General features: G+C 35.5%; 2 protein-coding genes across 4 annotated transcripts; one reads left to right on the plus strand and one right to left on the minus strand.

Annotated features, from left to right (window-relative positions):
* The first annotated feature begins 11644 nt into the window (after positions 1-11644).
* Positions 11645-34805, plus strand: LOC149080006 (glycerophosphocholine cholinephosphodiesterase ENPP6-like). Its single transcript, XM_089238929.1, has 7 exons — positions 11645-11939; positions 23881-24237; positions 25369-25478; positions 27065-27229; positions 27779-27922; positions 33098-33212; positions 33411-34805. Exons 1-7 carry the CDS (start codon positions 11696-11698, stop codon positions 33773-33775), a joined length of 1500 nt encoding a protein of 499 aa, XP_089095055.1. The 5' UTR covers positions 11645-11695; the 3' UTR covers positions 33776-34805.
* Positions 34806-35037: 232 nt separating this feature from the next.
* Positions 35038-60183, minus strand: LOC149080007 (uncharacterized). 3 transcript variants are annotated; one of them, XM_089238927.1, is made up of 8 exons: positions 59938-60183; positions 57480-57551; positions 55954-56022; positions 53973-54086; positions 51171-51695; positions 41055-41152; positions 36821-38737; positions 35038-36002 (listed from the first exon to the last, which is right to left on the minus strand). In XM_089238927.1, the coding sequence occupies exons 1-8, from the start codon at positions 59978-59980 to the stop codon at positions 35871-35873; spliced, it is 2970 nt and encodes a 989-aa protein (XP_089095053.1). In that variant the 5' UTR covers positions 59981-60183; the 3' UTR covers positions 35038-35870. The 3 variants fall into 3 exon arrangements, with proteins under 3 accessions (XP_089095053.1, XP_089095052.1, XP_089095054.1); XM_089238926.1 differs by having other exon boundaries at positions 57480-57693; positions 59938-60148; XM_089238928.1 differs by lacking the exon at positions 57480-57551 and having other exon boundaries at positions 59938-60110.
* Between the last annotated feature and the right edge of the window lie 765 nt (positions 60184-60948).

Below are 60948 nucleotides of genomic sequence, written 5' to 3' on the forward strand. Positions count from 1 at the left end.
TAGGAATTTGCCTTTTCTTTTCCTCCTTTCTTACCCTATACTCTTGTTTACGATTTTTTTCACACATATAATGCATCTTTCTACTATATACACATGCCAGAGCAAAAGAAAACACGTAGAGTGAGGGTGAAACGAGGACTATAAAAAAACTTCCGTATCTATCTCTTATTTATCATACTTTTTCCTTTTATATTTTTTGCTTCCCCTTTTCTTCCTCTTTCTAACGTGTGGTTAAATTAGGACAAGGTTACCAGATTTATCACCGATTCGTTAGATAATCAAATTTCTTGAAAAACGCTTGTATATAAAGTGATTAATACACACAGTACTGGCATCACACCCTATTTCACCCAGACCATCTAGTCTATCACCGCCTATGGTTTCAAACCATGATTCTATGATTCTTCGAATTTTCATTTTGGTTGCTATAGGTCTTAACAAATCTTTTATATGAACTTTTTATGCTGAACTCTAACTGAGGCGGAAAGCAAACAGATGAGGATAACGGAGAGCAAAGCAATGAATTCAAACGTTAGGAAGAATTCCTGCTACACACACGCACCTGGCTTATTAGTGCGCGCAAAAGCAGCAAGGAAACAGTGCTATGAAAGCAGCGTGTTAAAAATCGATCGTTCTCTTTGCTCTCACAACACGTGGTTATAGTGGAGGGAAATAAAAGGGGAGGAAACGGACCAATCAGCAGAAAGCGAAAATCAGCACATCGAGGTGAAAACAAAAACCGGATTGTTCAAGTCGCACACATCGTTGAGTGGCCTCTTTCTCTTCTTTGTCTCGCTGCTCGAGAATGTGAGGTGCAGAACAAAACAATACAATTGTTTTCGTCGCCAGTCCATATTATGCACTCCCGTACCTCGTGGTCGCCTCACTATGTGTTCGGCTTTAGACGTTGCCCAACTCTGGCAGTCTTTTCATTTAAATATAAACTTCACAGTGCGCGCGCGCGCGCGACAGCGGTTCTCACAAAGTGTGTTTCGTACTTCCAGAGGCGTCACTAAGCATTGTCAAGTGCATCGGATGGGGTCGTGGATATTGATGCTGACGGTTCGATTGATGCCCTGGTTCGAATTTATCCGAAAAATATCATTAATCATTAGGGTGGAAGGAAGCTCCGGTCATTAAAAGTTTTAGAACCACTGTTCTAAGGATATAAAAAAAATCTGGATCGAGTGTTTTAGATTCAGAAGAGAGTAGTTCCCCTTCCCCTTCAAGAGCAAAAAATAATATTGGAAAATAATATTGTTATGTCCAGAGCCGAAACTAGGTGGGAGCAGGCTGGGGGGTCTCTGGTGGCCCAGGCGCTTGACCAGAGGGGCCGCAAATTTCACCCTTTAACCCTCTCCTTCAACATTACAAGGGGGCGCCAAAATGCATGCGAGACCCGGCCGACCAATCATCTAGTTGAGGCCCTGGTTATGTGAAGTGTAGTCCACTGTATGATATTTATTATCATTATTCGTCCTCCTTGACACATTGCTCAGCTCGATCTGGCAAAATCCTCATTTCGAAAATATAACAAAAAAAATACTCGGCCGTGTCATTTTGCCTAACCCCCTTATAAATAGGCTTCTACTCATGTGGGGGGGGGGAATCATGCGTGTCTGGTGCCCCGGACATTGGACCAGAATGGTCGCCGAATTCATCCTTTACACGAAAGGGGAGCAAAAATTGCGGATTGACCCGGGTGACAAAGTATCTAGTTGCGGCCCTGTAATCGTGTAAACTATGGTACTCGAATACCAAATTTATACCCTGCTGAAAAAAATTAGGAGAAAAACTCATTTATTTATCTATTATATAAATGTGAAAGTATGTATCTTTATGTATGTATATATGTTTGTTCTTTATACAAATCTATAATTTTAGACCTATTGTCGCCAAATTTTGCATATATACCAAACACGACCGGGATTGAATCGTAGGTTACTTTAAAAGTTCGTCACAGCTGAGCGAATGCCTGAAATGGGCGAAAAACCGTCGGGCAACAATGATTCCTAGGCCCCAACAGTCACTTTCGGAATGTTTATTTTGGTTACCGTGGTTCTCAAACAATGCGTTTCAGACATGTATATGCCTTTATATACACTTCTCTGATGCTGCCAGTAATATGCATAACAGTTTATTCCTTTGTAATGGTTTGTCGCTTTTTCAATCCTCCCAGCAATTGAAGAAAACCCGGGAAGCGCCGGGTATTTTTTGCTAGTTTTTATAAATTTAGAATAGAGAAAACTCTTGATGCTTAAGATTAAAGATAAACTACAGACATCTTGAGGTATATGAAAATAAAAAGATGGCCTGTCCAATTAATACATTAATTGCAATTTTTGTATTTTTAGGAGGAAAAATATTGAAAATGCTCATTTCTGTGCACATGAGGGAAGAAAAAAAAACAATTTCTTTTTGAGAGGAAAAGTTTTTTAATACGGTTAATCATTTCATCTGATAGAGAGCAATGTTGAACGAATGAAAGACACCTAGCTTATGAAAAGTTTGATGAAAGTAGATGATACAAAAGACTGATGTTATATAGATATATATATATTGTGGGCTTTCACTTCTAAAAAAAAATTTTAACAGAAAGTTGATTGTTAGATTATTCGAGAGCAAAGTGTGCCAACAGGTCATTGGTCTACAACAACCATCATAGCTTTTCCCTCCACCGTCGGAAAAATATTTTCTAGGTCATTTCAGTAAATATCTATATTTAGAGCTAAGAAAACGAAACGGCTAATTTTTTGTACACCTATTTCATTTCTATCTTTTTATTTATTTGTTTCTCAAACACAACTTTCTCAAATGATTTCTAGTTTTCTTTTGTAGTTTTTATTCTAAAGTTGTTTTATTTTTTTTTATAATTTTATTTTTTCATTCATAAACGAAGATGAAAAAAGAAACTTCCGGTCAGACTTACTTATTTCCCTCAAGAGTTGTTATTTTTGTTAGTTTTGCTATGCTATTCAAAAAATGATAATAAATAAAAAAAAACAGAATAATTGAGCATTTATATTGATTGAAGGTATTCGCATTCAATGAATGCACAAAAATATTTTGGCTTGCATGTAAAAGCTAAACATTTTTGTACTTCTAATTGAGAAGAAATTTGTATCAGTGTAAAGGTGTGGGGGGGGGGAATTACTATAATTACTCACTTCTAGAAACTTCACCATCCGCTTAAAACGATTAAAAACTATTGAATAACCATTGATGTAAAATACAGGGTGTCCTGTAAGATCTAATTCGGCCTTCATCTTATCAACCGTTCGTCGTGGAGGTTTAATTTTGGTTCTAATTTAAAAAATGCTGAAAAGTTTTTCAGAAATCCCTGTGTACCAGTTTCGAGAGTAAAAGTACAATGTGTCGTAAAATAAAGAAACAAATCTAAACTTTTATACGGTTCCCCCGTTCTCTAACTTCCAATTAGAAATTTGTTGCCCTGTCTCTACCGAGGCCAACAAAAAAAATTCAATGTTGGTAAATACAATATTCGCTGAGATATTCGAATGAAAAAATCTGAGAAAAGTTGAGAAAGAACAGCATAAATGAGGGAAGAGAAGCTTTGTCCGTTAGTTTATGCTGTTCACATATCTCAGCGAATATTGCATTCACAAACATGGAATTTTTTTGTTGATCTCAGGGGGGACAGGACAACAACTTTCTAATTGGAAGTTAGAGGACGGGGGGGACGTATAAAAATTTAGATTTTTTATTTTATGACGCATTATATTTTCACTCTCGAAACTGGTACAGAGTGATTCATGGACACATTTTGAGTGTTTCTTGAATTAAAGCCATACCTATACGACGAACGGTTGATGAGATAAAGTCAGAATTAGGACAGGACATCCTGTATATAATCGAAATTCTGGCCAAGCCATAAAGGATTACAATCCGTGGACGTTTCTTAACATTCTTTGATGAAAACTTCTTACGAATATTTTTTTGACGTGAATATAAGGCGAGGATATGGCCCGTGTTTTACGGGATTTTCCCGTATTTATACCGCATTTAAAATCTGAATATAATCGGTGTCAATCTTTTTTATTTTGGTACCTTCACTCTATGTGATGGTAATTGTATCATGCAGGAATGCCATACAGAGAGTGGAAATACAGCACAAAACATAAATGAGATGCTGAATATAAAAATGTAAATGTATTAAGCAAAAACCTCGGAAAATTGCCCGAACGGTTCATTTGGTAAAACAGGCAAGCAAATTTTTATCTTTCCTCTCACAAGACCTCTGTGTGAATGAGAGGTTTAAATCTTCCTTCAAATTTGAATTAAATGTTCAACTTTGTCAAAAACTTTTCTGATCTTTTTACCTACTATTCTAGCCATATTTTATTATTTTTATTTTAGAAAATAAAAATAATCATAAAAGACACTTTTGCATAAACACGAATAGAGCCAAACTTGGAATGATTAATACGAAATTCAAGAAATGAATGCATGCACAGCTTCACAGAATACAAATGTCTAATTTTGAGGCACCACTGTACCTGATTTCATTATAAATTGGCTCAGTGGTAGAAGAAATTTTCAATTTTACCACTCACACATGTTCAAACATAAGAGGTATATATAATTCAAACAATACTTGGTAAAATCTATGGAATAAAAATAAAGGAAAAACTACTAGCCAATTGTGAGGAAAGACATTAAGAAAGGTTATAATATTATCATTGCAAACTTATCTCAGAATTAATTCTACGAGTATATGAGTTTAGTTATGAAGTAAAGAGGGCGAGGATGTATGTGAGAGTATGTGGATATATATTTTATATATTTTTCTCATATTCATATATATATATATATATATTCAAGCAGATTAATTTCTATTAAAATGTATGGTCAAGAAACATCTAGATCATACATTTCCAACCGGTGTTCCGCGGAAGCCTGAGGATCGGCGAGAGCTTTTTTGGGGTTCCACGGAATCAAACGTCACGAATCCCTAAAAAATTCTGCAACCCGCGGGGCTTGCAAATAAAAAAAAAAGAAATTCTTGTTTCAGATGCTGTTCTTTATTTTGCACTTTTACGAAAAAGTGGTGCATATTTTAAGAAATTTGGATGAATTTGGCTCAGCAAACAACAGTGAAAATGGTAGTTGCAGTAGTTTTTTTTTATTCCGACCTCGTCGGAAAACACGGACATTGTAACTATAGCAAGAATTAAACAAAGATGTTGGCAATGCAATTTTTTGTTTCAAATCATTCTTTTGTTTAATGTTGAAATCAGTTGGATTTTTTTTGAAGTGAAACATCTTTACGCGGGGTAGTGAATTTTTAGATCCACGTCAGAAAAACTGAAATGGAATGACGTAAGCTTTCCTTTCTCTTAAAAAAACGGTTGCCTGAAACATTTTGCGGTTTGTGTCAGCAAAGACAGTTTAATACAAGATTCATCGAAAGTCTGGTTATTTGTGGAGAGGATGATTACAAGGAAGAAAATTCATCTCTGCTCCCACGGGAACCCCGGTCTCTCGTTTGCCGGACGCGTGCTCTACCAACTAAGCTATGGAAACAGAATATTTCAACCTTGGTCGTATATATATGTTGAAAGGCTCCGTACATGGACGGCGGCAGCAATCAACTAATATCTCGTGAATGACATAGGCCACATATATATAGAAATGTCCTCTCCACTTATTAATACAAGATTCATCGAAAGACTGGTTATTTGTGGAGATGATGATTACAAGGAAGAAAAGTTTGCCCGGTCGGCAAACGAGAGACCGGGGTTCGAGTTCCCGTGGTGGCAGAGATGAATTTTCTTCCTTGTTAATCGTCATCTCCACAAATAACCAGTCTTTCGATGAATCTTGTATATTAACAAGTGGAGAGGACATTTCTATATACAAAGATAGTTTATTACTTATACCCCCACCCCCGTGACTCCACTGGAATCGTAGAACGTCCACTTTGGAGATGGGCGATGTACACAGTTTAGAAAATTGGGTTAGGGTGGATTAGGAGTATGTGGTCCCCCACTCTTCGGTAGCTTGCGACCAGTAAAAGATAGATGTGAGGCGAGGTGAATCTAGTCATGTCAAATCAGACTTAAAAACCTTGAAGTTCAACTTCTACGCGCGAGATTTCACGCAGTTTTTTTTTTATATATATTGAATATTTAAACGAGAAGCGTTCCAGCTCCATGCGATGGTAACATGTCATAAATATTATATTTCGCTTTACCTGGAAATCATTGGGATGACCATATAACCCATATTTTACGGGACATTCCCCTATAAGTCGAGAAAACGATTGATTCTCTTTCTTGTTTTTGAAGAAAAAAAAAAAAATTCGCTAGGAGTGAATTTTTTTGAACTACAAAACTTATAGGACACCCTGTATGGTAGACAAATAATGAAAATTTGTTTAGATTCCGTAGAACAGACACAAGGGTTAAACGGTACAGCCTCGTACCCATCAAGGGTTCCGTGAAATCTTTTACGTTGGAAACCACAGATCTGGATTTAAAAGTAGCATGGGATATACAGGGTGCATCGGTAACAGGGCGTATGGTACTTCACTGGAGAACCGTTGATCCTAGAGACATACTTTCAATTAGAAAATATACAGGGTGGGCACAAAATCCGTAAAAACTTTAGAAATTCATAAAAACCGGAAAAATAACCGAAATAGAAAACGGTTCGCAGGGTTAGCATCGCTAGGTCACGGGAATGTTTTTAAGACAAGGAAAAAATAACTGAAAAAATAGCCGATAGGTGGCGCTCGCTAATCGTACACAAGTCAAAGAAAAGATACACAAATAACGAACAGAATGCCTCCAAATCGTTTATTACAGCAGTATGTGTTACACATGACCACCACCACAGGGGATAACACATTGCAGGCGAGTCACAAATCCAGCAACGGCAGAGCACAGCAAGTCCACATACACGGTTTACAACGGTGAACTGGTTGTGGATTAGGAGCTCAAGTTCTTATGACCGTCTCATTTGCATATTTCCACCGACGTCACGCGTACAACGCCACCTATTGGCTGTTTTTTGAGTTATTTTTCCTGTCTTAAAAAATTCCCGTGACCTAGTAATGCTAACCCTGCAAACCGTTTTTTATTTCGGTTTTTTTCCGGTTTTTATTCATTTTTAAAGTTTTTACGGACTTTGTGCCCACCCTGTATATAAATATCGTGTAGTAGATTACTCAGATATGCCATTCATGTTGCAAGGGGTTGTGAAGTTAGTAAAATAAAAATGTGTATTTTTTATACGGACACCCTGTGCTCAAGAACCCATTTACAAAGTTGTTGCCCTGTCTCTCCCGATGCCATCAAAAATAAAAAAATTCACGTTTCTAAGTCATGTTTCTAATATTCACTGAGATATTTAAATTCGAAAAAGGAGGAAGGTTGGGAAAAACAGCTTTAAAAATACGGATAAACCATATCACCCACATTAAATGCTGTTTCTTCCTAACTTTAATCCGTTTTTCAAATTTTCATGTCTCAATGAATATTGCACTTAGAAACGTTGAATTTTGTTTTGTTGGCAGAGGGCAACAACTTTGTAATTGTGAGCATTTTTATTTTAATAACTACACAACCCCTAGCAACATGAATGACATATCTGAATACTACACGGTATTTGTATACTTTTTCTAATAGAAGGTATGCCTCCAGGATCAACGGTTCGCCTGTAAAATACCATACGCCCTGTTACCTATGCACCCTGTATACACTGTACATTTATCCAGAAAGGCATTATGGCCTATCAAGTCAAGCAGACGTTTCCAGGACGATCTTAGATATTTAAGCCGTTTTAAAGTTTAATACGTTAAGCACCTCGTCTTTCGAGCACCTTCGAGCCACGTCGGATACCGGTATTTGACGTATAGACATTCGCATCGTTATAAGTAGATAGACTAGTACATTGATAGAAAAAGAAATCCGTATAAAAAATGATATTCACCTTCTTAGTGTTGGGATTTCATCTTCTCCCACTGTATTTATATTTAACTTTTATCAACGTATTCAACGCAGAAATTTTTTTTTTTAATTATATTCATCAAGAGTATATATCAATTGAGATTTAGTCAATAATCTTACATAACAACTGATAAATCAATCACTGTGAAAAAAAATTACATGGCATTCAAACAATACTTAGTATCGAATAGTACTTGATGTTACGTGATTAAATATGACCCAATAAAGAGCTTAATTTATAATGATCCGAAAAGATGAACACATTTATTAAGGACAACTCGTATACTGTATACTTGCTTTGAGGGGCCTCATATACGCACTTTCCCATCAATATACAATAGTTATTATTTTTACCTCCAGGGTGATTGCGTGATGACCCACATATTTTGATATGGTGGAAACCATAATAAAGTCCAACCAAAGAAATGCCGACACCAAACTATAGTATCAAATAAGCATAAGAATGTTGAGTAAAATCAAAGTCGCAGAATCTTCACTCACTTCTGACTGGGATGTTACGTTTGGCAAATATTCACCAGTGATCTAAAATACAAAATATGCCTAATACTGCACTGCAATAATTTGAAAAAAGGAAGCTAAATTAATTCGTAACAAAGAAATTTACTGTAGGAGCTAAAATGTATCTATTCTTTAAGATTTATTTACTTACCACGCGACATAACCGTAATTATTATATTTTAGTGAACACCTTTATGCAGTGAAATCTCAATATAACGATATTCTGCGAACCAAGAAAAAATATCGCTGCAGGGGAATTATCGTTATATTGAGAGGCAATCCTTACGTGTGGTCAAATTTATGCTGTTGTTGCAATCTTCTGCATTGGCATTATTAATACAGCTAGAAAATGCGCTTTTATGTATTTATTCGCCGCAAAAAAAATTGCATTGATTAATTTATTAATAAAATTCACTTAGATGCATTGCCCCTGTAAAGAAGTTTACTGCATTGTACTTTTATGTCTTACACAGAAGAGAGCAATACCTTATTAACTTTCTTTAGCTTTCGGTGATCTTTAGTGCAAAATATCGATGCTATTAGACGCCTTCACAGAAGAACAAAAACTCGTTGGGAACCACTCGTTTGCCACCTCGTTGGGAATTTTGCCTGTTGTGGCCTTGTACTTGTATATATAATATGTAGCAGTTTCAAAAATATCCTAAAAAATATCGTTAGAGGGATTTATCGTAGTAGAGGATATCGTTGTACCGAGAGGAGTTTAACGTTAGACTATAGGATGTTTCAAACAAAATTTATAAAAAAAGCATCATTGTAAAGGGATTTATCGTTATAGAGATCGTTATCGAGTATCGTTGTAGAGAGGTTTCACTGTATTACACGGACCTCCAAAAGTTGAGAAATAAACAGTTTTTATTGGGCTGACTTTCAAAACCAAACAAGAAGGAAATATGAAAATTGGCGGAAATATAGACCATGGCTTAATAAATTCTAAAAACGATGCAAATCTTGCACAACTTAAAAAAAAAACGTGATTGCCAGTAAAATGTTAAACACATGCTTTTTCGTTTTTGCTACAATAAAAGGTAACAATTTTGACATGTAATGCTGAAATACAGTTTTTTCTTCTATTTTCCATGATTTCGTTTGGGTTATATAGCATGACTGATTGCCCCAACTGTACTTCAGTTGGAAGCAAAGACTACAAGTGTCGCAACTCGGGCGAAGCCACTACTCCGATGGGATCCTAGTGAAGTGCTCGATCGCGCGGATTAACATTTTCCGATTGAGTTGAGCAGTCCCTTTGCTGAATTTCCTGGTCAACAATGTGTACTGGCCAACTCTGCGGATGCAGGGTTACAGTTCATTAAAGGAATTGCCGATTGCGTCAATAACTGGTCTTTTATAAGGATCGAGAACGTCATCCTCACGTGTCTGAGCTGTGACAAACACGTGCAGGTCAGTGTGATGACCTAAACTGATTAATGCCCCAACCATGACTCTGACACCTCGGTTAGTATCCCGTTCAACAATGTTTGCCTAGCTGTCTCACGCGTCTCTTGCTCTCTCTCTTTCAAATCAGAGCACGATATCAGTATTACCATAGAGCAGTAGTATGCCCGCGAAGGGGATCTATTCAGTTCACGAAAGGGGTGTACATAAAAAATTACTACTCCCACAACATGACAAGTACGTGAGTCTTGCATACCTAACCCGCAGACGGAAAGTTTGTGCACTTCTCTCATAGAGCTTAACCTCGACTGACAATGAGTATCATTGCTCTCTATTGACGTGCTGGCGGTCAAGTGACGTGATCTCTTGACCATCTCGGCCGCTCTACTCTATCTGAACGAATGAAGTGAATAGAGTCAGTGGGTCTTCTGGCAAAAAGTCCATGCGTATGCAATTACAGTTAGGAGCAGATATTTTTCTTCCTGTTACTAAAAAATAATTTTTAACAAGCTGATGAACCTCATTCGTGGTTGTCTTCTAGCCGAAAAAATCAGGAGGCTGTCCTCAGAAGGAGCTGTTACCGATGGGCTATTTGAAACGGATTCTCTCGACATTATAGATTTGCTGAGAAACTGATTCTATAGTCCGTGGATAAAACTGATATATGGAATCCCACCTTAATAACTCAGCTATTGAAAATCTTCTCAGCCAAACGCTTACCATCTTCGAAAATCCGGCAAACGGTTTCTCAAGGAAGCCGCAAGCAGGAGAGTCTGGTGTTTCCGATGCTGGCTCTAGAAAAGGCACCGATTGCACTATTTACACGGGGAGAGTCAAAATGCTTGTTTGATCTGGGTGACAAAGCGTCTAATTTGGACGCTGCTCAAAGACATCGTATAGCATTATAAAGTTAAAAAGTCAACTTTTTAATATGGACACTCTGTTCCCAAAAACCCAAATAAAAAGGTTGTTGCCCTGTCTCTCCTGATGCCAAATAATGCTATTTATATAATGCTGTTTTTTCCCCAACTTCCCCTGTTTATCGAATATCTCAGTGAATATTGCACTTAGAAACGTAGATTTTTTTTTGTTGGCATCAGGAAAAACAGAACAACAACTTTCTAATTGGGTTTTTGAGCACAAGGTGTTTGTATAAAAAGTTAACATTTCTGTATATATATTTTAATAATTGTACAACCCCTTGCGACATGAATGCAATATCTGAGTACTACACGTTATTTGGATACTTTTTCTAATTGGAAGTATGCCTCTAGGATCAACGGTTCACCAGTAAAATGCCATGCTCTCTGTTACTTATGCACCCTGTATATGCTATTCATTGAAAACAATCGTCAGGTGAGCAAAAATTCATGGTTTTTTTCCCTTCAACTCCGGTCATCCTGAATGAAAACAATGCAGAAGCAAAAGTAACCATTGTTTGATACGAAGGTAAATACAAAGCTCATTCACGCATAGAACGGATTGAATCAAGTAAACCACTTTCTGTTTCCTTGATGAGCTACTTAGAACGCGATCGGCAAAAAAAGCAAACCAGTCGAGTCATGAAAATTGCCATTCACCTCGGATACTTTGCGCCAATTTCTTGAACTACTTTTTTTCTTTTAAAAGAAGTTGGATAGATTAGCAGAGATTCTTGGCAAATAATTGGCGAACCAGGTAAAGTTTCCCCGCCAAAGACAAAAAACAAGAAAAAAAAATATTTACTCACACGACAGGAAAAACGTTCAAAAAGTTTTTAATCGAGCAAGTTTCAGGTTAGCCTCATCTTGAATATGTGGTGGATCTGCAAATTAGTAATAGTGGTAGTGACTTTGTGTGTGGTGGCTTGTTATCCCAATTATGACGGTGAATCCGAAAAAGTGATACTTGTGCTTGTTGATGGAGTGCGATGGGATTATATGAATGATACATCTTTAATTGGATTCCAAAAAATAGCAGAGAATGGTGTACGAGCGGAATATGTGACACCGGTTTTTCCATCAAACTCTTATCCGAACTGGTATACTATTGTAACAGGTAAGATAAAGATATCGGTGAAACATTGATCCACGTTAACGAGTAGTTCCAACAAAAATGCAAAACAAAAGATCAAGAATTTTAATTTGAAAAACTTGGTAAAAATATCATATTTCATGAATACTAGTACTAATTTTTAATTTATATAGAAATGATATTATGATTTAGATCAGTGTTTTCCAAAGTGAGCAATATTGCCCCCTGGTGGGCGATAGAAGCTACGGGTATAACATAAGATCCTATTGGTTCACTTGAGTCGGGGGGCGATGAGAGAAAAAAATTTCTGAAGAAGGGGGCGATGCGGAACTCAAAGTTTGGGAAACTGATTTAGATCATAGTTTCCCAAAATTTTTGTTTCGTCACCCCCTTTAGAAATTGTTTCTCTCCTCGCCCCCCCCCCAAACTCAAACAATCCCATAGGATCCTATGCTATACCTTAGCTTCTCTATCGCCTGGTATATCCTGGACCGTTGCATTGTCCCCTAGGGGACGATATTGCCCACTTCGGGAAACACTGGTTTAGATATAAGAAATATACGAATATGATGTTTTCATACCAATAGCAAAATAATGAATTCTATATATATATATAATGCGTATTTTAATTGTGCACTCACATGCAATTTTCACTATACGACCTTTTTTTTACAGAGATCTACATTTACCCGCCAACTAAAAAACTATATCACTAAATGAAAAACCACTGCAGTTCGTTCTAGATCTCATGCTTAGCTTCATGACAATTAACTGTGTGTGTATCATTGAAATTTATTTAGAATCCGGGAAACAAAATCACGATCAAGTTAATAACATTCTATTGTGGATCATTATTCCCGTACGGAGTCTTGCGATTTTGATACTTCTATTAAAAAAATCTTTCGTTTCTTATAAATCAAGTAATTTGAATTCAGTTTATCTAAGTCTTTACGATGAAAATACAAAATCTGCAAAAAGTTTTCAAACCTGGAAGTTGGCTTTTTGACATACACAAGATTCCGCGATAAATATTGCAGTGAAGCTTTCACGCGTGATTATAATTATGGAGATCAAACTAATATCGATTCTTTTTCAGAAAATATTTATTATTTATAGCCTTGTTTTCTTATTTTATTGAAAAATTGAACAAATTTCCTCCTACAGTCAACGATTTCAATATTTCTGATTAACGTCGACAGAATGTGTGAGTGTTTAATTTTTATCCCGATTAATGTAGTATGTAAGGTTAGGACTCAAATATACAGTAGCGCTAAAAAGTCTTTTGACAAATGCAAAAATGTTTGTAGCGCCAACTCATTTGCATGCACTCCCCTGATCTTGACATATGTAAAGTAGAAGTAAGATATTTATCGAAATCTGTAGCTGAAATTTATTTGTTTAAGGTTTAGTGAGCTTTTATTATATAATTTTTCATTTGGACGAATCGAAAGTGTTTTGAAAAATATAGTTTAATCAAATATGGAGGTAATTAATCCCTTTTTCATATGAATTTATAGTAGGATTATGAAGAACACGTTATGAGGACTCTGACACATAAAAATATTCGGTGGATTTTTTTCGGGAAAGCGTAATCAAGGCTTTAAGTAAGAGGTGAAGCCAAACTTAAGTGGCAAGTAATTTTGGTATTAAAAGACAGGTCATAATTTTTAGACCCATTTTTAATAATCTCGGGAACATGTAAAAACTAATTTTCTTTCAATACGACAAAGAAGATAACAGATAGGATAGGTAGAACAATCAAAATGCAAGCAAAGAGAGATCCTCGAAATGTCCACTAGGCAAAAAACCTGATGAATTTAATTAAAAAAAAAGAATTGAATGTGAGTCTATCAATTGTAAAACGCTGACTGAACATCATGGGCTTGTTTGTTTGGTTGTCTTCCAAGTGAAAAAAAATCGTTATTACTCATTTACAGGAGGGCAAGGGAGGATTACACCAATCTTCCTATTTACAAGAGAAACAATCCACGGTACAAATAGGTAATATGTAATACAGCCATATGAGGTATTACAGGCTCTTGTAGGTAGTTATAAGGTAAGTTTTACTGTAATTATTAAGGTATTTTAGGTTCTTACTGTTAAACACGGAGATGAAAGTGGGGATGCTTCTCCGCTAATGGTGTTGGTACTCTTTACCTTCTGAAAAAAACACATGGGACAGGTTCCGTTATAAAAATGTATTTCATAACCACGTGTTGTTCTTTACGACGTGACACATGCCGCTCTTACCGATATTCCAGCACGACAATGACCGTAAATATAGCTCAAACTTTCTAGACATTACTTGGAAGGCCACAAAATGAGAGTTTTATGGGTGGTGAAGTCAAAGCCATAACTTGAATACTATCAAGCATTTATGGATTGAGTTCGATAGACGAGTCGGAGAAAGAAATTATTTGAATTAGATGGTTTTTATCACTGTGCGGAAAAAGAATGAGAGAAAAAATACACTGACCATAAGGACAAACTCATTGAGTCCATACCAAAACATGGCAATCAAAACTGCTTCCAATAAACTGTTCACTTATTCTACTTTGTTATGGTGCCAAATGCATGACTGATTTGATTATTTAGTAGGTGTTTGCTTTTTTGTTTGTTTGTGTCAAAAGACTTTTGAGCCAACATAAAAGTAAATTAATTTTTTTCTGAATTTAAAAAGTTTAGATACGCAATTTTTTGTTCATAATAGTTTGTAATGCGACTCAGTGTTTATGTTTCATAGGATAGATTTCATTAAAAAATGCAAATACAAATTTTACGGACACAGTTATGGTTGTCAAAATTCTTGAACGCTACAGTAAAGTAAAACAGGATTTAAGCAAATTATGTGTCAAATAAAAAATTAAAAAAAACTTCCTTTGACAGAAAATACAAAATATTATTTTACAATCAGTTTTTGTTTTTCACGCGAAAGCCTACGAATGTTTCGTATTATTTTGGAATGATATCGGATCATTATGAGAAGAAAAAAATAATGCAACAAAAAATTAGGAAATTGAAATCATAATTAGTTATGTAATCCTTTACAATAGATCATCAATCTATAATCTTTACAGGTGAGTGAAGATTTCTTCAAGTTTTTCTTCTTTGGTTGAATGAATTCACGTGCATCTTTACGGTTAGTCTCGCTCGGCTGGGAAAAAAGAGTAATTTTCTCAACGAGTTTTTTTTTACACGACATCTAAAAGCACGTGATTGAGTCGTCTTCTTCGTAGAACAAGTTAATGCTTTGCAATATCCAATCATTTAAGGCCTATCTCATTGCAAGTTGTCGTTTTTGAAATTGTTTCCGGTAATCGTAATTTATCTGAAACGATTGAAACATGCACTGTCCTAAATTCAAGTACACGTGCAGGAACATTTTTCACGGAAGCATAAAAACAAATCAGAAAATCTTCGACAACAACAGGAACAATTTTTCATCATTCTTTTTTTTTATTCTCACTTTTCAATTTCAACCAGTATAAATGTTTAATATTGTTTATATCAGAAAAATATGATGATATTCCCGTTAATATAAAATTTATTTTTCATATTCATTCTTTTATGTTGAAGATTATCAGAATATTAGAAAGGTAATTAATTATTTGTGGAGGTTTTGATTATTTTGACAATCATATCATTTGGATTTGCTCCATATCAATATAAGTTAGTGATATTTATTATTGGCATTTTTTTCTATTCTGTTTCATTCAGCCTACTCGTTACGCAATTTGCCTGTTTTGGCGTTTGTGTATTTGCAACTTTCACAACAAATGCAAATACAAAAACAAAAGCCCCAACAGGCAAAATGCCCGACTAGGTGACTGAAAAAAAAGAAGCTCATAAAAGTATGGATGTTCAATATATCTACAATACAGCAACTCAAAATAAGAGTAATTATTGTGAAACGCGAATAATTATTAGAAAATATAAATTTTACTATGGCGTTTGCTGTTATCCATGCAATTCAAATGCCGAACCTTTGAAGAAGCTCGTCGCGATACTTTATTCGATCTATATGGCATTTCTATTTATCTTGAAGTTTTTATTGCATAGATGTGCGTATCAGGAGTTATGTGATCTTCAGAGGAGGTATTAAAGGCATTCACACACACTACGAAGAGGTTCTTCATTTTACACGATTTTACCAGAAATTTTCACTTTCTACTCTGCTCATCAATATAATACTATTTTCAAATTTGTTCGATGTTGTTTGTATAATAAGTTTTCAGTCTTATCTGCTTGGAGATTCATGTTTTTGAATGTATTCTCTTCATACTTTTTTTCCCCATTCCAATATTCCTTTTTTTTTCGTTATATTCATGCACAATTCTATAAATACCCAGGTACCGTATGTATAAAATTGAGTTTTTGATTTAACCTTTCATGGTCCAGTGTATATTTGAATGTACATGGCGAATACATGTTCAAAAAATCCATTATACAAATTTTTTCTCTCAATTTTTTTGGTATTTTACAAAATATATTTTAGTGTCATTTCGATACAAAAATACGGCTATATAAGTACAATATTTTTTTATCTAGAAAGAGTTGATTTCTTTTTGGTGTAATATTTTGAGAGAGCTGCTGGAATTTTACGTGTTCAACGATTTATAAATCGCATCAAATTGAGGGAATCGGAAATAAATTCTAGGTAACAACCATTCAACTTTGCTGAGCAAGATTTTAGCAGTTTATAGATAACAGCAAAATGAAAGAAAACTGAGTATATTTTACCATTATAACAATTTAAAAAGATTTTTACTTTTCTCATCAAAATTCTTATTTAAATTTGCTTTTATTTATACCTCGTTGTTTTATGATCGTAAATATACCTTAATGGTACAAAATCGAAAAAGAAAAATTACAGTACGTCGAATTTAGGTACTTTATTACATTTTTAATGGTGGTTTGAATAAGATAGATAGCGTTCAGTCATATCAAGATTTCACGGGAAGTACAAATCTCTTTCGGTCTTATTGTCTGATAGTATCAAAATATTGAGCGACACATTTTTTTAGTTGTTTCTATTGACCTCTTGACGTTTTCCTGGTTCCTTGTTGCTCCAAATTCAAAAGCTATGATGACTTGACTTCGGACTTATACACATCGACATGCTCGAACGACTGCGTGGGAAACTAATTGAAAAACCTCGCTCTTAATCCAGCATGTCTTCGTTTTTTACGTTCCGTGAAATGTATATTACACCGTGTTACGCAATAGAGATGTAACAACGTTTGCACGACACGAACAGTGTTACATCATTGCAAGTAATGTTTTTTTTTTCTTCTTCGGATCACGTTTCAATACTGCATTCTTGTCCAGCTATTATCGCCACTCATTTAAAAGATTTGTTTTTTTAAATGCCACATTTAGGTATATAAGTTGGTTAATTAATTCAGAAATAGTAAGTCTTGATTTATTAACTGACCGTTTAGTTTCGGTTTCTTTCAGAAGTTTCTATAAGTAAGAAATATTTCTTCCGTATTGAAGATGATTTTTTTTCTCTGGACGAATTCTTGTTTTCTTCTCCAGTAAATATTAAATACGTTTCATTTATGGCTAATGATAGTATTTCAGCCTCAATTAGAATCCAAGAGTTATTATTCTTGTGTATCAATTTAATTCGAAAGCCAGGTCTTTCCAATAACAGTAATATATAGCGGCAATGAAAAAACTTTTCCATGCTTCTTTTCCTTTATTTGCCTGGAGTTATTATGAAAGTCCTTGAGCATGGGGTTTTCGTTGTACTCGAATTCTATCAACGCCGCGATAAATTGTAAAGGGGTCGACGTGTTTGCATTAAGCTAACTCTAAGCTCTGTAGGTTTATCCGAAAAGGTGAAAGAAAAGGAAACGCTTGTGTTTTCGTCAACGATATGTTGCGGCTAACCCATAAGAGGTCGCCGTCCCACCTATGAGCTATCAAGGAAAGTCTCATGTTCGTATTGCATGCACAAAAATAGCTCAACAACCTTATTCGAAGTGTTTGGCCATTGAAAGTTTTTCTAATTAGATTAGGGAAATCCGTTGAGCTTCCCTCGTCTCCATGTCGTCAACTTCAATCGGTTCACTCTCAACAGTTTTATATTATTCAATCTGTATCAGTGGATAGATTTCTGTCCTAATTTTCATCATTTATTTACATAGAGACTATTCCATAGAGTACACTACCTAGGCATATTGACCACCAAGTATAGGTTATATAAAATTGCCTTTAAAGAACACATACTCTTCGTTTTAGAATTTTTTTTATATATTGCTTGAACCGTATGCATCTTTTGCATGGACGTGTCAAAACAATTTAAATATTTATCAACACATATGTATGTCAACACAAGTTAAATATTAACTAATTAATATTATAATCATAATTATCTGTATACATGAACAAGAATTTTTTCACTTATTTCGGAAATTGACTCTTTTTTCCTCCGAATGAATGAGGAAATTGCTTGTTTTTTTTAATTACAGGATTGGACTTCCATAATTATTATGTCTCTAATATAATGGCATTCAAAATCAAAAGATGGTCTGTAGATTCCTGGAAGTCCTCAGATGATTGCTAAATGTTCCACAGGCTGAATTTTAAATGCTACGAAATTAATTAAGAAACGCGAACATAAGTGTATATTTATGTACGAGTAAAATGATAGTTTTTTGAGTAGGTCTCAAATATCTTTTCTGATTTAAAGACTTTTTATTAGAGTAAGGATCTCTTGTTTACAAAATATTTTGTACTGAAATGTCTTAGTATCGCACCCCATTGCACAATGCAAGGATCCTCGATTCTCTCAGTATATATAATAACGGTATGCTTAGAAAGCGCTAAACTAAAAAAATCGCCTTGCGTTGGATGCCAAGAAGGCCGAGTGGAGGCACCATACTCTTATGCAGGCATCTTCAACCCGTTGTTCGCAAGCACCATGGTGATCCTTAAAGTACCTAGAATGCTCGATGCTCGTGTTCGTTTTCGTGCTCACGAGCACTTGAAGAACGTACGACTTAACACCTTGTGCAAATCACATTCAAAGATTGAAATAATCTTGATTTCATGCATTCGTACGTTAGACTTACCGTAAGGTGGGTGCTCTTCTTTTGATGATGGGTATAGGCAGTGCTCGTGACTGGAAAAAGGTTAAAGACTCTAATGCTCTAATGCTTTGGTTGTTTACAAGCTGTGTCTTCCAAATGCTATTAAATATATTTTCCATTTTTATCTCTTCACTAATTCTTTGAAGCATTTCAATTAGAGAACTGCATGAAAGAAACGATACAGTTTATTAATGTATGACGGTCCTAAATTCCCGTCAACCTATATTTAAAATACCTAAAACACATAAGGTTCACGTGTTTCATTATTCATTTGAAAATAGTGTAATTGCCTTTCTTTCCCCTCTTGCAATAATAATAATAATATACTATTTCATTCGTTTGTTTAAAACATCCTAACTAATAAACTATCACAAATAAGTATTTATATTTTTTTTAGTGTTTGCTTAAAAATGATTTACATTGTTTGTTATTTTATTATGACTGGTTTTATTTTGCTTTCGTTTCTTTTCTTTACCGCTAAGTTTCTTTATTTATACTAACTGATGTCAACTTTACCTGTTTGACATATATTTTTCATACAGCGCTGAATGGCAATGCTCTTCTTTTTCTTTTCCTCTATCTATACTTTCTTTACTTCCTCTTCGGGCCACTTTCCTCTAAAGAAGACTCATTTATACTTTCGCTCTTACATGAATAAGTAGACCATTACGTATGCAACTTTTTTTAAATAAATGCCGCTTGTGTTATTAAGTATTCTTCCAACAACGAACAATTTGTGATATATCAATTTATGATCACTCTCATATGTTTTTAATTTTTTTAGGAGGTTCAATAGACAGTGAAGTCTTTTGATTTTCTCTTTACGAATCCTGATATATTTACAGTATTTTAGTAATTAAAACTTGTAGAGATTTTAATGTTATTAATGGTCGTATAAAAACGGGACTTCTATCTCCTCTGTGATTTCAGCCGTCTATAGATATACAAGATATGTTTTTTACGCTGTCTTCTACTATTAGAATACGCAGTAATTTCCCGGGTATAATGCACACGTGCGAATTTTGCTATACTTTGAGAAAAAATTTCATGCTTTTTCCTGCTGCTGTGCATAATCGGCACGGGTAAATTTCTTTCACCAATAATGAAATCTTCAGGTATGAAAGAGATTGCTGGGAGGATGGGGGTATTTTATAAAATACTGAGATTCTTCACAATCTGTTACCTTAAACAAAATATTTTTAGCAAATCAGTTTTTAAAATATATAATTTTTATTCCAATCTCTCAGAAAAAAGTTGCAAATAATAAGCAGTGGTTTATAGTCGTATATAATTGAGTAGGTGTACCCCGAGATTCAACCGAAGATCGTTGGAAAATCGATGTACAAAAGAAATACACAGCCGAACTTCAGTTAACGAGAAATTCACATAACGATAAAAAATGTTGAACAAATTTTGGCTCGATCAACAAGCGATGTATCGCATTACAAGCAAAAGTTTGCACTTTGTTTACTCAGTTACGCGTGATCACAACAGAACCGATGGTCTTCGCTTTTGCCAACGCAAGTACTGTGGGATTGTGGATAATCTTCTTAACGGAAGAAATCTTCCTAGAGTTTTTGAAAAACCATTTCCACATTGTGTTTTGCCTCAAGATCATCGATAAAACCTGGAATGGATGCCACCAAGAGAACCCTCAATTCTGCTTGAATAAAACTGGGCTGATTGCTTTATTGAACGGGATTTTGAGGATTTATCTCATGAACAATAGCCGCCAGTTGCCAAAGAGATTATGTCCTAGGGAAAGACTATGAGACTGGAAGTGAATGAGAACGACATTCAAGAAATAGTGAAGGAACATAGGCAGAAGTTGACCATAGACGAACTGAGGGATCTCCACAGGAACAGCTTGTGGACGGGATTTCGTCTGAAGATAAGAGAAATGAGGAGGAATTTCTCATTTTTCAAACCAGATTAGGGCGATATATAAAATTCGGGAATACACCTAAAGTTTTGTAGAAAACAACCTTTCAAGTAAAGCTGTAGCAGTGTGCAGCAATGAATCCAACGACAATGTAATTTCCCATTCCATGAAATCCTAAAAAGAAGACAAAAGTAAGTGCCATAGGTTCTTTTTCAAAGTCACACAAAAAGAAAAAGATTGCGGTGAGCCAACAGATAACAGCGAGTAATTATTGATTAAATGCCATTTTTATGTGTATGAATAATCGTGGTACGAATCATCCGAGTTAACATTATTTCCTATGAGGGAGATCGATTCGATACACGAGTGATTCGGATAACGAGCATGTTCACTGAACGAATTATGCTCGTTAACCGAAGTTCCGCTGTAATATCGATTCTTAAATGCAAGATTGTACCGAGGTTTTCGGTGGTATCATTTTGAAATGACTTAAAAAAAAGACACGCTGCACATGAAAAAAATTCAAATCAATTTGAAATTTTGTTTCAGGGATACTTTAATTTTTTTACATAAAGTTTTTCCTCATTTCTCTGTTTATGTTCTCATTTAATGAACACGCCTTTGAATTTGTAATGAATTTCATATGTGAACATGTGACCGCAGTGATTTCACCTGTTATACAGGCGGTCCCGAATTATTCGTCCAGCGAGCTATTACCACTGCACAACCGTTAAATTCAAAAACATTTCCAATCCCAAAATATTTTTAAATAACATGCGTTTACTTAAAATGTCATTGCTTTTAAATATTTATACATAATTAAACAAAAAGAAGAAACAACAATTTTTTATGCAGATTCTGTAAGCTGAAACTTCTAACTAGCGAAATGTAAACCTTGCTCTGAAAAGTCATTTACAAAGAAATTTGATATTCAACTATATATTAGATATATAAAATTAAAAGTACGATGATTCAATAACTTTTTTTTTGACAAGTTCGCATTGGCAGTTAAAACCTCCATGTTCAGGGACTGTACACAAATAAAATGAAATTTACGTATTCGTATTTTTTAAAATTTAGATTATTTTATTACTTAGGTTAATATTTAGATTATTTTATTACTTAGGTTAATATTTAGTTATTTATTTATCATTCAACTGGTTTAGTATTTATTTATCATTCAACTGGTTTAGTATTTATTTATCATTCAACTGGTTTAGTATTTATTTAACTTCATTTTGTTTGTTTATTTTACTTATTTATTTAATTCAATTTATTAATTTTTATTCATTTAATTCAATTTATTAATTTTTATTCATTTAATTCAATTTATTAATTTTTATTCATTTAATTCAATTTATTAATTTTTATTCATTTAATTCAATTTATTAATTTTTATTCATTTAATTCAATTTATTAATTTTTATTCATTTAATTCAATTTATTAATTTTTATTCATTTAATTATTTTATCAAAAATATGAAGCGGTGGTAAGATATTTGGAGATTGAATTTAAAATTTTAAAATGTTTTCACTGTGTTTTCCTTGTAAAGAAATTATTTTGAATTATAAAGCGGTAATTACTAAACGAAATTATTTTATTTTCAAGTCGCATTATAACAATTATATTTTTGATATTTTTGCTTTAATTTGGATTTTCACAATTTTTGAACTCATCTCTGCGATAAATACACAAAATTCCAGTTAAATTTTTTTTTCTTTCTCGATAAATATTAGATTTAAAAATACGAAATTTTTTGTACATGACTTTTCAAAACCAAACTTAATCTCTTGGATTGAGAGTTTTAATACGCAGGGTCTGTATAAAAAGTCAACTTTTTATTTTTTACGTATACAGGGTGATTCAGAAAAGATGGGAAAAACTTTAAAAGGTGATAGTACACTCTAATACAAACAATTTTCATCAAGAAATGCACGGTGTAACATGAAACGCAAACGTGCTAGCGCGTTTCGAAACGGCCGCTCCGCAAACGGTAAAACGGCATTCCTGTTGCAATTTATCGGGAAAAAAAGAACACTATGCATGCAAATGTAAACTGGGGAAGAAGAAGAAACCATAATCTGCTCTAAATCTGCATCACAGTGAATAAAAGGCGCGGATCCCAGCCCTGTGAAGTTATTCCAGCGTGCAACCACGCGTTCTAACATTTGTAACGTACGGGATAATTAGTAATACTTTAGTATGGAATTAGTAATACTTTAGTATGGAATTAGTAATACTTTAGTATGGAATTAGAAATACTTTAGTATGGAATTAGTAATACTTTAGTATGGAATTAGTAATACTTTAGTATGGAATTAGTAATACTTTAGTATGGAATTAGTAATACTTTAGTATGGAATTAGTAATACTCAAAAAGCAGACATGCATTTCATTTACGGAGCTGCAAACAGAAGTACTACAGAGGCAGCACGAATGTACGGTGAGAGTTTTCCCCCACAGGTGGTTGCCCAATCCGAAAACATTCGCGCACTTGCATCTGCAGCTGCTTGAAAACAGCTGTCCAACTTCACAGGGCTGACGTCCGCACCTTTTACTCACTGTGCATACGGTTTCTTCTTCTCCTTCCCCAGGTTACATTTGCATGCATGGTGTTCTTTTTCTCCCGATAAATTTCAACAGGAATGCCGTTTTAACGTTTGCGGAGCGGCCGTTTCGAAATGCGCTAGCATATTTGCATTTCATTTTAGAACATGCATTTTTTGATGAAAATTGTTTGTTATTGTGTGTACTACCACCTCTTAAAGTTTTTCCCATCTTCTCTGAATCACCCTGTATAGTCCTCCACAAAATTGATGACATTACAAACAACCACAAGTCGTTTCAAAAGATTTTGTAATAGAAAATTTATTTATGATGTCAACGGTCCTGCAGAGACAGTCCACTGGACAAAAAATTTGGGACAGGCTGTATATTGTCGAGCTACATATGGTTCACCTGAAATATCTGTTCTTGTCATTTTAGGGCTATATCCAGAAAGTCATGGAATCATACAGAACTACATGTATGATTCAAAGAAGGATGATCTATTCTTGATGGCTCTACATTCCAACGCGTCTCATGCCCACTGGTGGAATGATGCTGAACCCATATGGGTCACGGCTGAAAAGAGGGATTTGAAGACTGCAGTTTATTGGTGGGATGGTTGCCAAGTTTTGATTCAAGATAAAAGACCAACCAAATGTGAAGAATATGCCAACTATTGGGTTTGGGGCAAAGTCAATCGAGACACCAGTACTGCATTGACAGAAATATTAGATAAATTTCAGAATGATAATTTTCATTTAGGATTAGTCTATTACGAAGCTGTAGATGCTAATGGCAAGTAAAATTGAATCGAATTTATGCCTTTTTATATTTTATATGTATCTGATTTCAAGTTTAGTTCATGTATTAATGGATATTCTTATATTTTAAGTGAGATTGAACGAAATGGATGAGGTCAGTCGAACTTCCCGCAAAACCTGTCAGTCAGATCCAAGGGTAACTTTGAGCACCGTCGACTAAGCACCGGACAAGTTTCCTAGTTTGGGAGTTGGGGAACGGTGGTAGAACGGATGAGATTCGTCTATCACGTCATACTTTACAATGCCCTGGTTCCATCTCCAGGGAAATTTTAGTTCTAAAATCTTAGTCATGCGAGATCATGCCATGCTTATCTCATGAATAGATCTAAGATTCTTCCACGATGGAAAAAAATACAAAGCTGCGTGCACTTGGGACAAGAAATAACCATGGATAACAACATCGCCAATGAAAAAAACAGAACTTTCGGCAAAAACTGTGCGATTCTGAAGTGTAACATGCCATTATGCCTTAACCAGATGTATGTTATACAAACAGACAGCACAGGGAAACATGGAAACATGTATGCTAGGCATTACAAGGGATTTGAATAAGAAGCTAAACAAATGTATGTGATGTCATAAAGAGAATTAAAAATTTGAAATGGAAATGGGTTGAACACATTGCAAAAAAGAAGACAGGACATCAGAGATGGACCACAAATATCCTAAGTTGGTATCCCCGTAATGTTAAACATTCAGGACGGTGTCCCCAAACAATATGAAGCGGAGAGATCCGAAAGATGTCTGGAGTAAACTAGATGACAAAAGCATGAGACAGAGAAAAATGGAAAACTTAGACCTTAATACATCAGCAGTTTGACAATGGTTGATGGTGATGATGATGATCATGTCCGCGATGAAAGGATTAATGTTTTGATGCCGAAAAGTTTAATTCCTCAACTTTCAGCAGGAGCTTTTTTTCTAATTATAATTTTTTACCGGATCACTACCCGTGTCTCAAAACAAAAAAAATTAAACCTTTGAATCTCTCCTGTTTTTACTTTGATTTACCGTTGTCAACGGCTATAATTGAGAATTTAAAATAGAAGGCAGTTCTAGGAAAATACTTGCGATTAAAATACTTGCGATTGTTCTGTTTTTGCAGGTCATTTCAGAGGACCAGATTCTAAAGACAGAAAACAAGCATTAAGGGACATTGATGGAATTTTAAGCAATCTACAAGATGAGATTGTTAAAAAGGGAATGCAAAATCAGGTGATGTCAATGTTTTCCAATGGGTGTGAAAGAAATGGAAATTTTCAATAACTTGATAAATTTTATTTTTATTCAATTGTAACTTTTTTTAATTTAACAAGAATATACTGTGTGACTTGATATCAAGCTAAGAGATATCCTTTTATAAATTGAACAGCCAAAAAAACTGGTACAGGCATGCGTATGCAAATAAAGAGACATGGAACCAATCAGAGTACGGCGCTGCGGTCGGCAACGCCTATATAACATAACAAGTGTCTGGCGTAGTTGTTAGATTGGTTACTGCTGCTACAATGGCAGGTTATCGAGTTTGAACGTGGTGTTATAGTCGGCGCACGAGAGATGGGACATAGCATCTCCGAGGTAGCGATGAAATTTGGATTTTCACGTACGACCATTTCACGAGTGTACCGTGAATATCGGGAATCCAGTAAAAAAATTAAATCTACGACATCGCTGCGGCCGGAAAAAGATCATGCCAGTACGGGACCAACGACGACTGACGAGAATCATTAAACGTGACAGACGTGCAACCCTTCCGCAAATTGCTGCAGATTTCAATGCTGGGCCATCAACAAGTGTCAGCGTGCGAACCATTCAACAAAACATCATCGATATGGGCTTTCGGAGCCGAAGGCCCACTCTTGTACCCTTGATGACTGCACGACACAAAGCTTTACGCCTCGACTGGGCCCGACAACACCGACATTGGACTGTTGAGGATTTTATTCCTTTTATACGTTTTTTCACTCGGATATTATGGATTTAAATTAGGGCTGGTCGATTAATCGATTAGTCGGGTTGGTTAATCGAGCAATTGTTGATAGCAGTTAAAAATTTTAGTTGATTTAATCAACTCGATCAATCCAATTAAAGTTCGATTGATATTTGCACAAAAAGTTCGCAATTTAACTTGATTTATTTAACTAAACCGATTAGATGCCTTAAATTGTGTACCCATATACAAGTATAACATTTTTGATAAGGAACAATATTTAAAAGTATTTGAATCAATATTTTTTTTTTATTATGATCAAATTGTTCGGCATGGGTAAATTCAAATTGAGTTTGATGGAAGTTTCAGAGTGCAATACCAAAATTTGTCTCCGCTGTATGAACAGTAGTGTTTCGTATTCTTGGACGCATCAGCTCCTCTCCTCACGAGTATCATTTGGGAGGAGTTTCTGGGAAAACAAGCATATCAGTATAATCAAAAGTAGTTTCGAAATCAGTGAGTAACCCAATATAACCGATTAAAAAAAAAAACCCGATCAAGTTCCTAGTGAAGAAATTCCAGGTTTTCAAAAAATATGTTGAGCATATATTAAATCGTATCACAAGCGGGTAGCCTTGATTTTCTAATATATTCTTATGTTTGTTTGCACCAGGCGAATAAGTATGCGAAATGAATAAAATTGGCGCGACAACTTGTGTTTCAATAGGTTTGCGTTTGAATGTAGGCTGAGGCATGAATGTTTTTGTAACGTATCCCTTAACCCTTTCTCTGGACAGATCGTACAAATCTCTTGGAAAAATTCCAGAAATGTTCACTTAGCATGGTTATAATCTTATTGTTTGTTATCTAGGTGAATTTAATCGTTGTTTCTGATCATGGAATGACTTCAATAAATCCATCTGATGAGTCAAAACATATCGACATTGAAAAAATCATCGGTTTGAAAGATATAAAGCTGATGCTGGACAGAGGCGCTATGTCTATGATATTACCAGTAGCAGGCAAAGAAGAAAAGGTTTGCAAATTTCTTCCCAGAGCAAATAATTGAATTTATTTTCTATAGAATTTAAAGAAATTAAAAAATATATAAATTTAAAAAAAATCATGCCAGTTTTGATTAAATTAAACAAAGTTTTCTGATGGGAAAAGTTTTATCGCATTATTCATCACTATTAGAGATGGTTAAGAAAAATCCACATGCAACTGAAATTTATACTAATAAGGAATTACCATAGATAAATTGCCCTAAAAATTCACCAATATAATTTGATTTTTTTAAATCTATATAATTTTGGAAGTATAGATAATTATCAAATGAAACTTTACACATTAGCCTCATCATCCAAATTTGGGTTTTTATTTCTGGAAAAAATATTCACTCATTTAAAAAAAATGCATGTTCAAAAAAAAATTTTAATCATTTTTCACATGATCTGGGAAATTGTTTGAAAACGTGAATATTTTTCTATGTAGTGAATGAATATAGAATCAACTGGTTTATGATGCATCGAATTATTCAATCATTATTTTTGTTTTGAAATACTTCTTTTTTTTTATTTACAAGGTTTTCGAAAATTTAAAAAAGGCTGAAATCAAAGGCCTTACAATTTACAGAAAAAGGGATATTCCAGATCACTATCATTTTAAAAGACATAAGCTAGTACAGCCTATTTTACTAGTGGCTGATGAAGGGTACATCATCAAAGCAGTAAGTATATATTTGCAACATACTTTTTTAGCGTAACGAATATCTATGAGTACTAAATTGAAAATTTAGATTGATACTTGTATACAAAGGTTTTTAACAGCTGGCTGTGTGATGAGAAGATATATTTTGGAAAGAGAGAAAATTCAATTGCCGCTGCGGGGAATCGAACCCCCGACTTTTCACTTTCTGGGTTAACGCACTAGACTGCAGAGGCAACGAATGGCGCAACGGATTCCCCGCAGGGCAGTTGAATTTTCTCTCTTCCAAAATATATCCGTATCAGCCAGCTGTTAAAAACCTTCGCATAGCGGAAAAAATGACATCCTCGGATAATACTTATATGTGGATTTTTTAAATTTTTATAAAGCATAGTTTTTTTTACTGTGGATTCATGCAAAATGTTACATGCATAAGTTACAGAGAGTCGCAAAAATGGAATCCAAATGAAAACGATTTCAATGTGCTACAATATAGTGTCAGTCTCGTCTTCGCCGTCGTTGGGAACGGACGTGCTATTATCACGCTCCGCTCACCGACGAATAGAAGAAGTTTTATCCGAAACCGTTGCCGGGTGATTACCGAAGGATTATCCGTCACGCCAGTGCGCCATTTTGTGTCTTTCTTTGTGTTTTTCTTCGTTCTCGTGAGTTTTACTTAGCGTGTTGTTTATTTTTGGGTCATATTCTGCGGTGATTTTCTTTTTTTCAGCGCACGTTGGATTGTAAGATAAGTGGTTGTTTTTTTTATTATTATATTGCTCTCATTTTTTGTTAATTTTCGTTGTGTATTTTCGATCGACTTAAATTTATTTTTCTCGTTCGCATTTCATTTTCGTTGTTTTTTCGCCAGGTTCGCTCGCTTCTTTGATATAAGTTCGTAGGTTTTTGGACGTTAGTGTTAGCAAACAGTGTATACTTTTTCCCGGGTACTCTCAATAATTTTGTTTTCCTTCCATTTGGGCCTATTGTTGTAGTGTTAGTGTTTTGAGATAGTTAGCTAATTCTAATAAGTATAAATTGTACTTCGTAGCTTAATACTTTTTTTTAGAGGGTGGTGTTGTATTCTTTATATACATATTTATTTTATTCTTCGTGATTTAGTGCTGAGCATTCTACTTTACGTAATTTTTTCGTATAATCTCTTACGTATATTTTGCATAGTAATGTATTTTACATTATTTTAATTTCCAGTTAACGTTTCTCATTTTCCTATTTTTAAGTATTATTATTATTATCTAGCTTTAGCAATAGTGTTAGTATGCCTCGACCTCGACTAGTGTTGTGTAGAGCTTGCGACGGGAGGTTTCCCTGGTCTAGGGGTATAGTAGCTGATAGTTTCAATTGTAAAGGGTGCTTGTATAGGAAGAGGCTGGAACTCGAGGTCGAAGCTTTACGGGAAAAGGTTAGGGTGCTAGAGGGCCCGGTTATAACGGAGCCTCTGGTCGTCGAGCCACCTGTTGATGAAGAAGCAATCTCCACGAACAACGACATTTTAGAGGGCGAATGGGTGGTCGTGGATGAGGTAGAGGGGGATAGTGATAGGGGTTTAATCATCGGCGATTCTATGGTTAGGGAACTTGGGAACAGAGTGTGTAGGGATTTTCGGGGTTTCGAGCGCTGTTGTCTTCCTGGGGGGAAGATTGGCAACGTTCGAGCCGTTTTTCATCGCCGAAAGCTGCCCTTGAGGGTGATTCTGTGGGTGGGAACAAATCAGGTAGGAGCGAATATTAGTGAGTCTCTGTCAGAATACCGGGATTTACTATTATCCGCTAGGGAGGGGGGTTCAGATGTGGCAGTGATTCCAGTGCTGCCAAGGGGTAGTAGGAGATATAGGAGTAGGATCCACCAATTTAATATAGGCCTGAAGGACATTTGCTCCTCACTTGGGGTCACGTTCTTGGAGCTTCCCGCATTTACCGATAGGTGGCTTCGTTCGGATGGGATCCATCTAAATAAGAGAGGGGTCTGGGAGGTTTACGATAGTCTTAGGTCAGGTTTTTTACTCCCAGACCACGTAGTCGGGAATGCGGGTTAGTTAATGATAATCACAACAGTACTGACTTGAAATTACCCACCTCTGACTTGGATGGCTTCTCGATTGACAACAAACCACCGGGCAAATTAAAATGTGTGTTAATAAATGCCAGGAGCTTGGGTAATAAGAAAGATTTTTTAGAAACTATGATAGTTGTGGAGGGCTTGGATCTTATAGCCATTACAGAATCTTGGGCAAACGATGGGGATGAATCTTTCTTACACATCTCAGAATACGATACTTTTTTGAGAAATAGATCTGATAGGAAAGGGGGTGGAGTGTTGATATACGTGAAATCCTGTTTGAAGGCTAGAGAGTGTAACGTGCAGAGAAGTGATATTGAAACCATATGGGTTGAACTTGAGAGCAAAAGACGTCATAAACTTATTGTTGGGGTTTGTTACAATCCACCGAATAGGGATCAAAGCTACATTGCCAAAATGCATGATGAAATTTCCTACATGTGTAAGCGACAGAGGGTTCTCATACTAGGGGATTTCAATTACCCGGGTATTGATTGGGAGAACCTTTCATCTGGAAATCAGTATGAAAGAGACTTTCTTAAGTTGGTGCTCGATAATTTTTTGTATCAGCATGTATCAGAAGCCACAAGGGGTACTGCTATTTTGGATTTAGTTCTTACTAGTTCTGAGGATCTAGTTGAACATGTTTCGGTGGGGGAAGAGTTTTCTTCCAGTGATCATCGTATCGTCAGATTTCACTGTAACTTTTCCTCGGGTAACTTTTCCTCGGGTAAGGTTGATAACAAAAGACTGGTTCCTTGTTTTCGGAGAACTAACTTTGATGTTTTGAGAGGAAGGTTAGCGGAAGTTTTCAAAGACCGGTTGGAATCAGTAGGGGTGGTAAGTCAATGGGAAGAATTTAGTACGAAGCTGTCCTCTGTTTTGCACGACGTCATACCCTTTGTTCGAAAAAAGCGTGTTTGTACATCACACCCTCTATGGTTCACGGATAGCGTGCGGAACCTTTATCTTGAAAAGAAAAGAGCATTCAGAGAGTATAAAAGTGGACGTGGTGACCTATCATTGTTTACTGATAAAAGAAGACTGTTGAAGAAAGCGATAAGGGATAGTAAAAAGGAAGTTGAATCTAGGTTGGCAGATAACATTGGCTCTGACCCAAAATCATTTTTTCGATACGTCAATAATGGATGTAAGGGGACAGTTGGTCCCCTCTCGATAGGAGGCTCTAAGGTAGAGAGCAATGTAGGCATGTGTAGTGCTTTCAATGACTTTTTCGCGTCGGTTTTTAATGGAGATAATGATATTCGATATACGGGTGTTGCATGGGGTAATAAAACCCTCAACGATATTCAAGTAGAAGACGTGGAGGTCCTAAATCTTCTAAGAAATGTATGTGCAAGCAAAGCACCAGGACCAGATGATATCTATCCCAGGGTTCTCAGGGAAGGTGCTAATGAATTGTTGGGGCCAGTCGCACAGATATACAGGAGTAGTGTTGCTGAGGGTATCGTCCCGAGAGATTGGAAACTGGCTAACGTTGTTCCGATATTTAAGAAGGGTAGTAGAGAAGTGGTGTCTAATTATCGTCCAGTGAGTTTGACGAGCTCCCTCTCGAAAATTTTGGAAATTATCATCAAAAGGCAGTTTGTGAAGTGGATAGACGAGAATAATGTATTGTCGGATAATCAGCATGGGTTCAGGAAGGGGAAGTCATGTGTAACTAACCTCCTTTGCTTCTATGATTACGTGACTAAGGCTTTGGGTAAGAGCAAAAATGTCGACGTTGTTTACCTTGATTTCCAGAAGGCATTCGATCGGGTACAACATGGCAAACTCTTGAAGCGTTTACACGAGATTGGAATAGGGGGCAACTTGCTGAATTGGATAGAATCGTGGTTAAGAGATAGGTCGCAACGAGTTATGGTGAACGGGGAATTCTCTGGTTGGACAGACGTCACAAGTGGAGTTCCTCAGGGAAGTGTCCTTGGCCCCATACTTTTTTCACTTTTTATCGACAAACTCGATCAGGGTATCGATGGAATTACTAGCAAATTCGCAGATGATGTGAAGCTAATGGGGGTAATCGGAAATGAAAGCGATAGGGAGTTGCTCCAGACCAACTTAAACAAGATTGCAGCATGGGCAAATGAATGGAGCATGACGTTTAGCGTAGATAAGTGCATGGTCGCTCATTTTGGTTCGAACAACCCACGGTTCTCTTACGAGTTGAATGGTGTCACTATCCCGGATGCAACTAGAGTCACCGATTTGGGAATTCTCATTAACGAGCGACTTAAGTTTTCTGAACATTGTTCAGCGGTTGTCAAAAAAGCGAATAGAATGCTTGGTCTCATTTTCAAAAAGGTCTCTTCGCGTTCTCCTAAAGTCATTCTTCCGCTTTTTCGAGGCTTAGTTCGTCCTGGACTGGAGTATGCGGTAAGGTTTTGGAGACCATACCTACAGAGGGACATAGACTTGATTGAAGGGGTGCAGAGAAGAGCTACGCGTGTCCTTATTGGCACACAGGGCTTGAGTTATGAAGAGAGACTTCATTTTTTGAATATGTTTACATTGGATGAACGCAGGTGTCGAGGAGATATGATCGAAGTGTTCAAAATTTTCAATGGGATGGATAGGATGGACCATGAACTTTTAGTACACCGCCAATCAACCGCTTTTACAAGGGGACACCAGTATCGATTGGTGAGGGACAATGCAAGGTTATGGTGTCGCAGGGAATTTTTCTCTAATAGGGTTGTTAATAAATGGAATAGCTTACCCCCGGAGGTAGTAAATTGTAACACAATTGACACGTTTAAAAAGAAATACGATAAACATGTTGGGGTAAATCGAGAAGCTATCCATTCTTAGAATAAGACAACCATAAGTATTCTTTATGGGCATTGTATAATATTTTATCATGTGTATATATTGTTTATAATTTGTGTTAATTGCATTTTTAATGGGGTTGCTGTATTTTTGAAACATATGACATCCATATTTTTATGGGCATCTTTTTATCAGCCACCTCGTTGGGCATTTTGCCTGTTGTGGCGTTGTATTTGTATTTGTATATTTGTATAATATTTTACTTAATGCAATAGTTCATTTCTGTCAACTGGTTTTTGATTTTTCTGTATTGCTTTATGCTTATTAGCTTTCTGATCCAAAAAAGATGAAACCTTTTGCGGAGAGAATTTTCAAAGGCTACCATGGTTATGATCCTTACACAGTTAAGAACATGCGAACGATTTTCTATGCACGTGGTCCTTGTAAGTAAAATAGTTATTTTTTCTTCAACCTTTTACAGTGACAGCATAGACATTAATTTATTTAGATGAGAATTAATTTTAAATGCCTCAAAGCTTTGCATTCTATTAACTGCCATAGTAACAACAAAAAAATTTCATCACTGAAATTTGCATTTTTTATGTGATTGAAAGATTTCTAAAAATGTATTCTTATTATAGCATTCAAGAAAGGTTACATCTCCCCTCCTCTTGAAATGGTTGATCATTATGGAGTCGTATGTCGAGCAATGGGAATGGAACCGTTGCCAAATAACGGCTCTTGGCCTCGTATGCGGAGTATGTTGATCGGAAATGCTCTGCGTTCAGAAATTCATGTCGGACAGGGAAAAAAATCAAGAGCTCCATCGCATAATAAAAACAAAAATTCAATCCATAAAAAAGTTAAGACTACTTTCAGAGGGAAAAGGAAGAACTCGGCAAAATCAGTGCTAGTCACGACTATATATTTCGACATCACGATTTTGATTTCACTTCTCATAATCTACACGCTCCCTGTTTATTTGAATCGAACTTATTTCCAATGAGCTTCTCTAAACTGATGTCAAAATTTAAAACATTGATGGGTTGCGAGTGTAGATGTGTTCATGGTGGGTCTGTACAAAATCTCATTAAACCTCGAAGCAAAACCACCAACGATTCTGAAGCCGGGCATACGCAGATGGTCGCTCTGATTTGGATTCAACTTTGGAGTTAACGCTGATAACCATCCCATTTCACGTGAGTAGACCTCTCTTCAGAAGAGTAGCAAAACAAAGAAATAAAATTTAAGGAAATTAAATTGTTTTTCATATATATATTGAATAAAATTATCATAGTTTTCAAACCTCATTTCTATTTCTAACGTTATTGGTGGATTGTAATGGTTCTGGTAGATATATGTAATTTAAATAACACCATCAAGCATTTTGCTGCACCACCATTGATAAAGTTTCACTGGATTTGATCGAGTCGAGATTTGTGAATTCGAGAACAACTAAGTTTTTGGTGTTCTTTGTTTTTCTCATAAAATGTTGCTTATCGTTTGAGTTTGCATCCGCAAGAAGCATTAGTACCAGCATACCACATTGGAATGAGTCAAACAAACTTTTGCATATCATATATATTTTTCTTACGCGAGTGAAGTGTGCACTCAAGAAGACAAAGGGAATAATTGAGACATGCAGTATTTAAACTATCAACAAGTGCCAATGTGTGTTTTATATGTGTATAATCAGAACTTCATGGAAAGTTTGGCATCTCTATGAATTTGAACTGTTTAATTTTATTAATCAAGTTTGAATCTTTCACAAATCGGAAAAGTTCACGAAGAATAATTTATTCTCAAAAGATTATTAATAATTTAGTCGAATGTATTATTATATTAACTCTCATTACATCTCTGTGTAGCACATATTAATATACGTTGAGTTTCTTTTCTGGATATTTATATTTTAAACTACGATTTCGTTTTCTATGTATGTCAATGCAAGAAAAACCTATGCCAACTGAAATGCAATAATTTTATTAAAAAAATTGAATTCTCATCGTTCTCACGAAATAAAATAGCGACATTTCAATTGTTTTTTTTTCATTTTGGTATCGTATTATATTTCCCCCTTACGCTGTTTGTGTATGGGTTCTATAAACTGTAAAGCTAGATGTGACAAAATGTTCACCATATATTTTTGATACTTACTGCTCATTTTAACCTGTCAATGCTGGTTTAACGTCCCTGATATGAGCATAAACGCGTAAAATTATCAAAAGCATAAGAGAAAACATGAATTTGAAATAAAATGACGTAACGGAAACCACAAAATACTTTAATAATCTCTCATTGTTCTATATAAATGGCACACATAAGCTGCTCTAAAAATATGAGCTATAAATTGTAAAATTTCAAACACAAAGAACTTGACTTATAAGACTTACGTACAGACAAAAATAAATTCTCTCTATATATTTTTATCTGACATTTTTTGGTAGCACTGATGCGTAATCAAAAAACCACAAAAATTAAAAAAAAAAACTCTTATTTTTACTCGGAAATTATTTTTTTTTTCAGTATCATTTGCTTTAATATTCTTTTAGCATAAAAAACATAAGTTGGAATATACAAAATCGGAACGTTCAATCTTCATTCGGCAATGAAGAAAACCCAGGAAAATATAGGAATTGGTATCTATGTTATATATATATATGAGTTTGTTTCGAAAATCGTTTCCATTTCCGCAAGAATATATTTGTATTATTCAGCATATGATAATGATAATACATAATGTTATTTCAGTTTGAACTCTTTTTTTATCAACTCTGAGTGAAACGGTGTATAAATGAATGCGAAAGACTAGAAATGCACATCCGAATAACACAAGAAAATCATCGTACATTTATATGATATATTGTACATTCATCAACTTTTAATCTCGTCACTTTCACTCGATATACATTTCATTTATTTCCTTCTTCTTTTCTCTCTCTGATCATATAACTAGATGTTTAATAACATAACTATAGCTTGACACGTGAATATAACAATGATTATATAAGAAAGAACTGGCATACATAATAATAAAACAGCGGGTTTGCCAATTGCTATTTGCATTGCATTAACTTTCTTTCTTAATTTTGACTCTGAACTTACATAATAATACAACATAAACAGGGCTTCATTATACTTGCCCGTGGTGTGTATACACTGAATTGTTGCCTCATCTGTTGACCAAAGCGTCTGTAGTTCGCTGTTTGGTCACTCTGCCATTGTTGTGATTTCTGAAAATAAATCAAAAATAGTTTGTATCAGTCCTGCAAAATATGCCAGATTTTGTCTCGACAGACACTAAAGCTGCCACTGTGGTGGCCGATGGTCATATTAGCGGACTCGCATCGCGAGAACCCGGGTTCGATTTCCACCGTCGATATAGTGTTAGTCGGCTGAAGTTGGTTTTCTTTGGTGCAAAACTTCGAGGTGCGAATGAGAGCCGATCTCCCTTTTAAAAAAGTCTACACTTCTGAAAATATAAATGGCGGCGCTGAAAAATCAGACACAACACTAGATACGCATTCAGACTGTTAGATACTTACACTTCCGGCACAACTCACTAGGTAGTAAATTGCCCATGGAGATAGACCTGAGTTGTGCCAGGTTTGAATGAAAGAAAGACACTAAAGTGTTATTTTAACCTTAGCGTCTGGCTTTAACAGCCATGCTTATCATTCTGTCTGCTGAGGAAAACTGTTAGGTTAGTTGTAAAAAGGATCCTAGGTCAGGGAAATCAGAAATGGTCGATTTTTGATTAACAACTCTTCCCTTTGAAAATGACATCTATTGTGTGTCAAAAAGTACGTCAGAATTCTTATACGTTTATTTGTACCTCCCTTAAAATTTATTTTTTAACGGCATTTTTTATTAGTTACAATAAAATATATATTTTCTTATATACGGTATACAATTATAATGTCGTTGATTTTTGTATAGCACATGACCCTTCTAAAGAGTTGGATAAGGGTTCCATAATAATGATATCGTAATTATGTAAGCTAAAACTATGTAAAAAAGTAATTTTGCATAAAACATGACATTTTCTTACATTCATGTTCTCATCAGGTTTACACGAAACCTCGTCTGCTTCTTCTGCTATTTCATCTCCCGAATCTCCAGACTGAACTCCACTGTCGGAAACACTTGCTCGGCAATCACTATGACGAAGCCCTTTACTCGAACTGCGATACGAATGAATTTTTGGCACGTTTTCTTGATCGAGAGTGTTTTTCATGAAGGAATTAGATAATTCTTCCACAAAAGCGGGATTTTCCATACCAAATGTTTTTTCTGTGTTTACTGCCCGAATCCGCGATCTGTTCTCTCGTCCACCAGTTTTGGCGTTATCTTCATCTACGATTCTCTTAAACTCGTCGTCGTATGGAAGATTCTCTCGTGTCCGAAGCATTTCTACAGCTAGAGATAAGTTGTTAACATATATATGCTTATTACAGTCTTGTACACTTTCACTTTGATACCTATGGGGTAAGAGTTCCACATCTTCTGATCCAGCTTCACTAGTACTATCAGCTTCATGCACAAGTATTTCTGAAAATTTTGCATCATTTTCGAGAGGTATACATGTATCAGAGCACTTGTGATTGCTATCAAGATTTGACTGAATCTTCTCATCGGCGTCTTCATTCTCAGATTGATCAGTGACGCAATCATCATACGCTAATTTGTAAATCGATTGAGTAGCATTAGAACTTGATGTTAGTTGATGTATTTTGCTAAGTTCCAATTCCGTTTCTCTGATTAGTACCTCTGAGCTCATAGTGTGAGGCATAAAAGGAGATTGACAAAGATGAGACACATCGTGAGAAATTTCTGCTTCCTTGCAAATGTTTTGCACTTTAGCCATCAATTCTTCTCTATCTTCATTTTTGTGACTACCTTTACTGTCTATGCTGGAGGTTCTTCGATTCTGGGGATATATTGTTTGTTTAGCATTTTCATTTGCTATTGAATGATTGTTGGTCTCATTTTCATTTGAGTCATTCCTATCAACTAGAACTGCATTATTTGCTTTTTGTTTAGAAACACCACCACTTGTGAAATTTTCCTCATTTCCTAAACATTCAACATCTATTATATCTTGAAATGCGTGTATGATACGAGGCTGCTGGGTGACAGGAAAGCATTGGGTGTCCGTAAAATTTTCACTCTTAAACTTATCTGCAGAAACTGTAATATTTTCATTAGCATCAGCTGTGCTGATGGGCATTTTTTCTGATATTTGTTGATTGTGATCATCAGAGCACGCTGGTTCTATTTCGGGAAAATCCTCATTTTTGTAATTCTCAGTATTAGCAACGTTATTGTCTTCTGAAAATGACAACTGGCTCCTTTTCAAGATATTTTCATTTAATTTGTCAGGTTCACAGCCTTCCCGCTCATTGACAATATTATTATGTACTTTAATATTTTCAAGTCGTTGTTTTGTTACATCACCTCCAACATACATTACTTCAATTTCGGAGTTTCTGCTTGGATGCATTGACAGCATTGACTTTGTTATCTCAAGTAACGTATGTTCAGAAACAAAAGCTACTTTATCAGCTACTTCACTCACAATAGTATTCAAAACATTCTTGCAAATGTCTTGCAAAACTTCGTCTGTGGTCGAAGTATCTGAGTGATATTCATTTGATGTTTCTACGCTTGATATATTTGATGATTCGAGAGAAAAAATATTCCTCAGTTCCTCGAGCGTATTTGAAAGAACGTGTTCACTCAAAAGCGATGCATATGAAGGTATATTTTCATCATTGTTGTCTTGACTGAATGTTGACGGTGAATCTTTTTTAACGTCGTCGCTGGTGTCATGAGCTATCTTTTCAATGAGATTCTTCTTGCTTATTTTGAGGGAATTACTTTCTTTGCATCGAGCGGTGGTCCCATTATTGCTTTTGAGCTCAGGATTGTTCTTTTTTGGAGGTATTACAGCATACTCTGCGTAACCCTGTGATAAAGATAGGAAAAAAAACATTTTTTTAATACTATGTACCGTTATTTCGTCCGTTAATAATTGTTTAATATGACCTCTTAACTGTCCACATGCAGCTTCAAGAGAAAAATTAATCAATTTTTTGTATGTGCGTCATGTACCGTTATTTTCGTTCGTTGATAATAGTTTAGGATAGCGTTTCTCAACATTTCTGAAACTGAGGACCAGTAAAATGTCTGAAACAATTTTACGGATCACTTGTGTCCCGTATTATGGGACATTTTTTGTAATTTTGGGGTTGTTCGGATGTTTTTTTTATATATTTGTCCCATTTTTTCAACGATGAGTTTTAAATATTTACTAAGTCGTGAATACTCAGCGTTTTCATAATATAGTATATAAATTATATTTTGATAATCATGGCAAAAAATGTAGATATTTATCTCACATACGAGTATATTTTCCACATTCAACGTTTTCTTCCTCAGTTTTTTTCATCTTTTTTAGTAAATATTAGTGAGGTAGTGCGTACCACCAGCAACATTTTTTATGACAATATGGTTATGTCCCGTATATTTTACCCTATTTAAGACCCCAGTTTATTTTCTGACCCGAATTTTATTTTTCTCAATGAAATATGGTCATCGCTCATGCCATTCTATATTTTTTTCGTGAAATTTATGTTTACTGTGATTTGCAGCAGTTCTTTATTCTCCCCACCCTCCAGAAATTTTAGGAGTAATTAAAAAATTGAATTTAATGCAATGAAGCATTTTTTGGCAAAATTTCATGATGTCCCGTATTTACGATCGCAATTTCCCGCATTTTTCTTGATGATGAACCTAAATATGAAGGTACAGTTTTGATTGAACCCATATTGATATTACAAACATTATTGATATTGATATTACAAACATTATTGATATTGATATTACAAACATTATTGATATTGATATTACAAACATTATTGATATTGATATTACAAACATTATTGATATTACAAACATTATTGATATTGATATTACAAACATTATTGATATTGATATTACAAACATTATTGATATTGATATTACAAACATTATTGATATTGATATTACAAACATTATTGATATTGGTATTACAACGGTTGGATAATTTTTTAATACAGTGAAAGCTCGATATAGCGATGCTCTGTGGACCAAGAAAAAATATCGTTGTAGAGGGATTATCGTTATATCGATAGGCAACAGTTTGACATACGAATAAGACATTTCCAAACAAGACTTGAAAAAACATCGTTGTAGAGGGATTTATTGCTATATCGAATATCGTTGTAGAGGGATTTATTGCTATATCGAATATCGTTGTAGAGGGATTTATTGCTATATCGAATATCGTTGTAGAGGGATTTATTGCTATATCGAATATCGTTGTAGAGGGATTTATTGCTATATCGAATATCGTTGTAGATGGATTTATTGCTATATCTAATATCGTTGTAGAGGGATTTATTGTTATGCCGAGTATCGTTGTTGCGCGGTTTCACTGTATTTATGAAACCATGGATGCTAATTTGCAGTGTCTGTGCGTTCGTCTTGGTGCCATCTTTCTTCGACGAATGAAAGTAGTACCTCTCATGGATATAATCCGATAAGGACTCAGCCGATTTCAAACTCACGATACCTTGGAACGTCCTTTGGTACATTAGAGCCCGGTTCCTCTGAGCTGTAAGCGTGCGTGACCAGCACGCAAAATCACAAAATACCACACAGATGGATACAACACATTTCCATTCGGCGCACAGAAGAAACAGGTCCACGCAAATAAGAATTAGAGTGAAAGTTGCACAAGGCTAGTGGTTTTCAAAAGGTGGTCAGCAAGAGGTTGTCAGCGAGATGTATCTTAGAATGAAGAATACATCAGAATAACAATGGAGAAAGTGACTATTACATGTCGGGGGGAAGGGGGGGGGTCCTTGGTTCCTTCAGTGTGTGACCAAAGTGTCACCATCGGGTAAGTCCTAATTGAAAAAAAGTGGATTTCTTTTTGCACTATGCTACCGAACAGGATTTTACATTGTTTTAGTTCCATTCAGCTCGTCAACTCAGACAAATTCTGTCATTTTTTTATCAGAGAAGTCTTATTTTTTCTATAAAAATATTTTTGAAAGCGTAAAACGAAACAGTGCATCGGCAATCAGTTGGGTTCATCATACTATATTAACGGTTTTTAAAGCAAGTACTAGGTGGATGTCTGAAATGCAGTACATACCATATATAGAGAAAAACTCTTAGAGTTTAGTAAAATTACCATCAATTTATGTAGACGTATTCGATAAAATTAGTGAAATTACCTTCCTACGGCGCCGACGTTTCCGTTGGATAGGACCTAACGGCCACGAAGTCGTTTGTACATGAGTATTTGCGTTAGGTGTGAAAGTCACCAGTGGTACTGAAAATATAAATATCACATGGGTTTTGAATACTGTTATAATGCATACAAGGATCAAGATAAGAATGAAAAATTAAAAGAGTCTGCAAAGTGAATATTTTTCATATAAGACAATCATGTAATATGAAATTTTTTGTGCCATAAGAAATTGCACAATGGCATGAGCAATAAAGAAGGGCTTTTACGTTTCTAATATAATATATAGGCCTAACAGAATTATTCTTTGTATGAATTATTTTGATTAAATGAACCGCGTATGACCCACCAAGAAAAAGTAGCTCTTTTTTATGCTGATAAATGTAAGAAGACTACTAAATTAGGCTAGAAAGCTTTCATCCCGGTGAGAACAAGATTTTACTCTTGATAAAACATCGTATCTAGTCTTCATTTGATTTCAAGTGGATGAATAACAGAAAATCGAATATGCACATATTATTATTTTCTTTCTACTATAATCTTCAGCTTTCTTCGTTTGGCTTTTGATTCCTCATATCTGATAGCTCTTTTGACGTTGTATATCTGATGGCTCTCATATATCCAAGTAACATCATCTTTACACACTTATAATTATAATGAGATTTTGATTGTAGAATTTATGATCCCACTTCATCAGTAAAATAGAGATAGCAGAAAGAAATGCAAATGACGCATGCATCCCACCTAAACGCATATGTAATTCTACGCGTAGGAAGAAAAGATAGAAAAACCAAATGCGTGTTCTTTTTTATCATTTTTTTTATTTACTTTGAAAGCTCATGGACCATTAAGTGGTTTCGTATGGATCAAAAAAGAGGAATTACTGATGAAAACGGAACTTAATTCTTCGTTGCTTGCCGAAAGTAATTATTTCAAAGCTGCGAATATATATATGTTCTATTAGTGTTTGAAAAAAAATTCAAGTTTTTCACAATTAAAATTTATGTCAGTTCAGCATTTAACTTCAAAGCATTTTAAATATGAAGACTTACAGTGATTTTCTAGATCGCGCATAGTACTTTGCATCGCTAAAAACTAAATAAGTTTTTATAAGCTGCTTTTTTTCGAGTCTGTTTATTTTTGTTTTTCCTAGACAGAACAGCGCAATTGAAAACAATATTGGGGAAAAAAAGAAACAAGCACGCTTATTGATATCACGGTCCTACACCTACGTAATGAAAGAAGCTATTGAATTTCTTTTTTTTACTGAAACAAAGAAACAGCGATTTTCACTCTCTCGAAGATTTTATAACCCGGTCAAGCTTACATGAGTGACGTTGTCTATTGTATTATACTTCTGTTGACAATCGGTAGGCGTCAGGATGAAACAAGAAGAAACTTGAAACACTGTCACTTGACAATTGTCGGTGCAACGGTTTTATCACGACAAAAGTAACAGAAGCTAGGTATCACTATTATTGAAATTTACCTGTTTCAGTTCACTGAAAATTCAATCTAATGCAAAAGCAAAAAACAAAATACATATCTTCTTTCAATTAAAAAAAGGAATGAAATAAGTAAATGTGAGATAAAAACTAATACTTTTCTTCAATTCAGTAGCACAACTTGAACGACAACAGATGTTCTTGGTTTCATGAAATTAGTCATTATTGTCTGTCAATTTTATTTTCTGCCAAAACTGTGGCTAAGAGAGTTCACGAGGTAGGTGTACGTCAACTTAAATAGTTTAAAGCCCTATTCTTTTGCAAAGCAGATCCTCCCAGAATCAAATGCAAATTTATCAGGAAGTCTGTGTATGCATAAAGATTACTGTTCTTGCCAACAGCAGGGGTGGCTGGAGACAAAGTTATCACCCGTGCGATACATAATTTCGGTTCTCCGACGATATATAAGACACACCAGTGAAATATGTAACCCTGAGAACTCGGTACTGTGTTTCCAACTAGATGAAATGCATCAAAAATCACATTTTTCTCTGCGAATCATTCAAGCCAAACATAGTTTGACTTTTAAAGAAAAAATTTTTTTCTTAATTTTTCTGCAGTTATTATCTCCTTTACCCTGATTTGGCGTCTTTTCTATAGTGGCACCCCGTGCGGCCGCACGAATCACACAAGCCTAGAGCCGTCCTCAGCCAATAGTACAAGCTGAATATTATATATGATGATCATTTCTCTATAGAGAGTACAAGACGTAGATTGTATCTAAATTCAAAAGCTTATTTTGTGAGCATTCTTTTGGATTTCCAAACAATTAGTTCAACGATCCAATTAAAAAAATGACAAAACCTAGCATAGTCTGAAACAAAAACCACGTGTGGTAATTTCTACTCGGAACCAACAATCAAAAATTAAAACTGAAATATTGAACAATTTAGACAGAAAGAATAATGGAGAACAGAAATCAATTTATTTTAATAGTTAAGCTGCTGTACTGGTTTCAGCTAAAAGTAAAGCAACACAGTGATTTCTTTAAATAGAATAGATAGAAAATACAAATTTTTGTCGTACGTGAGTGATCAAATATGTATTTTCATTTTAGACCATTAGCCAGAATCTTAATTGAATATATATAACCTAATATTTATACAGACTAACTTGAAAGTAGGGATTCGAAGAAATATAGTCAAGAGTCGAGAGATATATTCAAAATTTTTCAACGATGGGGAAAAAAAATGAGTAACACAAACACTGTAGAGAACTGAATGCAGCCTTAAGGGGTCATTCAAGTATTACGTCAGCATCGAGGGGGGAGGGGATTTCGGATTTGCTGACTTTTGATGACAAGGGGGAGGGGGTTTGAAGGGTGTTTTGCTGACAGGGGGGGGGAGGGGTCAAAAATGGCTGAAAATCTACTTACGTAATACTTGAATGGCCCCTAAACTGTTTTGCGATAATACAAATGCAATTAAAATACTCAGTTAAAACAGTTATTTTATATTCAGACTTCGTGTACAAAATGATCTTTGACATTCCTCAGCCTATTTCCTTGAATCAATAGGATCAATTCGATCAAAACTCTCTGTACTGGAATCTTGGATACTCTTTCACTTGTTCCGTTTATTTGGTTTTCACTTTTATTAATCATTACTACGCCTCAGCGTAGATTAATTTAATAAGCGATTCAGACTAATTTTTTCTGAAGTGTATGAAAATTTCATTAATCTGCCAGAAACCCTCTTCGAAATATGAAAGAAAACTTTATATCAGATATTTAAAACTTACTCGATACATTCCTCTGTTTATATAACCACTTGAAGTTGTTCCTGCGTATGTCCAGCAAGATTATCAAACGATGATAGCTGATATAGGAAGCGCAAATCCTGGCCGCTCCAGTGGAACGGAGCTAACTTAGAAAAAAGCTAATTTGGTAACAGCTCATACGCAGAGAGAGAAAAAGGAGAGATTGCGAGGATAGAGACTCTTTCAGTGGGCAGCAGCAGGAAACAGCTACTTGAACATGGGGCGGAGAAAAGTTATATGTAAAAAAACATACTGACTCAGATCAGTGGTAGGAGAAAGAGAGAGAGAGAAGTTATATTGCGCAAGCTATTCGAAAGAGCGCATTCGCTTGCTCTCTGGAGTGGATGGAAAGTTCGTCCGTCGCGACTTGGCACGTTTTTGTTGTTTTCTGTCATGGAGTCAAGCGTCAATTCAGCCGCCGAGTTGGCAGTCGAGTTCTTAAAATCCATCCATACCCATAACGACCCTCTCTTCCCCTTTGCAACAAAAGTACGCCGACGAGAAAAATATACTGTATATCTTACATACGAATATTTCCTACACTGATGACTTCACCGCTTCGTTTAGGGGTAAATTGGAATTTCTAAAAAAATCACAAAACATACTAACTTGGCAAACATTATCCATTTTTTTTTCAATAGAGCGAGGAAAGTGATTGTTTGTGCCTCCCAAAATTTCACCTCATATTTATTTTATTTTCAGCGTTTTGATCAGGAAAAAATACCCAATAATTTTTTAAGAAATCTACGCCAAAAAAAATCATAAAGTTCGGTGAAGGACAACATTATCGGATATATGGTATGAAACTTATTCATTTTTCAGAAAAATATTTGAAAATTTTTATTCACTCTCGGAGAACCTAAACAGGCAGATACATGGTCTTTTAGCGGAGTTCACCGGGCTTTCCTACGAAGGGGAAGGCTGACTAAGCTCTAGCCTGGGCGGGAGGCACTCTCACGTGATTCCAGAGGGAACGATGAGGGTGATCTACCGAGAGGTTAGGAAAGAAATAATTGCTCTGTCCTACAAAACATGGGACGAATGGTAACGGTATGACCTTTGCTCTCACCAAGTCACCCTCTTTCAGATGCAGGTATCCCTCGCTTACGCGATTTCGTTGTAACGCTATTTTGAAAAGTTAATTTTAAAAATTGTGACCTGCAAAAAATGTTGTCTATAGTTTGATTTTAATCCTGAAAATGGGCTTGCAAATTATAAATATGGCATAATAAAAATAACAAAATCCGTTGGATTTGTTGATGTAGATGAGACAAATATCCTGTATGGAAGAAATAGAGTCAAACTCATCTCATCAGATCTCACTAATGAACATCTGTTGGTAACACATTGACAACCACCAGGATTTTAATCGAAATCGATCTCAGTGAATCTAGAATTGCCATATTCGAGAGGAATATTCACATTTCTCTAGCTTTGCTTCTTAAGTTTTTATAGACACGAAGAATGTTACTTGTTAGCTGAATGTTGTTTACTTTCATTAAAAATGTTATCAATCTATCATATCAGGCTCCTCAGGAAAGAAAACATCCACACTCACTAGAATTAATATGCAGTAGTGAAGACAGAAGCAAGCAATATCTATCAAATTTATTCCTATATCCTAAATTGACGAGATTTATTTATAAATTTGGATGATTAATTCATTCAAAAAATTTTATTTTTCTGCTGGAAAAGTTGGGTTTACTTTTTCTCATACTTCTGAAAAAAAACCCTATCCCTATCTTACCCATGTTAAATTCAACTCACTTTACGCGATTTCGTCATACGCGATTATTTTGCGGAACCAATTAATCACATAAAGCAAGGGATGCCTGTACATCACCCTAGATCCGCGTTTGGTTTTCAGCTAGACTGTTTTTCGACATTAATTTAATGAATTTGAATTATTTTATAACTTATAAATTCAGTGGAAAATCAATATGGGGACCGTCCTGGCTCTGTAGCCCAAACCTTGGTCCAAACGCCCACTCCAAGATGTGGGTGCCCTCGCTGTGGATCATTTGCAATTACAATTTAGAAAAAATTAATAACATTTTGTTTTCTAAACCTTTTTAACACGAGGTTTATAGGCATGGTACTGATGCGGTAACCTGAACAGACTGTGATCAGATTATTTATTGAACACACTCTCAGGAAAGACAGCGGAACGCGTAAGAAAGACCCGATTTATGATTTACCAAACCTACATTTTTCAGTACTGAGCTCTATATATATTTACAGTCTAAATCTATAAGATTATATTTCGCACTAGCTGTAACTCGCGGCTTCGCTCGCATGGATTTGGTAATCAGAAAATTGTTCTACAATGATTTCCCTCATATAACATTTGGACCCCCTTGGGGGTTAAATTTTCAGAAATCCCGTCGTAAAGATTCTCTGTATTATAAAATACATATAATGTTCACCAAATTTCATATTTGTAGCTTCTGCTCTTTGGACTCAGCGATGATTGCGCCATATAACCTTTGAAATCCCCTCCCCACATATGATCCCCTTAGATGTTGAATTTTGAAATACCCTTTTTAGTGTGTATGTGTCTCTACATTACAAACTAAAACTACTAACAAAATTTTATATTTATAGCTTCAGTGGTTTCTGCGAAGCGTGATTTCTCTATAGTCCCGTTCACATGTGCAAATATTGCGGTAGCATTGGAAGTTCTGGCACCCACTCGACGACTTTTTTCCTTCGTAAGGAAAGAAATGGTGAGCAGTCATTGGTGAAAATTCTTGACGGCTTTTAAACCCGCTATTTCTATTTCCCATGTGAACAGGGCTTATGTAACCTTTGAACTCTCTTATGACCTCCCTTTGGGGTAGAATTTCGAAAAAAATTTTTAGTTAGTTTTTACGTCTTAAAATGAAACTACTGACCAAATTTGATAATTATAGCTTTAGCGGTTCCGGCTCGGCGTGATTTCTTTGAACCCTTTTATGACCCCCTCAGGGGTCAAATTTAGAAAAACCCTTTCTTAGTGGGTCTTTACTTCAATGAAATAAACTACTGACCAAATTTCATATTCATAACTTCGGCGGGCGCGGCGATGATGAATCAGTCAGGACATGTCATTATACAGGGGGGCAAGAAGTCCGTAGAAACTTTAAAAATTCATAAAAACCGGAAAAATAACCGAAATAAAAAATGGTTTGCGGGGTTAGCATCGCTAGGTGTCACGGGAATTTTTTAAGACATAAAAAATAACTCGAAAAACAGCCGGTACGTGACGCTGACGTACACAAATCGAAGAAAAGATACGCAAATGACGAACAGAATGTCTCCAAATAGTTTATTACAGCAGTATGTGTTCCCCATGACCACCACCACAGGGGATAACACATTGCAGGCGAGTCACAAATCCAGCAACGGCAGAGTGTAGCAGGTCCATATACACGGCTTACAACGGTGAACTGATTGTGGATTAGGAGCGCAAGTTCTTATAACCCATTTGCATATTTCCATCGAAGTCGCTCGTACAAACGCCACCTATCGGTTGTTTTTTGAGGTTTTTCCTGTCTTAAAAAATTCCCGTGACCTATCGATGCTAATCTTGCACATCGTTTTTTATTTCTGTTATTTTTCCGGTTTTTATTCACTTTTAAGGTTTCTACGGACTTTTTGCCCACCCTGTATATATAGATATATAGATTAAGCAAAGTTTGTTCGATAGATTTCAAGTAACTTTAGGTTCAATCGATTCATTTAGCTTCTGAAAACGTGCTCCGTCATTCAGGGGCGTACCAGAGGCAGCTTAAGCAAGGGTGCAAGGGGCGCAGTGCACCCGTGCTGCATGTTGTTAAGGGGGCGGAAACCTAAGCTTTTTGTGTAGACACATAAACTTTTAAAATTTTGGAACATTGAAAATTCACACGACACTACGCGCTGTCACTTTTTTGAGTCATAAATTGACATCGAAAATTTTGAGAAAACTTGAGAGGACAGACAAGGCGTGGGTCCGTAATACCAGAAACCAGAATGCATCCTTTCGCACGTCTATCAATTTTGGTTGTGCTTTGCCTTCATATTTCGCGACATTGAAAAAATCGGAAAATTTTCAAATTTTTTCCATGAGAAACATACTCTATCAATCAAGAGGTGTCCATAGCAAAGGGCCTAAGAGAACCATACTTCATCTATCATGAGTTGTCCATATCAGACGGACCACGAGAACCATACCCTATTTGTCATGAGGTATCCATACCAGACGGACCACGAGAACCATACCCTATTTGTCATGAGGTATCCATACCAGACGGACCACGAGAAGCATACTCTATCGATCACGAAAAGTTCACGAGAGCCAAACCTTATCTATCACGAAGTGTTCATAGCAGAGGGACCACGAGAACCATTGTATATTTGTCACAAGGTGCCCATAGCAAGAGAGACCACGAAAACCATATTTTATTTATCACTAGATGCAGAACCGCAAGTAGAGAGAGCACATAGGAGTGGTGCCCCCGGATGCCGGAACAAAGGGAGTGTGAATTTAATCTCTTACACCCTTTAACCTCTCCGTAACATTAAAAAGAGGCACCAACTGACCCCCGGCTAACCAAGCATATAGTCGCAGCCCTGCAACCAGGGTTATCTTAAGGGGCGTCATATGAGGTTTTGCACCCGGCTGGCAGGTGAGCTAGAGCTGCCCTTGAGGACGTATGTAGGATTGCCCTTTGGAGGGAGCACCCTAGATTTTAGGGGGGAGGGACGAATTTCTTCAAGAGAATTTTCAGCTACATATTTTTAATTTTTTATCGTCTTGGGAAGAGCATAGACCCTCCCCCGTGCTCCTCACTGCGTATTATACAGTCAAAATAAAACTTATACAGTCATTGAATATGAAGTTTCTGAACTAAATAATAGTGATCAAGTTGTATAATTAAAATGCATAATACTGGTTTGTCCGAAAAGTTCATGCCAATTTTCGATAAATGGCGCTTATACATTTCTTAATATTATAAAAGTGTTTAAAAAAATGTGGATTGTGTTTATTCTACTCTTTAAACATCTTCAAGGGAAAAAAATATTTCAGTAAAAATTTATCTGTGTTAGTTTTGTGACCTTTCGAAAATGGATAGAAACAAAGCGCACTTTAGATACTTGATTCTTTTTTATTACCGAAAACGCAAAAATGCTTCACAAGCAATAAATAAGATATGTGCTGCTCACGAAGGAAGTGTTATAGCTGAAAGAGCTCGGCGTTAGTGTTAAGTAAACGTGGAACTGATGACTGAAAAACCAAAAACGCTCGGACCAACCTTATAACACTGGTGATGGCCAAATCAACACATTGATGGTGAATAACCTACGCTAGTGAACACAATTCAGCCAATATTTCACAATTCGAGATCACTAAATGTAAATTAAACTTGTCATCGCCCTCAGAGAAGTCGATACATTAAGTTCGTCATTCAACCGACTTGATTTTGTCGCTACACACTATTGCTGACTATAATCAGAACGGGCGTACAGAAATATTCGCGGTCATAAAGGAGCGTATACATTAGCGCTCCGATCTTATAACGTACAACCCCCTGCAATTGTTCTAATCTGTTCGTGAGTACACGAACTTCCTTTGTATCCGTTTTCTTTCCATTGTGTTTGTTGAAGAAAAGCCGGTTCCCGGTGGGTCCAGTTCAAATTGCTCAAGAATCGTTCACAACATCGTACAAATTACTGAACAATCAATTGCGAATGCTTACCTTGCATGATACGCTGCTAATGTATACGCACCTTTACACTCCCTTCTGAGGTTTGCATAGTAGGAAGACTTTTTTCTTTCTTTCAAATCAAGAACCACTCCGGTCGTATCGCCATGGGCAATTTACTACCGAGTGAGTTGTGCCGGAGTTGTGAGTACCTAACAGTCTGAGTGAGTATCTAGCTTTGTGTCTGATTTTTCAAAGAACTGCTATCTGTATTTCGAATTGTGAGTGAAGTGTAACGATTGAATATGTGTTCCGTTATAGGCCTGTTGCTCCCTGTGGCGAGACTTTTTAATGGGGAGATCGGTTCACATTCGCGCCGCGAATTTGAGAACCACAGAAAACCAACTTCAACCGAGATCACCACTGTGGCTCTGGTGGAATTCGAAATCCGGGTCCTCACGATGCGAGTCCGTCGCTACGACCACCAGCGGCATAGCAGGAAGACTGGTACAGTACAATATGCAGTGAATTTTTTTAGCCACACAGTGTAGAAAAAATGTTGTATTGTATTGCATATACAGGGTGATTCAAAACTCAACGTACAAACTTTTAGGGGTTGAAGAAAACACACAAAAAAAAACCAGAATCACATAGGAATGTATGACCGGAAACCCCAACCTGATCAGCTGGAGGATAAACGAAGATGCAGAAATGACAAGCCAATAATGGGTGGAAAAACCCTTTAAAAGTTTCATTGCGCACATAACTGTGGATCATAAGAACTTCCAGCGCTTGTTGTGAAACTTAACGTGTACACGTACTGTCCTCGTCTAAAATATCGCTAAATAAAGAGTTTTTCCACCCCTTATTGGTTTGTCATTTCTTCATCTTCGTTTGTCCTCCAGCTGATCAGGTTGGGGTTTCCGGTCATACATTCCTGTGTGATTCTGTTTTGTTTTTGTGTGCTGTAACTCCCCTAAAAGTTTGTACGTTAAATTTTGAATCACGGTGCATATTTATACGAAATACTATAAATTAGTTTATTTTTATCCTAATTTGTTCACTAGCTAGAAGCCATAAAAAAAACTTCACCCATATAAAAGTAAACATATAGACAGTGTAAAAACAACTGATTATGCATGAAATAACTTATAAGAGCTAATTGAAACTCACTACTGTATAATGGATGGCCGAATGCGTATCCCGGGTACTGTTGGATAGTCCTCGAACTACTTTGTTCTTCGATATTACAATCTTGATGCTGGTTCAATGCACAATTTTTTACATATTCCTTTTTTTCTGGATCAATCCTTTTTATAGTAGCACTACCTTTCTTTAGAGTTGTCGTCGGTGCAAAATCTCGTTGATCAGTATAATACGCATCGTAGGAACGGTAATAACTGTCAGCACATTCTTCTCTGTTCGTACGATCTATACGATCACCTCCGAAATAGTCCGTTGAGCCATTAGGCTGTCCTCTAATGAAATAATAAAGATAATGATTATCAGACGGTACGAAGTAATTTGGATGAAGAGGAACGTCTGGAGCATGAACCGTCTGAAATCGAGGACATGTAGACGGACAGAACGACGATGGACGGAAATAAGTTGGTGCTTGCAAAACAGAATTTGGCCTAAGTGTAGTAGCATTGAAAGCTGTACAGTTTTTCTTCTGGTTCGAAACTGGAATCCAGAGTCCTGAAAATAAAAACAAGTATGCGATACGAGCAAATTTTTATCAATAATTAGCCATAGGCATAGAGGTATCAGGTGAAAAATATCCAGATATACAGTCAAACTTTGTTATAACAACATCGGAGATTTTGGGAAATTTTTTTCGTATTTTAACGAAAAAATTTCGTCACAATACGCATTGTGAAAAAAAAAATGTAATCACAGATAATACAGAGTGCTACAGCAAGTTTGCTAAAATGCACTTCGTGGGGGAAAAATGAATGAACTTGGCAAATATGTGGGATGAAAATATACGGTCATATTCCTTATAACAAAATTCATAAATTACGCAAATCGCCTTCATTCTTGATATCCTAGTGAAGATGAGAAATTAAATCGAGCTTCGTTGGAAAAACGGGACATTTTTCAAGAAAAAGTCGGGAAGGGCAAAATACGAAAAGTTTTGTACAGGGTGATTACTTAATTCCCCTTGCCGCATTTTACTAGCGAACCGTCGATCCTACATGAATGACGTATCTGAGTTCTAAACCTTATTTGGATACTTTCCCTAGCTGGAAGTATGCCTCTAGGATTTCAATGGTTTACCAGTAAAATACGGCAACGGGAAATATTAATCACCCTGTATAGTGGTCATATCAATGAGCATGTTGGAGCATCAAACATGAAATAAATCTCTTTTTTTTCTACGTTAGGTATATATAGAACAACAAACGAACATTCCTTAGATATGATCAGCCCTAATCTTAGGAATTTGATAATTTTTGTCGCATCTCTGTCATTTTCTGCACACGAGGGCTAATTAGACCGGGACCTACAATTTATTTCCGATTCCGAACGGCAGGCTTGTTTTTATACTCACCGAGGGGTTGGTGCGCTAACCCCTCGAAGGACTCCCTGCGGTAGCAGTTATTTTCTGTGGTCATGTTGTCGCCGTATCTGTTGTACCTCCGCGCCAGGAAATTTTAGGAACTTCTTAGAAAAACATTATTGAAATGGAAACAAAAATGACGAAAAGTTTGTCGTATGTCCGAGCTAGATGCTTTTTATTGCCGTAATAAACAAGGTTGATTAACATTATTTTCTATGTGAATCAGTTCAGACCCCCCATTATTGACGTTATTGCCGAGGTGTCGGTATAACCGACTTTGACTGCAATTCATTATGTGCATGATAAAATTAATATTTTTATATTTATGTGCAAAAGCTCAAATATTTTTTATGTTATTGTGAACATTTCGAATTTCTCGTTTTACATGTTGAACAATAGTATTTTTTCCCCCAATTTCTCAAAAATGACAGCGCTATTTTCCTGTAAATCAGCTGTTAGGAAATGAATAATCCGAATAAAGTCTGTAGTTGGATAAAAGCTTCTTGTCATTGGTGATGATGATCTATATCAATAGCTGCCAGTCCGGAAAATTATAATGGCGCACGGTCTTTTTGAAGTGACCGTTATGAAAAACACCTCGACTTCGAAGAAAATCATAATTAATTGAACACAAAAAACTTTTTTTTTTTAACGTAGAGCTCATTAGGATCAGATTGTAAATCAGTGTTAACCTTCATCTATCGTTAAGAAAATGGTTTTTTCCCTCTTGGGGAATTGAATGGAAAATGCGCTATATACGCGGAGGTTCTCTTTTACTATATTTTGCTACACTAAGCGATGAATCATTGGTTTTTTTAAAATTAATTATTGCTTTTATTTATTTACTTATGATGATTAGGAATATGACATTTTCGTAAGTTAGATGAAAATGTTAAGGAATAACACTCAAAATTCTTCAATTTTGACTTGCAGCTGAAATGTACAGGGTTAGTTAAGAATAATCAAATAAATTACACCTAATAAGAATTCTTTACCTATTTTCAGAATAATCATCAATACAATGTATACAGACAGCTTGATCATTCATTAGTGTCTGCAAAGGATTATTCAGTGGAGGAAAAATAAGATTTAATTTCTTTCGAACTTCTTGGTTAACGGAAAATTGGAGAAAGAAAACTTAAATATTTATGAATCACAGATGAACAATGTCTTGCACTAAATAACTTATTTATAAAGTACTGTAGTAAATTTATTTAGTCAATATTTTCTAGCAAGAAAGATGTACTGAGATTTTATTAAGATTCTTTTTAAAAAGAGCTACTTTAGTTTTTATTACAGTTAATTATGATAATCACCGTACATAATGAAGTCGTGCTATAGCTGTTTCTTTTGGTTATAACAAGCTAATTACGTGAATTCCATTGATAAGTATGGTATTACTTGTTAATTACCATTAACGTAGATACCAGAAATTCCCTCTGCATTCGTAACATTTGTTTCTCCATTCAAACAATGGCTTCCCTCATACTGCTCATAGCATCTCAACTGATTAGGATAGGGGAACTCTGGAAAAAAAAATTAGAAAAGAAAATTAAGTCTTATTTCTTCTAATTTACAAACGTTTCAAAATTATTTGAAAACTATCTATCAATTCTCGGTTATTCAAAAATAATCTAGCAATAGGTCAGAAGGGTGCCTAACGCACAAACCTCCGGCCCTACAGAGTCTGGGGTTGGCTGTTCAGGCATAAGACTACATAAAAATACTGCATGTGTGTACCCTATAAATCAACTTTTAATAATTTCACTAATCAACTTAATTTAGCATATGAAATAAATGTACGTTCATTAAATGAAAATTAAGAATTATACAAGGAAAATAAAGAAACTGAAAAATTAAGTTTACAGTTATTATATACGATATTGACGAGTTTTGTGATAGTTACAGTGTACATGTATTAACATGTATTTGTGCTAAAAAGAGTTGAATAACTTATTTAAATTTTTTTTTTAGGTGATAATTTTAAAACATTTCGAAAATACTCGTCACCCAAGAAGTGAATCGAAACTTAATCAACTTGTCTAGTTAAATTCAATTCAATTAACAATCTATATATTGACACTAAACGAGAACAACTTCAAACAAAAATCTATGTTCTTGGTGGAAAAACAATGTGATCTCTAGGGATATAACTTTTATGACCTAAAACTGGTAGAAAATGCTCAATAAAAAATGCATTTATGCTCTAAAAAAACTAAAAATATTCTATATAAAGCAGAAAAAAAGACCTAAAATTTTTCTTTTCGATATTTCTGTTAATATTAATTTCAACAAAATAATATAGGAATGAGAGCAATATTAATACTATTTTAAAAAATTAGTTGTTGCTTATATTGAAATTATTCAGTTTACCAACTACCACACACACACATGTATGACACGGAATCAGTAAACGACACAGGAGAGCTAGGGACGAATGCCCAGGTCCCCTTGACCGCTTATGGCCTCATAAGCGAATTGGGGTGATGGTCCTCTAGTCCTGTTCACTAAAAAATTTGTATTATTGGAATAGAGAAGAGCGCTGAGGTGAACAATTGCCCCGCCCACATTCATTAAACAGATTCTCTTTGTTTCCCCCTCCAGCCCGTGGCTTCCACAAGGGTGGGGCTGGCAGGGCTCCAGCCAGGGGGCCCGAAACAAATCTTATTATTTTTGGTTTTTTTTCACAATATAAGTTCACTATACAAGGGACCGCCAAAGATCTCAGCCTAGGGGCCCGGCTCGTGGATATGGGCGCCATGCCCCCGCCGTTCGAATATACTGTGTATTTGTTCTTGTATGAACGTGCTTGCCCGAAAACAGTGAAGAATATGCAAATATTAAGGTCATGTTATCTACGGGACCTGCACAGAATCAATTTATAGCCACACTATTATCAAGGGGTTAAACGACAGTGGGAGACGGCCTTGAGGAACTAGCCTTGAGGACAAGAATAACAACGAGTCTATTTCTGAAAAATTTATCTCCAGTTGGAAAAAGGGGGGTGGAAGAAATCGGTAATGTCACTAGGATGAAAGTACAAATATCCCGACTACCAAGATCATTTCCTCTAATCTCAGTCTTTTATTTAGTCTTTCATTAGGAAATTCCAAGAAAAAAATCCATTCTCATTGGAAATGATGAAATATTAATATAATCTAAAAAATATTAAAATATACCTTAAAATAACGAAAAAATCATGAAAAAAATGCTCTATCCGGTAAAAATAGCGGAACATACAAAATCATAAAAAATATGCAAAGTAATAGAAATCTTATAGCCCTAGTGATCCCACGCGCATTAAAAAAATTCATATGAAGTTTATTTTATCAACAAGACAACAAACATTTCATATTGTTTATAAAATAACAATTATGTTGTTGTTTTTTTTACCTTGTCTCAAATCACAACATTCACTAGCGTTGTTCTCAATGCACTTGCCGCTCTCTCTGGAGATTTCGTCTAAAATTCAGAAAAAAAAGCTCTGAAAAAATTAATAGAATTTCACACCCTTTCCACAGTCACTCATTCAAACCGTTCAGGTTCATCCGCAATAAGAAATATGTATACTATATTTTATGACAGAGGGTACGTAATATAAGCATCACATTAACTGAGAAACGCATGTACGTATACACCGCAGGAATGAATGGAAAGAATATTTTTAAATTTAACGTAAGCGCCGCATCTTTTGGGATAAATAATTATTAGAGCCCTGAAGTTCAGGCAAAATGCCATAAATGCCTTTTTTGCCTATTTTCAGAATTTTTCGGTAAAAATGCCTTTTTTCAAATTTTCGTGCCATAAATGTGACTATTTTAATATAGTTTTAAGTTTATTAGTGAATTTCAGAGGACATAATCTGTAAAACTTGGATATTTTGGACATTCAGAACTGCAAAACAACTGTTCTTTTTAAAATTTTCCAACACTCGGTATTATTTATAATCAGAAAGCCCCCCCCCCTTCCAGTCTCATTTAAACGCAACCATGTGATCTGAGAGATTTGGTGTTGGCATGCATTAACTTTGCTTTGACTGGTTTGACTGGATGGTGTTAGACGTGAGTGATTTTGTTACAGATGAACGCAGCCTGTGTTAGAAAAGCAGAGGAAAATTTGAAATTTGTTTCTCCACATTCTTCACATATGTCTCGCTCAGGCATGGAACTACTACTACTAAACCACACATGCACCTCGTCCGTATTCCTCTGTGGAATTTCTAACGAATTGGTATATGTTGGAATGTGCGTGTTGTGAGCCTAACGTGAAGCTTGTTTCTGTGTAATGCTTGTTACAGTGCTGCCATCTGCTACCTATTTTTCGAACAATGAGCGAAGTGTCATGATTGAAGATTTACCGTTACAGGCCCGTTGCTCTAATATCCGTTTTCTCTCTCTTATATAAAAAAAAAAACAATTATCTACCGATAGATTCATTATAAATACGGAATTCGAAACAGGTCACATTGAAATGCAATAAATTCAATTAATTTGTGTTTGCAAATAAAATAAAGTTCGTTAATATATTTTTAGGCTTTTCTTTTGTCGAGTTAATTAAAATTTTGTTTTTTAGAACAAAAACTACCGTAAATGTCACATCAGCGTGAGTGCTGTAAGCTTCAAAATTCATGTTTTTAAAAACTTGAAAGCATAACCTTAGCACTTAATTTTTGGTTTCGATTTTTGTGATGCAAGAACCCCCCCCCCCTTCCCCATTACTTGGAAGCTACATACTTGGAGAAATATAAATTGCATCCAATAAATGAAACAAATCACACATGAATAACGCATCTTTTTTTTGACAAAATATTTCGAAAGTTATTTATTTGGACTCGTTGAATTTTGGATTTTCTTCTAGTGCGTTTTAAGCTTCTTTGCGTACATTAAATTACAATTCGGGGGGGGGGGGGGGAATCTTACCAGAACAGCACTTATCTTCAGATCCTGCTCGATCGTAGCTGCTATTCTTGAAAGTGATTTGAGACAGCTCCGCTGAAACAGACAAACAATAAACTCGTATCAGCAATGTTTTCTTCGCAGTGCCAATGACACGGCGGGGTTTTGATCGCAGCTTCCATTGAAACATTGCGTAGCATGCTTTTTCAAAGACGATTTCGGGATGTCTATGATGTCACTGGGAGAGGGAAAGAAATAGGAACGCTAATTTCTATACAATGACTCTGATAGGCAATAAAAGAGGCATCCAGTAATAAAATTTCTGATTAAAATTTTGCTGGATGCTTGACAAATATGAAATATGAAAAAAGTATGACAGAATTAAATAACCCATTAATTTCTGAGAAGAATTTAAAAAACTTTACTAGTAAGTTTTGAAAGTCAATGGTATCTTCGAAATAATAAGAATTCCCCCCCCCCCATCCCCCCACGGACCGGAAGGAAAGGAAAACATTTGAATTGCAGCTGCACTCAGTTATAGAGGTGGAGGAAGAAAAACAACGAAAATAGTTTCGAAAAAAATTATACATAGTTGTGGAAGCTTCGCTCAACGTTAAAAAAAATGTGAAAACAATTCAACCGACTGTGTACATTTTTTTTCGAGATTACAAAAAAAAAAAAAAAAGTAAAAAAAGTCATTCTTAGAAAAGTTTTAGGAGATACGTTTTAACACACTAGAGAGCAGCTATATAGCATCCACACCCAGTTCCACCATTTTCACCTCCAACAGCAGAGAGGCATGCTGCAAGTTCTAATTATAAACGTTAAGCACAGAAGCTTTTTCAAAGATTGTCGTCTGAAAGAGAAGGCTAGACTGAAATATAAGGCTTTTGATACCACAAACAATTAATTTGATTCCTCAAGGCAAAAGAAAAAGACTGATAATCTTGAAGATTATTTATACTGAACGAAACTTTCTAAATCTAAAGATGGTTAAGTTACCAGCATTGAAAAAGAATAATAATCTCTCGACTGCTCGGGCTCTCATTTTGTTATATTCATATTCGTTATTAAAAAATGGTATGGAAAAAATCCATCGGATTACTTCCTCTTTTTACAAAATTTTTGAAATGCAGCTCAGTGAAACAAAAAACACGAAGTATACGAGGTGCATCGTTTCCTTACTAAACCGACGTATATTGAATCGTTCAAACTCTAATTTAAAATAGAAAAGAACATCACATTCCGTAACATTTATGTCAATCATCCACAGGGAAGTTTCACTTATGATGTTCAGTAATATTTCGGAATTACATTCGGCTATTTAAAAAAGCAATTAGTTAAGCATATGGGAAACATAACATAGACTATTGTGTGTAATAATGTTACATCAAATATAATCCTATCAATTTGATGCATTTACTCTTTTTCAGAAATTTATTAGTTTGTTCCGTACAGGATTTATTGAAAACCTGTCCATTATTCTCATTAGTATGAAAACTGAAGATATAAATTTAAATTACTAAATGTATCTAAATCTTCGTTTTATTTAATGACTTGGAGCATCTACTAAACGAGAAATAATCAATTTCGCATCGATTGCGATGAAAATGTATTTTTCAAGTCAATGCCATTCGTAATTCTGCCTAATTGAGAAAGCAAAGGAATTTCGGTAGGCTACAATTTTCTAATCGGGTCGTTTCAAAGAGAGTAATTTATAAGTCCTCATGTAAATCTTTTCAGATTCTCTCTTCAATAATATGGATTTAATTTTAGATAGTAGGAGACCCATGTGTGTGTGTTACCACTTTCATATAATATTCTCATTTGTATGAATATTTCTAATATTATGTACATCTAATATTTTGATAACCATAAATGCGTCTAGAAAACAAAAAATATAAAAATTCCTTGTTGAACCCTAAAATGAACGGAAATTTTAATGAATTAAGTTCATCGTGTGCAAACAACAAATTCATATAATGCATATGCATGAATCAATCTAAACACACACACAAGTTAGATGGATATGAAAACATCTTAGTATAAATTTATTTCAATCCTGACTCAAATGTTTCAGTAGAAGAAAAATCTGTTAGCAACAACAATTTGCATTAACTCATTTTAACTGAGCATTTTACAGATGTGGAGTTCATTGAAAGCAGAATTGTATCTAAATCTTCGGTTTGGTTTAATGGGCCAAATGCTAGTTTTAAAATTGTAAACGTTTCCAATCTTTTTGATAACCCAACTTGAAAATAGTTTTGAAAAACAGATTGTAATAGTGTATACTTATCTCTGCTACTCCGCAGAATTTTACGAATATATAAGAACCGAGTTTTGTGAAAGGTAAAAATAATTTGGTGATCTTTAAATATCTACTTTTTTTTGTCTCAAAATTATAGTGTGATGGTTACACATAAAAAATTTAATAAACGAAGTACTTTAGGGTTGGTATTGTAATACAAAATGAAACTCTTACCGGATGGAACTTTTCTCCATTTAGTTTTTTTCTTGTTCCCCATCCAAACAGGAATTGGTATCTTTAGGTCACATACATATAATGTATGAACAAGTACGTTTAGAATTTTGGGTAGGTTTTCTCATCACTGTATGTGATGCGACCCTGGCGTGTGTGTGAGAGTCACAAATATATATCCCTCCCTCTCACAAAAGCACTCTTCCAAGCACTCAGCACCGATAAATAGCTGTTCTCGAGCAAGTTTTTGAAAAGTTCCCTTTAGAATAGCGGGAGTATATGTCGCTCCATTGGCGAGATTCCCATTTTGAATGTTCCGTTTGTCTTCGTAGCATGTTATTTCCCATCCTTTACGAACATAGACGTTTTTTTTTTTCCCTTCAATTTTTTCTTCCTCAGACAGAAATCTGCAGGATATGTAGCCTGTACGTGACAATATTAAAATCAAACTGAGAATATATAACCGAGGTTAAAAAATGCCTTTATTTTCCTATAGTTTAAAAAATAATAAGAGATATAGTCATCGAATAGTTCAATAAACCTAGAAGCTTTGTAAGCCTTCGCCGAAAAACAAAATTTGTGAATAGTGTACACCATACACATGCTCGACCTATGACCCGCGGGTCAAATGTGGCCGTCATCCACGACAAATAACCAAACCATTCAAATGGCTCACGAAAGATTGATCAAATCACTCAAGTTGCTCGTGGCACATTTTCAGGTCTTTAACGCTGCATATCCAGATCCCTAAATGACCCCAAGAACATTTCCAAATCACTTGAGCGACCCGCGGCACACCATACATCCGATTTCCTTAAATAGTTCGTACATTTGCTTATATTGATTACTTAAGTAGCTGACGGCACGGTTCCAGATCACTTAAGTGACTCACAGCATACTTAGAAATCATTTGAGCTGCTCGTGACACATTTATAGTTCACTTAGCTTAAATTTTCCGCGCCATATTTCAAGATCACACAAACCGGCTAATGGCACTCATTCAGATCATCTGAA

Source organism: Pholcus phalangioides, unplaced genomic scaffold (genome assembly GCF_987345545.1).
Source record: "Pholcus phalangioides strain wild (caught in Gottingen) unplaced genomic scaffold, Ppha-v1.0 ptg000011l_1, whole genome shotgun sequence".
NCBI lineage: Eukaryota > Metazoa > Arthropoda > Arachnida > Araneae > Pholcidae > Pholcus > Pholcus phalangioides.

Bases quoted from the DNA above. Each gene is read 5' to 3' on its own strand.
- LOC149080006 (XM_089238929.1), top strand. From the start codon at position 11,696: ATGTGGTGGATCTGCAAATTAGTAATAGTGGTAGTGACTTTGTGTGTG. The intron at 25,479-27,064 runs GTGATGTCAATG...TTTGTTATCTAG, and splicing joins AAAAGGGAATGCAAAATCAG to GTGAATTTAATCGTTGTTTC. The intron at 27,923-33,097 runs GTAAGTATATAT...TATGCTTATTAG, and splicing joins AAGGGTACATCATCAAAGCA to CTTTCTGATCCAAAAAAGAT.
- LOC149080007 (XM_089238926.1), bottom strand. From the start codon at position 57,645: ATGTTTCAATGGAAGCTGCGATCAAAACCCCGCCGTGTCATTGGCACT. The intron at 51,696-53,972 runs GTAATTAACAAG...TTTTATTTTCAG, and splicing joins TTCTGGTATCTACGTTAATG to GACTCTGGATTCCAGTTTCG. The intron at 38,738-41,054 runs GTAATTTCACTA...TCTTTATCACAG, and splicing joins AACGTCGGCGCCGTAGGAAG to GGTTACGCAGAGTATGCTGT.